At 46.6% G+C, this 72,089-nt stretch overlaps 1 protein-coding gene across 1 annotated transcript; it reads left to right on the top strand.

The window, feature by feature from the left end:
- Positions 1 to 23,743: 23,743 nt before the first annotated feature.
- OTUD4 (OTU deubiquitinase 4) lies at positions 23,744 to 69,341 on the top strand. The gene is made up of 20 exons (XM_073642490.1): positions 23,744 to 24,369; positions 33,155 to 33,238; positions 35,491 to 35,541; positions 35,899 to 35,945; positions 36,860 to 36,932; positions 37,539 to 37,620; positions 37,910 to 38,057; positions 46,778 to 46,835; positions 50,589 to 50,691; positions 54,401 to 54,465; positions 55,812 to 55,912; positions 59,027 to 59,148; positions 59,242 to 59,407; positions 60,940 to 61,096; positions 62,270 to 62,387; positions 63,949 to 63,998; positions 64,692 to 64,821; positions 65,287 to 65,541; positions 65,636 to 65,676; positions 66,007 to 69,341. The coding sequence occupies exons 1-20, from the start codon at positions 24,214 to 24,216 to the stop codon at positions 67,114 to 67,116; spliced, it is 3,117 nt and encodes a 1,038-aa protein (XP_073498591.1). The 5' UTR covers positions 23,744 to 24,213; the 3' UTR covers positions 67,117 to 69,341.
- The last annotated feature ends 2,748 nt before the right edge of the window (positions 69,342 to 72,089 follow it).

The raw sequence follows: 72,089 nt of genomic DNA, 5'->3' as shown, positions 1-72,089 counted from the left end.
CATCAGCCGCCACAGGTCGTACCAACCCTTTACCCAGAGACTGCCCCGGTCACTTGCCGTGACCATCTGCCCGTTCATCCAGAGACTGCCCCGGTCACTTGCCGTGACCATCTGCCCGTTCATTCAGAGACTGCCCCGGTCACTTGCCGTGACCATCTGCCCATTCATCCAGAGACTGCCCCGGTCACTTGCCGTGACCTCCAGCCCGTTCACTCAGAGACTGTCCCGGTCACCTGCTGTGACTTCCTGCCCGTCTTCCCTGGTCGCCACCCGCTCCCTTACAAGGACCGCCCCCTTGTATAGTAGCTCAGAGGTTCCGCCTCCCAGACCCGTTACAGTTTGCTCGGGCCATGGAACCCGGTGGCACCCAAGCTTCCTCGCTCTCGGACCTGTGTCATGAAATGTCCCGTCAAAGGTCCCAACAGGAGTCCATCCTGGGTCACCTGCGGAATGTCAATACTCGCCTGGACACTCTGACTGCTCCACCAGCAACCTCCGCCAGTGCCATGTCTCGCAATCCGGCAGCTCCGCTGCCCACTAATACCATGGTATCCTACCCCGGACCCCGGCTTTCTGCACCTCCTCGCTTCGGAGGCGACTCCGCCCAGACTCGGGGCTTCATAAATCAGTGCACCCTGCACTTTGAACTATTGTCCCACCAGTTTAACTCCGACCGAGCCAAAATTGCATTCATCATGTCCCATCTCACCGTGGAGGCCCTGGCCTGGCTAAATCCTCTATGGGAGAGAGGAGACCCCCTGGTGTCCAACTTGCCTGCTTTTCTCACGGCTTTCCGGAAAGTCTTCGACGAACCCGGACGGAAGACCTCATCTGCATCATCACTGCTACGCCTCCGTCAGGGAAGTCTCACCGTGGGCCAATATGCCATACGGTTCCGTACCCTTGCCTCGGAGCTGGCCTGGGATAACGACGCTCTGGTATCCGTCTTCTGGGAGGGTCTGTCCGGCCGTATTAAAGATGAACTTGCCGGTCGGGACATCCCTACCACTCTCGATGACCTAATAACTCTTGCCACCCGGATTGACCTACGGTTCCAGGAGCGTGCCAAAGAGGTCACCCGTGAGAGGAGGTTACCACGTCTAGCTCCTACTTTTCAGAAACCCGTCACTCCCTCCGTCTCTACCCAGGTACACTCTCCTGAGCCTATGCAGGTCGACCAGACCAAGATGGTCAAAACCCGTCAGGACTTACGCCGTGCCGAGGGGAGCTGCTTCTACTGTGGCAGTAAGGAGCACCGGATCCGTACCTGCCCGGAGAGGTCGGGAAACGCCTGTGTCTAGGTTCGCTCAGAGAGGTCGACCTAGACAAGAATAAATCCTCTCCATCTCTGCTGTTATCAGTCTCAATCGTCTGCGGGGAGAACCGTTATTTCGAACTAGCCCAACTTGACTCTGGAGCAGCCGGGAATCTTATTTCACAGTCCCTGGTAGAGAAATACCGCATCCCCACCAAACCTCTGGCTGTACCCTTGTCTGTTGCTGCCGTGGATGGGGGTCTCTTACCACGCCCCATCCAACTCATCACCAAATCCATTACTCTGCAGGTGGGAATGCTGCATTCTGAGAGTATCTCCTTTCATGTTCTGCCTGGACTCTCTCACGCCCTCTTACTAGGCCTACCTTGGCTCCAGAGACATGCACCCGTGCTTGACTGGCAGACCGGAGAAGTCCTTCGCTGGGGACAGGACTGCCATAAGACCTGTCTGGTTCCCGTCCATCCCGTCCGTCCTTCTCCTACCCCAGCTAATCTACCTGGACTTCCGATTCCTTATTGGTCTTATGCTGATGTCTTTAATAAAAAGGAAGCAGAGACACTACCCCCTCATAGACCATACGACTGCCCTATTGACCTGTTACCTGGTACTACTCCTCCCCGTGGGCGTATTTATCCATTATCCGCTGCTGAGACCCGGTCGATGTCCGAATATATTGAGGAGAATCTGGCCAGGGGATTCATCCGGAAATCTACTTCCCCGGCGGGAGCAGGCTTCTTTTTCGTCAAAAAGAAGGACGGCTCTCTCCGTCCCTGTATAGACTATAGAGGCCTTAACCAGATCACGGTGAAGAATAAGTACCCCCTTCCGCTCATTCCGCAGTTATTTGATCGTCTGAGGGGGGCTAGAATCTTCACCAAACTGGACCTCCGTGGGGCGTACAACCTGGTTCGTATCCGTCAGGGGGATGAATGGAAGACGACATTGAACACCCGGGACGGCCACTATGAATATCTGGTAATGCCCTTTGGTCTCTGTAACGCTCCTGCCGTCTTTCAAGAGTTGGTCAATGACATCTTCCGGGACCTTCTCTACTCCTGCGTAGTGGTGTACCTGGACGACATCTTGGTCTTCTCTCCGGATCTCCAGACTCACCGGAGGGACGTTCGTCAGGTCCTGCTCAGGCTCAGGCAGAATCACCTCTTCGCTAAATACGAGAAGTGCCTCTTTGAGCAGACCTCGCTTCCGTTTTTGGGCTACATTATTTCTCAGACCGGCCTACGAATGGATCCAGAGAAACTGTCTGCCATCGAGAAATGGCCTCGACCGGAGGGGTTGAAGGCCATTCAGCGATTCCTGGGCTTCGCTAACTGCTACCGCCTCTTCATACCACACTTCTCTTCCCGGACTGCCCCAATTTCCGCGCTCACCCGTAAGGGTACTAATCCCAAAGAGTGGCCGCCCGAAGCAGAGGAGGCCTTTCTTTCCCTAAAACAGGCCTTCTCTTCCGCCCCGGTGCTGCATCGCCCGGACGGCAACAAGCAGTTCTTCCTGGAAGTTGACGCCTCCTCCTCTGGAGCCGGAGCGGTACTTACTCAAAAATCATCTTCCGGGAGAATGGTAACTTGTGGCTTCTTCTCCAAACTCTTCTCCTCTTCTGAGCGCAACTATTCCATAGGAGACCGAGAGTTATTGGCCATCAAGCTGGCGTTGGAGGAGTGGCGTTACCTACTCGAGGGGGCTCTTCACCCGGTAATAATTTACACTGACCACAAGAACTTGGCTTACCTCCAGCATGCCCAGAGACTTAACCCGTGCCAAGCCCGGTGGTCCTTGTTTTTTGCTCGCTTTGATTTTGTTCTTCATTTTCGCCCGGCTGACAAAAACGTCAAAGCAGACGCCTTGTCCCGATCCTTTCTGGTGTCCGATCTCGAGGAAGAACCTAAACATATCATCGATCCCGCCAGAGTAATGCAGGTGGCTCCCGTGAGTCTAAATCGTCTCCCTCCCGGTAAGACGTTTGTTTCAGTACCTGATCGGAAGAAGATCCTTCACTGGGGCCATTCGTCTAAACTAGCTGGCCACGCCGGTCAGAAAAAGACCCTCCAGCTTATTGCCCGGCACTACTGGTGGCCTACCCTGCACAAGGACGTAATAGACTTTGTTTCTGCCTGTGTGTACTGCGCCCGCAACAAAGTCCCGAGACACCTGCCAGCCGGTCGCCTCCTTCCGCTTCCTGTGCCTGCTGCCCCCTGGCAGCATATTGCTATGGACTTCATAACTGATCTCCCCGTCTCCGCCGGTTGTACGGTCATTTGGGTGGTCGCTGATCGCTTTTCCAAGATGGCTCACTTTATTCCCCTGCCAGCCCTCCCGTCTGCACCCGAGCTGGCTAAAGACTTTATTCGTCACATCTTTCGTCTTCATGGCCTGCCCCTCCACATCGTGTCGGATCGTGGGGTACAGTTCACCTCACGTTTCTGGAGAGCCACTTGTAAACTGCTAGACGTCACCCTGGACTTCTCTTCCGCTTACCACCCACAGTCCAATGGTCAAGTGGAGCGGATCAATCAGAACCTGACCAGTTACCTCCGGCACTTCGTTAATGCTCATCATTCAGACTGGGTGGATCTCCTACCATGGGCCGAGTTCTCTTATAACAATCACGAGAGCGAATTCTCCTCCAAATCCCCGTTTTTTGTAGTCTTCGGTCAGCATCCTCGGATTCCTTTTCCTGTCTCCACCTCTGTGGACAACCCGGCTGCGGAATCTCTCGTTAGCAAATTTTCCTCCATTTGGGAGAGTACCCGATCCGCACTCCTTCAGTCGTCCGAACGGATGAAAAGACACGCTGACAAAAAACGCCTGGATCCTCCACAATTTCGTCCTGGAGATAAAGTCTGGCTCTCATCTAAATATGTCCGACTCAAGATACCTTCTTACAAGTTAGGGCCTCGGTTCATCGGTCCTCTGGAGGTCATCAGTCAGATCAACCCGGTGGCCTATAAATTGAAACTCCCGGCCAACTTACGGATCCCTAACTCCTTCCATGTATCTCTCCTCAAACCTGTGGTACTTAACTCTTTTTCCAAGTCTACAGGTACGCCTCCTGCTCCGGTTTCTGCTGAGGACGAGTTTGAGGTAGAGAACATTCTTGCCACCAAAAGGGTAAGAGGAAAGACCTTTTTTCTAGTAGATTGGAAGGGGTTTGGTCCTGAGGAGAGAACGTGGGAGCCCCGGGAGAACATCGATGCCCCTCTTATCCTAGCTAAATTTCTGTCTGGCCTAAAAAAAGGGGGGCCTAAAGGGGGGGGGGTACTGTAGCGCCGGTGTCCCTGCCCTCTGCTAGGCAGGGACGCTGTTCCCCTCACCTCTCTGCTCCGTGCCCGGCGTCCTCCTCCCGCTCTGCTGGCAGCGCGCGCTCCTTCCCGGCCACTGTGCTTAGGGCGCGCGCGCGCTCTCCCTCCCTCTTAAAGGGGCCGCACGCGCCGTCCTAAGGAGTCCCCGGCCAATGGCCGGAGGACTTCACCATATATAAGGCACCTCCTCCAAAATGGAGGTGCCCGAGCAATGTTGTTGCACTGTTCACTACTCTGCTTCAGCCCTCAGGTCCCGTTGCCAGTTACCTGCCAGATTCCTGTCTTATTCCTGCCTGATTATCTGCTACCTGCCTGCTAGTCTGAGGTCCGACGGTCTGCCTTACTACTCCTGTCAGTCTGTCTAAGGACCAGCCTGTCCGCTCACCTGGGAGCGCACTTCAGCCACCTGCCTGCTTGCCTGAGGTCCGACGGTCTGCCTTCCAACTCCTGTCAGTCTGTCTATGGACCAGCTTGCCTGCTCACCTGGGAGCGCACATCTGCTACCTGCCTGCTAGCCTACCTGGAGGCTCCGCCGTCACGTGCTGTGACCACCTGCCTGTCCAGTGACTCCTGCCCGCTCACCTGGGGGCGCTCATCTGCTGCCTGTCTGCTAGCCTACCTGGAGGCTCTGCCGTCACGTGCTGTGACCACCCGCCTGTCCAGAGACTTCTGCCCGCTCACCTGGGAGCGCTCATCTGCCGCCTGTCTGTTGGTCTTCCTGGAGGCTCCGCCGTCACATGCTGTGACCACCCGTTCATCCAGAGACTCTCGCCTACTCACCTGGGAGCTCACGTCTATCATCAGCCGCCACAGGTCGTACCAACCCTTTACCCAGAGACTGCCCCGGTCACTTGCCGTGACCATCTGCCCGTTCATCCAGAGACTGCCCCGGTCACTTGCCGTGACCATCTGCCCGTTCATTCAGAGACTGCCCCGGTCACTTGCCGTGACCATCTGCCCGTTCATTCAGAGACTGCCCCGGTCACTTGCCGTGACCATCTGCCCGTTCATCCAGAGACTGCCCCGGTCACTTGCCGTGACCTCCAGCCCGTTCACTCAGAGACTGTCCCGGTCACCTGCTGTGACTTCCTGCCCGTCTTCCCTGGTCGCCACCCGCTCCCTTACAAGGACCGCCCCCTTGTATAGTAGCTCAGAGGTTCCGCCTCCCAGACCCGTTACAACAGAGCAGGCAGATCTGTGGCTCTTATCGCTGAACATACAGCCAGTATGTCGTGTGTCACAATGGCTGGAACCTGGTGGCGGAGAAATGACAGCCGAAGTAGATACGGTTTCCCTCCATGCCAGTCCATTCATCCGACCTAAAGAATATGGCTGTGGTGAAATACAACTCTCACCGAGAAGCAGCCCTGGCTAAGAAGAGTCTGTGTGAAGGTTCCCAGACACTCTATGGCTGCTTTTTTACTGTGTATTGGACGTGCTATGCACGTTATTTCTCAAAACGCATTGCAGATCAGGCCATTGCCGAACTCTGTAGTCATGAAATTCAAGGCGTGAAGAAAGATCTTTGTGTGTCGAAGCACCACCGAGAAGTGTGAGCTGATGTTGGACGGGCTGCCATTTCTTATGCAACAAGCTGCAATAGAGGACTTCCTGGAAGAAATGACAGCCAGAGTAGATACTGTTTCCCTCTATGCCAGTCCTTTCATCCTACCTAAAGAATATGGCTGTGGTGGAATACAACTCTCACTGAGAAGCAGGCCTGGCTATGAAAAGTCTGTGTGAAGGTTCCCGGACAGTCTATGGCAGCTTTTTTTTTTACAGTGGACTGGCTCCAGCAATCTATAGGATTGCAATCTATAAGATCCCTTCGCTGGCTCCCAATTGCCCAGCGTATCCAGTACAAGATACTAACACTGACCTACAAAGCTATCCATAACCTTTCTCATCCGTACATCTCTGAACTAATCTCCCGATATATTACCTTACGTAATCTCCGGTCCTCCCAAGACCTCCTTCTCTCCTCCACACTTATTCATTCCTCACCCAATCGCCTCCAAGTCTTCTCCCGAATATCCCCCATCCTCTGAAATTCTGTGCCTCAACACGTCTGATTAGCCACCACATTTGGATCCTTCAGACGGAACCTTAAAACCCATCTCTTGAAGACAACCTACAGCCTGCCATTACTTCGCTGCCACCTCAACACCACCGGAGCTACTGCAACCCCCAACCTATTGTCTCCTTCCCCACCATCCTGTAGAATGTAAGCCCGCAAGGGTAGGGTCTGTAAGTCCAAGTGTGGGATGAGTTGTCTCCGGGCACTCGGAATGGTGGGAGGAAGGAGGATCAGGTACTAACCAAAATCCCACAATGTCTGTCCACTATTTCATCCTTCTTCTCTGCTAGATTTCTAAAACTTAACATGGATAAAACAGAATTCATCATCTTTCCACCATTTCATTCAACCTCCCCATCTGACCTATCTATCAACGTCAATGGCTGTCCACTCTCCCCTGTCCGCAAGCTGGCAGCCTTGGGGTAACCCTGGACTCTAATCTCTCCTTCAAACCACATAGCCAAGCCCTTTTCACTTCCTGCCGACTACAACTCAAAAATATCTCCCGGCTCCGCACATTCCTCATCCACGAATCTGCAAAAACACTAGTGCACTCCCTCATTATCTCCCGCACTCCATCATCTCCCGCCTCGACTACTGCAACCTCCTGCTCTGTAGCCTCCCCTCCATCACTCTCGCCCCCTCCAATCTGCCCGACTAATTGACCTATCTCCCCGCTAATCCCCGACCTCTCCACTCTGTCAATACCTTCACTGGCTCCCCATTGCTCAGAGACTCCAGTTTAAAACCCTAACCATGGCATACAAAGCCACCCACAACCTGTCTCCTCCATATATCTGTGACCTGGTCTCCCGGTACATACCTGCACGCAACCTCCGATCCTCACAAGATCTCCTTTTCTACTCCCCTCTCATCTCCTCTTCCCACAATCGCATACAAGATTTCTCCCATGCATCCCCCCTTCTCTGGAACTCTGTACCCCAACATATCAGACTCTCACCTACTGTTGAAACCTTCAAAAGGAAGCTGAAGACCCACCTTTTCCGACAAGCGTATAACCTGCAGTAACCCTAGCTCCACCATACCGCTGCACGACCAGCTCTACCCTGACCTACGGTATCCTCACCCATCCCTTATAGACTGTTTGTGCACCCTCAAGGGCAGGGTCCGCTCTCCTCTTGTACCAGTCGGTGACCTCTTTTCACATGTAAAGCGCCATGGAATAAATAGCGCTATAATAATATTTATACTACTAGTACTCTGGGTCAATTGATGGCACTTTCCTGGTGGCTGCCCCTAATTTGATGTGTTTGATGTGTGCTTTTGGGCCCGTTTGAAGGTGTTGTGTATGCCGGGGTTCGCCAACTCCAGTTGTCAAGGCCCCCCAACAAGCCATGTTTTCAGGATTTCCTTAGTATTGCACAGGTGATAATTCCATCACCTGCACAGGGAATAATTCCATCACCAGTGAAATACTAAGGAAATCCTGAAAACATGACCTGTTGGTGGGCCTTGAGGACTGGAGTTGGGGAACCCTGGTGTATGCGTTTGGTTTTGCCCCCCATTGAATACAATGGCGTTCGGCAATGTTTGGAGAATATTCGGCGAAAATTGCAAAACTGGCGCTTGTAATTCGAAACGAATATTGAAATATTCGCTTGTCTCTAATCACAAACACCCTTAGAAAAAATTATGTGGGCATGACATGAGGGTCAATCTGGTGATATGGTGGAGGATAGGGAGAAGGAGGAAGGCAACATAAAATAGAAGAGTTCCTGAAGAGTATACGTATACCCATGTCTGGGTGTGAAGGGTTGGATAGGAATAGATTCCCCCCCAAAAAACACTGGATTTGAGTTTATGCTCCGATTCTATCATCTGGTGGTGTTGAGAAGTCTGGCCCAATCCAGCTCTTGTTCATTTTGATAACCGTAAGCCTGTCAGCATTGTCAGTTGACAGGCAGATGCGCCTATCAGTTATAATGCCCCCGGCGGCACTAAAAACCATCTGACAAAATGCTAGCGGTCTTGACCCCCAAGGCGTGCAGAGACAGTTCATGCCACGTGTCCAGCTTGGATAACCAACAGTTGTAAGGCACAGAGAGGAATCTTGGAGGATGCTGGTATGATCACCAAGGTAGTCCTTCAGCATGTTCCAAAACTTTTCCCTCCTTGTCAGAGTACCCCGGGTATCAGGGCCTGGGCACTGGGAGGGTCTGAGAAAACAGTCCCAGACCTTTGACAGCATCCCCCTGCCTCTGCTGCATCTTGTTTGTGTCTCCCTCGCCTGTACTCCATGGTTGTCCAATGAACGGTCTGTGACCTCTGCCGTCAGCGTTGTCAGATGGGATTTTTTTCTTTTTTTTTTTTAGAATTCTTCGACAAGGGCCTGAACTGAATATCTCCAAAAATGAACTACTTCTGTTTCCTCCCTCGACTAACCTACCTATACCTGACTTTTACTAACCTACCTATTTCTGACTGTAACTAACCTACCTTTGCCTGACTTTTACTAACCTATCTATACCTGACTTTGCAATTTCCTTTAGGTGGTGCCACCATAACTCCCACTCGGGAAGCCTGCTGTCTTGGAGTCATATTTGACACACAACTTTCCTTTATTCCCCATAGAAAATCACTCACTCGCTCATGTCACCTGCACCTTAAAACATCTCCAAAATCCGACCTTTTCTCACCTTTGATACTGCAAAAACTCATACTGTCGCTCTTATTCACTACTGCAACGCTCTTCTAATCAGTCTCCCTCTAAACAGTTTCCTCTCCAATCCATTCTGAATGCAGCAGCCACAGTCATATTTCTATCAAGCCGCTTCACCAATGCCTCTACCCTGTGCCAGTCATTGCACTGTTTAGGTTACCCATTCACTACAGAATACAATACAAACTCATCTCTCTCACCCACCAAGCTCTCCACAGTTCTGCACCGCCCTATATCTCATTTCTGTCTATAACCCCTCCCGGGCCCTCCGTTCTGCAACTGACCTAAGACTAACATCCTCCTTAATCACAACCGCACACCTCTGTCTCCAAGACTTCTTTCGTGCCACGCCAGTTTTCTGTAATGCCCAAAATGCGTACAACGCAAGGGTCACGGTAAAGACAGCGGAACATAAAGTCAGCCATGTGTGCCAGACTGCCAAGGCTTCCCTGTCCTCACCAAGAGGACTGTCCATGTTCTCCTCCTCTTCCTCATTATCACCCATTCTGCGTTGAGATGAGGCTGGGCTGAGTAGCATCACCCTGTATAGATCCTTGCTACGCCAGCAATGCCTCCTCTTTAATTGTGAGCAGCAAGCGTTTCAGTAGACGGAGAAGGGGAATGGTGACACTAATTATGGCATCAACGCCGCTCACCATCTTGGTGGAGTCCTCAAAGTTTTGGAGGACAGCACAGAGGTCACAATCCATGCCCACTTATCAGCTCTTATGTGCGTAGGCTGACCGGAATGCTGATGGGCGTGTTGAAGCTGGTACTGAACAACTGCCCTCTGCTGCTCACAAATCATTCCAAACATCTGCAAAGTTGATTTTCAATGCATGTTCACATCGCACACCAGTCGGTGAGCTGGAAGCTGCAAACGCTGCTGAAGCATTTCCAGGGCGGCAGAAGCTGTAGCTGACTTTCTGAAATGGGCACACACATGGCATACTTTCACAAGCCGCTTTGGCAGATCTGGGTAGGTTTTGAGAAACCGCTGAACCACTAAGTTGAGCACATGGGCCAGGCATGGTACGTGTGTGAGCTTGCCTAGCTTGAGATCCACCACCAGGTTCCGGCCATTGTCACACACAACCATGCCTTGCTGTAGGTTCAGTGGTGAGAGCCACAGAGCTGCCTTCTCTGTTACAGCTTTGAACAACTCTGCAGCGGTGTGCGGTTTGTCACCGAAGCATACAGTCCTGCTCATTGTTATTGGCACCCATGAAGTTTAAGTACATAATCTGGAACATCTCCTGAAAAAAAATGAAGTGATGGAGACTGAAGAGGAGGAGGAGGTGCAGAACCTGTAGCATTTGGGGGCAACCCTGATTGACCTAGGGCCCGCAATCCTCTGCGTTGGGAGGACGTGTTCCATCCCAGGGTCCCGGCTTCCACAATATTAACCCAGCATGCCGTCAGTGAGATGTACCGTCCCTGGCCACAAGCAATTATTTAGGTGTTTGTGGTTAGGCGGTCCTTCCCAGTAACTGCATTAGTGAGGGCACGGGAAATGTTCTGGGACACGTGCTTGTGTAAGGTGGGGACACCACACCGGTAGAAATAGTGGCGGCTGGGGACCGAGGGACAGCGGCCGCCATGAGGTTGCAGAAAGCTTCCGCCTCCAAAAGCCTAAATTTCTAGTGCAATCAGTCGAGAAATGTGGCAGTTTAGTATTGTGGCCTGTGGGTGGGTGGCTGCATATTTGCGCTTGCGTTCCAAGGACTGGGGTAGGGACAACTGAACGCTGCGCTGGGACAAGGACATGGTTGCTGCCGGTGATGGTTGAAAGTGTGCAACAGGTGCCGGGCGGGAGGCATCCTCGCCTGCGCTATGGATAGGGGATTGGCGTGCACGCACAACTGCAAAACAGGCAGTGGTGTCACCCGCTGACACTGTTTCTCTACCCTGGCGTTCGGCCAAACTAGTCGGGTGCTTTGCTGTTATGTGCATGAGCATGCTGGTGGCGGTCAAGCTGGGAGTTTTGCTGTCCCTTCTGATGCTGGCATGGCAGATGTTGCAAATGACCTTTTTGAGGTTAACTGGAGTGTCTTAAAAAAAGAGACAGACTCTGGAAGACCTAACAATTGGACTGGCAACTTCCCTGGTATTGGTGTTTTGGGAAACAGTTGCCTGCCTTGTGTCTGTGGCCACCCCACTCCTTGTTCCTGCCGGTTGTGGTGCTACGCCTCCCTCCCCCTCAACGCTGCTGTACTCGCTATGCATTTCACATTGCCAGGTTAGGTTAGTGACTTCATCGTCTACCACCTTGTCTTACACTTCCGCACCCGGTCGTCCTCCTGACTTTCTGTCTATTGTGTCTCATCATCATCCACCTTTTGCGACAGTAATTGCACTTTCTCACCATCACCTCTGTGTGACCATGGCAGCTGAAATATTTGGGCATCGCTACATGCGATCTCCTGTTGCCCCGGTTGAAACAGACCGAGCGAGAGGCCAAATCTATAAATAGAACGATGAACAAAACAGCTCTTTCCGAGTGTCCAAGTGTGGGATCAGTTGTCTCAGGGAACTCGGAATGGAGGGAGGAAGGAGGATCAGGGTGAGGAATATGCCGACTCCAAGTAAAAAAAATCTCTCGGATCCGAACATTCCTCAAACAAGAATCTGCAAATATATTAGTGCATGCCCTCATCATCTCCTGCCTCGACTACTGCAACCTCCTGCTCTGTGGCCTCCCTTCTAACAGTCTTACACCCCTCCAATCTATCCTAAACTCTACTGCCCGACTAATCCACCTGTCCCCCCGCTATTCCCTGGCCTCTCCTCTCTGTCAATCCCTTCACTGGCTCCCCATTGCCCAGAGACTCCAGTTCAAAACCCTAACCATGGCATACAAAGCCATCCATAACCTGTCTCCTCCATACATCTGTGACCTGGTCTCCCGGTACATACCTACACGCAACCTCCGATCCTCACAAGATCTCCATCTCCTCTTCCCACAATCGCATACAAGATTTCTCCGGTGCATCCCCCCTACTCTGGAACTCTCTACCTCAACATATCAGACTCTTGCCTACCGTGGAAACCTTTAAAAGGAATCTGAAGACCTACCTCTTCCGACAAGCCTACAACCTGCAGTACAACCTACAACGCTCCACCACACCGCTGCACGACCAAGCTCTACCCTCACCTACTGTATCTTCACCCATCCATTGAAGATTGTGAGCCTTCGCGGGCAGGGTCCCCTCTCCTCCTGTACCAGTCAGCAACTTCTATTGTCTAAGATTATTGTACTTGTTTTTATTATGTATACCCCTTTTAACATGTAAAGTGTCATGGAATAAATGGTGCTATAATAAATAATAATACATCCTTTATTATTAGCAGTATACAGGTATACATCCCCCATCACTAACAGTATACAGGTATACATCCCCCATAACTAACAGTATACAGGGATATAGCCTTTGTTATTAGCAGTATACAGGGATATATCTTTTGTTATTAGCAGTATACAGGTATACATCCGTCATCACTAGCAGTATACAGGGATACAGCTGGGCTCAAAAGTTTACATACCCCAGCAGAATTTTTCCTTTCTTGGCCTTGTTTCAGAGAATATGAATGATAACAAACTGTATAACACAGGAAAGGGATACAAAAAAATATCCAAGGAATTGATAATGCCAGTCAGCAGCGTTCAAACTGTGATTAACAAATGGAAAATCAGGGGCTCTGTAAAAACCAAACCACGGTCAGGTAGACCAACAAAAATTTCAGCCACCACTGCCAGGAAAATTGATCGGGATGCAAAGAAAAACCCACAAATAACATCAGCTGAAATTCAGGACTCTCTGAAAACTAGCGAAGTGGCTGTTTCAAGATGAACAATAAGGAGGCACTCGAAGAAAAATGGGCTGCATGGTCGAGTTGCCAGAAGAAAGCCATTACTGCGCAAATGCCACAAAGTATCTCGCCTACAATACGCCAAGCAGCACAGAGACAAGCCTCAAAACTTCTGGAACAAGATAATTTGGAGTGATGAGACAACCATAAACGTTACATTTGGAGAGAGGTCAACAAGGGCTATGATGAAAGGAACACCATTCCTACAGTAAAGCACGGAGGTGGATCGCTAATATTTTGGGGATGTGTGAGCTACAAAGGCACAAGAAACTTGGTGAAAGTTGGAGGAAAGATGAATGCAGCACATTATCAGCAAATACTGGAGGCAAATTTGCACTCATCAGCCCAGAAGCTGCGCATGGGACATACTTGGACCTTCCAACATGCCAATGATCCAACACACAAGGCCAAGTCAACCTGTGATTGGCTAAAGAAGAACAAAGTGAAGGTTCTGGAGTGGCCATCTCAGTCTCCTGACCTCAATATCATTGAGCCACTCTGGGGAGATCTCAAGCGCGCAGTTCATGCTAGACAGCCCAGGAATTTACAGGAACTGGAGGCTTTTAGCCAAGAAGAATGGGCAGCTTTACCATCTGAGAAAATAAAGAACCTCATCCACAACTACCACAAAAGACTTGAAGCGGTCATTGATATTAGAGGGGGCAATACACGGTATTGAGAACCGGGGTATGTGAACTTTTGATCAGGGTCATTTGGTTGTTTTTGGTTATCATTAAGATTTAAAAAGAGAAAACACAGTAGTTTGCCAATAAATGGCTTCACCCAACCAATATCCATGAGTGGAGAAAAAGTTTTTTTGTTATCATTCATATTCTCTGAAACAAGGCCAAGAAAGGAAAAATTCTGCCGGGGTATGTAAACTTTTGAGCACAACTGTATACCATTTGTTATTAGCAGTACACAGATATACGTCCCCCAGCACTAGCAGTATACAGGTACACCCCTCCAGCACAGGGTACACCACCCTCCATGACACACAGTACACCCCCTCCCCCAGCACAGGGTACACCCCCCCCTCCAGCGTACACCCCCTACCCAGCACAGTGTACACCCCCCAGCAGCGTACACCCACTACCCAGCACAGTGTACACCCCTCCCCCAACAGTGTACACCCCTCCCCCAACAGTGTACACCTCCTTCCCCAGCACAGTGTACTCCCCCCCCGCAGTGTCCAACCCCCTTCAGCAGTGTACACCCCCTCCATCACACACAGAGTACACCCCCTCCCCCAGCAGTGTACACCCACTACCCAGCACAGTGTACACCCCTCCCCCAGCAGTGTACTCCCCCTCCCCCAGCAGAGTCCACCCCCCCTCCAGCGTACACCCCCTCCCCCAGCAGTGTACACCCCCTCCCCCAGCACAGTGTACACCCCCCCCACAGTGTACACCCCCCTCCAGCAGAGTGTACACCCCAGCATAGTGTAAACCTCCTCCCCCAGCAATGTACACCCCAGCACAGTGTACACCTCCTCCCCCAGCACAATGTACACCCCAGCAGTGTACACCTCCTCCCCCAGCACAGCGTACACCCCAGCACAGTGTACACCTCCTCCCTCAGCACAGTGTACACCTCCTCCCCAGCACAGTGTACAGCCCCCAGCACAGTGTACACCTCCTCCCCCAGCACAGTGTACACCCCAGCAGTGTAAACCTCAGCACAGTGTACACCTCCTCCCCCAGCACAGTGTACACCTCCTCCCCCAGCACAATGTACACCCCAGCACAGTGTACACCTCCTCCCCCAGCACAGTGTACACCCCCCCTCCAGCAGTTTACACTCCAGCATAGTGTAAACCTCCTCCCCCAGCACAATGTACACCCCAGCACAGTGTACACCTCCTCCCCCAGCACAATGTACACCCCAGCACAGTGTACACCTCCTCCCCCAGCACAATGTACACCCCAGCACAGTGTACACCCCAGCAGAGTGTACATCTCCTCCCCCAGCACAATGTACACCCCAGCACAGTGTACACCTACTCCCCCAGCACAGTGTACACCTCCTCCCCCAGCACAGTGTACACCCTCCTCCAGCAGTTTACACTCCAGCATAGTGTAAACCTCCTCCCCCAGCACAATGTACACCCCAGCACAGTGTACACCTCCTCCCCCAGCACAATGTACACCCCAGCACAGTGTACACCCCAGCACAGTGTACACCCCAGCAGAGTGTACACCTCCTCCCCCAGCACAGTGTACACCTCCTCCCCCAGCACAGTGTACACACCCACTCCAGCAGTTTACACTCCAGCATAGTGTAAACCTCCTCCCCCAGCACAATGTACACCCCAGCACAGTGTACACCTCCTCCCCCAGCACAATGTACACCCCAGCACAGTGTACACCTCCTCCCCCAGCACAATGTACACCCCAGCAGTGTACACCTCCTCCCCCAGCACAGTGTACACCCCCCTCCAGCATAGTGTAAACCTCCTCCCCCAACACAATGTACACCCCAGCACAGTGTACACCTCCTCCCCCAGCACAATGTACACCCCAGCACAGTGTAAATCTCCTCCCCCAGCACAATGTACACCCCAGCACAGTGTAAATCTCCTCCCCCAGCACAATGTACACCACAGCACAGTGTAAATCTCCTCCCCCAGCACAATGTACACCCCAGCACAGTGTAAACCTCCTCCCCCAGCACAATGTACACCCCAGCACAGTGTACACCTCCTCCCCCAGCACAATGTACACCCCAGCACAGTGTACACCTCCTCCCCCAGCACAGTGTACACCTCCTCCCCCAGCACAATGTACACCCCCTCCCCCAGCAGAGTGTACACCTCCTCCCCCAGCACAATGTACACCCCAGCACAGTGTACACCTCCTCCCCCAGCACAATGTACACCCCAGCACAGTGTACACCTCCTCCCCCAGCACAGTGTACACCCCCCTCCAGCACAGTGTACACCTCCTCCCCCAGCACAGTGTACACCCCCCTCCAGCACAGTGTACACCCCCCTCCAGCACAGTGTACACCTCCTCCCCCAGCACAATGTACACCTCCTCCCCCAGCACAGTGTACACCCCCTCCCCCAGCACAGTGTACACCTCCTCCCCCAGCACAGTGTACACCTCCTCCCCCAGCACAGTGTACACCTCCTCCCCAGCACAATGTACACCCCAGCAGTGTACACCTCCTCCCCCAGCACAGTGTACACCTCCTCCCCAGCACAATGTACACCCCAGCAGTGTACACCTCCTCCCCCAGCACAGTGTACACCTCCTCCCCCAGCACAGTGAACAACTCCTCCCCCAGCACAATGTACACCCCCTCCCCCAGCACAGTGTACACCTCCTCCCCCAGCACAGTGTACACCTCCTCCCCCAGCACAGTGTACACCCCCTCCCCCAGCACAGTGTACACCCCCTCCCCCAGCACAGTGAACAACTCCTCCCCCAGCACAGTGTACACCCCCTCCCCCAGCACAATGTACACCCCCTCCCCCAGCACAGTGTACAGCCCCCAGCACAGTGTACACCTCCTCCCCCAGCACAGTGAACACCTCCTCCCCCAGCACAGTGAACACCTCCTCCCCCAGCACAGTGAACACCTCCTCCCCCAGCACAGTGTACACCTCCTCCCCCAGCACAGTGAACACCTCCTCCCCCAGCACAGTGAACACCTCCTCCCCCAGCACAGTGAACACCTCCTCCCCCAGCACAGTGTACACCTCCTCCCCCAGCACAGTGTACACCTCCTCCCCCAGCACAATGTACACCCCCTCCCCCAGCACAGTGTACACCTCAGCACAGTGAACACCTCCTCCCCCAGCACAGTGAACACCTCCTCCCCCAGCACAGTGTACACCCCCTCCCCCAGCACAATGTACACCCCCTCCCCCAGCAGTGTACACCTCCTCCCCCAGCACAATGTACACCCCCTCCCCCAGCACAGTGTACACCTCCTCCCCCAGCACAGTGTACACCTCCTCCCCCAGCAGTGTACACCCCCTCCCCAGCACAGTGAACACCTCCTCCCCCAGCACAGTGTACACCTCCTCCCCCAGCACAGTGTACACCTCCTCCCCCAGCACAGTGAACACCTCCTCCCCCAGCAGTGTACACCTCCTCCCCCAGCACAGTGTACACCTCCTCCCCCAGCACAATGTACACCCCCTCCCCCAGCACAGTGTACACCTCAGCACAGTGTACACCTCCTCCCCCAGCACAATGTACACCCCAGCACAGTGTACACCTCCTCCCCCAGCACAATGTACACCCCAGCACAGTGTACACCTCCTCCCCCAGCACAATGTACACCCCAGCAGTGTACACCTCCTCCCCCAGCACAGTGTACACCCCCCTCCAGCATAGTGTAAACCTCCTCCCCCAACACAATGTACACCCCAGCACAGTGTACACCTCCTCCCCCAGCACAATGTACACCCCAGCACAGTGTAAATCTCCTCCCCCAGCACAATGTACACCCCAGCACAGTGTAAATCTCCTCCCCCAGCACAATGTACACCACAGCACAGTGTAAATCTCCTCCCCCAGCACAATGTACACCCCAGCACAGTGTAAACCTCCTCCCCCAGCACAATGTACACCCCAGCACAGTGTACACCTCCTCCCCCAGCACAATGTACACCCCAGCACAGTGTACACCTCCTCCCCCAGCACAGTGTACACCTCCTCCCCCAGCACAATGTACACCCCCTCCCCCAGCAGAGTGTACACCTCCTCCCCCAGCACAATGTACACCCCAGCACAGTGTACACCTCCTCCCCCAGCACAATGTACACCCCAGCACAGTGTACACCTCCTCCCCCAGCACAGTGTACACCTCCTCCCCCAGCACAGTGTACACCCCCCTCCAGCACAGTGTACACCCCCCTCCAGCACAGTGTACACCTCCTCCCCCAGCACAATGTACACCCCAGCACAGTGTACACCTCCTCCCCCAGCACAGTGTACACCTCCTCCCCCAGCACAGTGTACACCCCCTCCCCCAGCACAGTGTACACCTCCTCCCCCAGCACAGTGTACACCTCCTCCCCCAGCACAGTGTACACCTCCTCCCCAGCACAATGTACACCCCAGCAGTGTACACCTCCTCCCCCAGCACAGTGTACACCTCCTCCCCCAGCACAGTGAACAACTCCTCCCTCAGCACAATGTACACCCCCTCCCCCAGCACAGTGTACACCTCCTCCCCCAGCACAGTGTACACCTCCTCCCCCAGCACAGTGTACACCCCCTCCCCCAGCACAGTGTACACCCCCTCCCCCAGCACAGTGAACAACTCCTCCCCCAGCACAGTGTACACCCCCTCCCCCAGCACAGTGTACAGCCCCCAGCACAGTGTACACCTCCTCCCCCAGCACAGTGAACACCTCCTCCCCCAGCACAGTGAACACCTCCTCCCCCAGCACAGTGTACACCTCCTCCCCCAGCACAGTGTACACCTCCTCCCCCAGCACAGTGTACACCTCCTCCCCCAGCACAGTGAACACCTCCTCCCCCAGCACAGTGTACACCTCCTCCCCCAGCACAGTGTACAGCCCCCAGCACAGTGTACACCTCCTCCCCCAGCACAGTGAACACCTCCTCCCCCAGCACAGTGAACACCTCCTCCCCCAGCACAGTGTACACCTCCTCCCCCAGCACAGTGAACACCTCCTCCCCCAGCACAGTGAACACCTCCTCCCCCAGCACAGTGAACACCTCCTCCCCCAGCACAGTGTACACCTCCTCCCCCAGCACAGTGTACACCTCCTCCCCCAGCACAGTGTACACCTCAGCACAGTGAACACCTCCTCCCCCAGCACAGTGAACACCTCCTCCCCCAGCACAGTGTACACCCCCTCCCCAGCACAATGTACACCCCCTCCCCCAGCAGTGTACACCTCCTCCCCCAGCACAATGTACACCCCCTCCCCCAGCACAGTGTACACCTCCTCCCCCAGCACAGTGTACACCTCCTCCCCCAGCAGTGTACACCCCCTCCCCAGCACAGTGAACACCTCCTCCCCCAGCACAGTGTACACCTCCTCCCCCAGCACAGTGTACACCTCCTCCCCCAGCACAGTGAACACCTCCTCCCCCAGCACCGTGTACACCTCCTCCCCCAGCACAGTGTACACCTCCTCCCCCAGCACAATGTACACCCCCTCCCCCAGCACAGTGTACACCTCAGCACAGTGAACACCTCCTCCCCCAGCACAGTGAACACCTCCCCCAGCACAATGTACACCCCCTCCCCCAGCACAGTGTACACCCCTTCCCCCAGCAGTGTACAGACCCCCAGCACAGTGTACACCTCCTCCCCCAGCACAGTGTACACCTCCTCCCCCAGCACAGTGAACACCTCCTCCCCCAGCACAGTGTACACCTCCTCCCCCAGCACAGTGAACACCTCCTCCCCCAGCACAGTGTACACCTCCTCCCCCAGCACAGTGTACACCTCCTCCCCCAGCACAGTGAACACCTCCTCCCCCAGCACAGTGTACACCTCCTCCCCCAGCACAGTGTACACCTCCTCCCCAGCACAATGTACACCCCCTCCCCCAGCACAGTGTACACCTCAGCACAGTGAACACCTCCTCCCCCAGCACAGTGTACACCTCCTCCCCCAGCACAGTGTACACCTCCTCCCCAGCACAATGTACACCCCCTCCCCCAGCAGAGTGTACACCTCCTCCCCCAGCACAATGTACACCCCAGCACAGTGTACACCTCCTCCCCCAGCACAATGTACACCCCAGCACAGTGTACACCTCCTCCCCCAGCACAGTGTACACCCCCCTCCAGCACAGTGTACACCTCCTCCCCCAGCACAGTGTACACCCCCCTCCAGCACAGTGTACACCTCCTCCCCCAGCACAATGTACACCCCAGCACAGTGTACACCTCCTCCCCCAGCACAGTGTACACCTCCTCCCCCAGCACAGTGTACACCTCCTCCCCCAGCACAGTGTACACCTCCTCCCCCAGCACAGTGAACACCTCCTCCCCCAGCACAGTGTACACCTCCTCCCCAGCACAGTGTACACCTCCTCCCCCAGCACAGTGAACACCTCCTCCCCCAGCACAGTGTACACCTCCTCCCCCAGCACAGTGAACACCTCCTCCCCCAGCACAGTGTACACCTCCTCCCCCAGCACAGTGAACACCTCCTCCCCCAGCACAGTGTACACCTCCTCCCCCAGCACAGTGAACACCTCCTCCCCCAGCACAGTGTACACCTCCTCCCCCAGCACAGTGAACACCTCCTCCCCCAGCACAGTGAACACCTCCTCCCCCAGCACAGTGTACAGCCCCCAGCACAGTGAACACCTCCTCCCCCAGCACAGTGAACACCTCCTCCCCCAGCACAGTGTACAGCCCCCAGCACAGTGAACACCTCCTCCCCCAGCACAGTGTACACCTCCTCCCCCAGCACAGTGAACACCTCCTCCCCCAGCAGTGTACAGCCCCCAGCACAGTGAACACCTCCTCCCCCAGCACAGTGAACACCTCCTCCCCCAGCACAGTGTACAGCCCCCAGCACAGTGTACACCTCCTCCCCCAGCACAGTGAACACCTCCTCCCCCAACACAGTGTACACCTCCTCCCCCAACACAGTGTACACCTCCTCCCCCAGCACAGTGAACACCTCCTCCCCCAGCACAGTGAACACCTCCTCCCCCAGCACAGTGTACACCTCCTCCCCCAGCACAGTGTACACCTCCTCCCCCAGCACAGTGAACACCTCCTCCCCCAGCAGTGAACACCTCCTCCCCCAGCAGTGAACACCTCCTCCCCCAGCACAGTGTACACCTCCTCCCCCAGCACAGTGAACACCTCCTCCCCCAGCACAGTGTACACCCCCTCCCCCAGCACAGTGTACACCTCCTCCCCCAGCACAGTGTACACCCCCTCCCCCAGCACAGTGTACACCCCCTCCCCCAGCACAGTGTACAGACCCCCAGCACAGTGTACAGCCCCCAGCACAGTGTACACCTCCTCCCCCAGCACAGTGTACACCTCCTCCCCCAGCACAGTGTACACCCCCTCCCCCAGCACAGTGAACACCTCCTCCCCCAGCACAGTGTACAGACCCCCAGCACAGTGTACAGCCCCCAGCACAGTGTACACCTCCTCCCCCAGCACAGTGTACACCTCCTCCCCCAGCACAGTGTACACCTCCTCCCCCAGCACAGTGAACACCTCCTCCCCCAGCACAGTGTACACCTCCTCCCCCAGCACAGTGTACACCTCCTCCCCCAGCACAGTGAACACCTCCTCCCCCAGCACAGTGAACACCTCCTCCCCCAGCACAGTGAACACCTCCTACCCCAGCACAGTGAACACCTCCTCCCCCAGCACAGTGAACACCTCCTCCCCCAGCACAGTGTACAGCCCCCAGCACAGTGTACACCTCCTCCCCCAGCACAGTGTACACCTCCTCCCCCAGCACAGTGTACACCTCCTCCCCCAGCACAGTGAACACCTCCTCCCCCAGCACAGTGTACACCTCCTCCCCCAGCACAGTGTACACCTCCTCCCCCAGCACAGTGAACACCTCCTCCCCCAGCACAGTGAACACCTCCTCCCCCAGCACAGTGTACACCTCCTCCCCCAGCACAGTGTACACCTCCTCCCCCAGCACAGTGAACACCTCCTCCCCCAGCACAGTGTACAGCCCCCAGCACAGTGAACACCTCCTCCCCCAGCACAGTGTACACCTCCTCCCCCAGCACAGTGTACAGCCCCCAGCACAGTGTACAGCCCCCAGCACAGTGTACACCTCCTCCCCCAGCACAGTGTACAGCCCCCAGCACAGTGTACACCTCCTCCCCCAGCACAGTGTACAGCCCCCAGCACAGTGTACACCTCCTCCCCCAGCACAGTGAACACCTCCTCCCCCAGCACAGTGTACACCTCCTCCCCCAGCACAGTGTACAGCCCCCAGCACAGTGTACACCTCCTCCCCCAGCACAGTGTACAGCCCCCAGCACAGTGTACACCTCCTCCCCCAGCACAGTGAACACCTCCTCCCCCAGCACAGTGTACACCTCCTCCCCCAGCACAGTGTACACCTCCTCCCCCAGCACAGTGAACACCTCCTCCCCCAGCACAGTGTACAGCCCCCAGCACAGTGAACACCTCCTCCCCCAGCACAGTGAACACCTCCTCCCCCAGCACAGTGTACAGCCCCCAGCACAGTGTACACCTCCTCCCCCAGCACAGTGAACACCTCCTCCCCCAACACAGTGTACACCTCCTCCCCCAACACAGTGTACACCTCCTCCCCCAGCACAGTGAACACCTCCTCCCCCAGCACAGTGAACACCTCCTCCCCCAGCACAGTGTACACCTCCTCCCCCAGCACAGTGTACACCTCCTCCCCCAGCACAGTGAACACCTCCTCCCCCAGCAGTGAACACCTCCTCCCCCAGCAGTGAACACCTCCTCCCCCAGCACAGTGTACACCTCCTCCCCCAGCACAGTGTACACCTCCTCCCCCAGCACAGTGTACACCCCCTCCCCCAGCACAGTGTACACCTCCTCCCCCAGCACAGTGTACACCCCCTCCCCCAGCACAGTGTACACCCCCTCCCCCAGCACAGTGTACAGACCCCCAGCACAGTGTACAGCCCCCAGCACAGTGTACACCTCCTCCCCCAGCACAGTGTACACCTCCTCCCCCAGCACAGTGTACACCCCCTCCCCCAGCACAGTGAACACCTCCTCCCCCAGCACAGTGTACAGACCCCCAGCACAGTGTACAGCCCCCAGCACAGTGTACACCTCCTCCCCCAGCACAGTGTACACCTCCTCCCCCAGCACAGTGAACACCTCCTCCCCCAGCACAGTGTACACCTCCTCCCCCAGCACAGTGTACACCTCCTCCCCCAGCACAGTGTACACCTCCTCCCCCAGCACAGTGAACACCTCCTCCCCCAGCACAGTGAACACCTCCTCCCCCAGCACAGTGAACACCTCCTACCCCAGCACAGTGAACACCTCCTCCCCCAGCACAGTGAACACCTCCTCCCCCAGCACAGTGTACACCTCCTCCCCCAGCACAGTGTACACCTCCTCCCCCAGCACAGTGTACACCTCCTCCCCCAGCACAGTGAACACCTCCTCCCCCAGCACAGTGTACACCTCCTCCCCCAGCACAGTGTACACCTCCTCCCCCAGCACAGTGAACACCTCCTCCCCCAGCACAGTGAACACCTCCTCCCCCAGCACAGTGTACACCTCCTCCCCCAGCACAGTGTACACCTCCTCCCCCAGCACAGTGAACACCTCCTCCCCCAGCACAGTGTACACCTCCTCCCCCAGCACAGTGTACAGCCCCCAGCACAGTGTACAGCCCCCAGCACAGTGTACACCTCCTCCCCCAGCACAGTGTACAGCCCCCAGCACAGTGTACACCTCCTCCCCCAGCACAGTGTACAGCCTCCAGCACAGTGTACACCTCCTCCCCCAGCACAGTGAACACCTCCTCCCCCAGCACAGTGTACACCTCCTCCCCCAGCACAGTGTACAGCCCCCAGCACACGCCGCTGTGCTCCCTGAGCTCGCTGGCAGTGAGGCCTCTGTGCGCCTGTCCGCGCTGCTCCCGGCACTTCCTGCTCCTCCTCCCGCGCCGCCGCCTTCCTGCTCCCATTACTCCTCCAAACTGAAAACAAAACTTTTCCCATCCGGAGTCAGTTTCGTTTCTGGCCGTGTCCCCGGCGGCTCCTCCATTGAGGGTCGTTCCGCCCACCTGCCCTGGTCACAGTCATGGGCCCGGGCTCCATGCTGCCCGCCGCTGTGTAGCAGGGGGCCCTGTCTGTCACCTCCAGCTGGCGCTACACGTGGAGACCCTGTGCCCCTCTCATGCCCCCCACACACAGGCTCCATGCCACACGGCCCCTCTCCTCCCCGTGCCCGGCTACCTCTCGCCCATGTGGGCTAGATAAGGACGCGTCCCTGGCCTTTCCTGACTTTCGTTTCGGCGTTTGCTTTGTGGCAGTTGGGCAGCCATGGCCGGCCACAGTGAGCAAGGCGCAGCCCCTGCCCCCGGCAGTGATGGAACCACGGAGGAGGCTGCAATGGACGCTTATCTGAGGGCACATGGGCTGTACAGGAAGAAGATTGCCAAGGACGGCTCCTGTCTGTTCAGGGCAGTGGCTGAGCAGGTACAGTCCCTGAGATTGTGTAGTGTGGGGGCTGCGTAGATGGGCCTGGGGGGGGGGGGGGTGTCTCTGTGGACGGGGCCTGAGGACTAGGGGAGAAGGGGGTGTCTCTGTGGACGGGGCCTGAGGACTAGGGGAGAGGGGGGGTGTCTCTGTGGACATGGCCTCAGGACCAGGGGAGAGGGGGGTGTCTCTGTGGACGGGGCCTCAGGACCAGGGGAGAGGGGGGTGTCTCTGTGGACGGGGCCTCAGGACCAGGGGAGAGGGGGGTGTCTCTGTGGACGGGGCCTGAGGACTAGGGGAGAGGGGGGGTGTCTCTGTGGACGGGGCCTGAGGACTTGGGGAGAGGGGGGTGTCTCTGTGGACGGGGCCTGAGGACTTGGGGAGAGGGGGGTGTCTCTGTGGACATGGCCTCAGGACCAGGGGAGAGGGGGGTGTCTCTGTGGACGGGGCCTCAGGACCAGGGGAGAGGGGGGTGTCTCTGTGGACATGGCCTCAGGACTAGGGGAGAGGGGGGGGGTGTCTCTGTGGACATGGCCTCAGGACTAGGGGAGAGGGGGGGGTGTCTCTGTGGACGGGGCCTGAGGACCAGGGGAGAGGGGGGTGTCTCTGTGGACGGGGCCTGAGGACTAGGGGAGAGGGGGGGTGTCTCTGTGGACGGGGCCTGAGGACTTGGGGAGAGGGGGGGTGTCTCTGTGGACGGGGCCTGAGGACTTGGGGAGAGGGGGGTGTCTCTGTGGACGGGGCCTCAGGACCAGGGGAGAGGGGGGTGTCTCTGTGGACATGGCCTCAGGACCAGGGGAGAGGGGGGTGTCTCTGTGGACGGGGCCTCAGGACCAGGGGAGAGGGGGGTGTCTCTGTGGACATGGCCTCAGGACTAGGGGAGAGGGGGGGGGTGTCTCTGTGGACGGGGCCTGAGGACCAGGGGAGAGGGGGGTGTCTCTGTGGACGGGGCCTCAGGACTAGGGGAGAGGGGGGTGTCTCTGTGGACATGGCCTCAGGACTAGGGGAGAGGGGGGGGTGTCTCTGTGGACGGGGCCTGAGGACCAGGGGAGAGGGGGGTGTCTCTGTGGAGGGGGGTGTCTCTGTGGACGGGGCCTGAGGACCAGGGGAGAGGGGGGTGTCTCTGTGGACGGGGCCTGAGGTCTAGGGGAGAAGGGGGTGTCTCTGTGGACGGGGCCTGAGGACTAGGGGAGAGGGGGGGTGTCTCTGTGGACGGGGCCTGAGGACTAGGGGAGAGGGGGGGTGTCTCTGTGGACGGGGCCTGAGGACTAGGGGAGAGGGGGGGTGTCTCTGTGGACGGGGCCTGAGGACCAGGGGAGAGGGGGGTGTCTCTGTGGACATGGCCTCAGGACCAGGGGAGAGGGGGGTGTCTCTGTGGACGGGGCCTCAGGACCAGGGGAGAGGGGGGTGTCTCTGTGGACATGGCCTCAGGACTAGGGGAGAGGGGGGGGGTGTCTCTGAGGACCAGGGGAGAGGGGGGTGTCTCTGTGGACGGGGCCTCAGGACTAGGGGAGAGGGGGGTGTCTCTGTGGACATGGCCTCAGGACTAGGGGAGAGGGGGGGGTGTCTCTGTGGACGGGGCCTGAGGACCAGGGGAGAGGGGGGTGTCTCTGTGGACGGGGCCTGAGGTCTAGGGGAGAAGGGGGTGTCTCTGTGGACGGGGCCTGAGGACTAGGGGAGAGGGGGGGTGTCTCTGTGGACGGGGCCTGAGGACTAGGGGAGAGGGGGGGTGTCTCTGTGGACGGGGCCTGAGGACTAGGGGAGAGGGGGGGGTGTCTCTGTGGACGGGGCCTGAGGACTAGGGGAGAGGGGGGGTGTCTCTGTGGACGGGGCCTGAGGACTAGGGGAGAGGGGGGGGTGTCTCTGTGGACGGGGCCTGAGGACTAGGGGAGAGGGGGGGTGTCTCTGTGGACGGGGCCTGAGGACCAGGGGAGAAGGGGGTGTCTCTGTGGAGGGGGGTGTCTCAGTGGACGGGGCCTGAGGACTAGGGGAGAGGGGGGGGGTGTCTCTGTGGACGGGGCCTGAGGACTAGGGGAGAGGGGGGGTGTCTCTGTGGACGGGGCCTGAGGACCAGGGGAGAGGGGGGTGTCTCTGTGGAGGGGGGTGTCTCTGTGGACGGGGCCTCAGGACTAGGGGAGAGGGGGGTGTCTCTGTGGACGGGGCCTGAGGACTAGGGGAGAGGGAGGGTGTCTCTGTGGACGGGGCCTGAGGACCAGGGGAGAGGGGGGTGTCTCTGTGGACGGGGCCTCAGGACCAGGGGAGAGGGGGGTGTCTCTGTGGACGGGGCCTCAGGACTAGGGGAGAGGGGGGTGTCTCTGTGGACGGGGCCTCAGGACTAGGGGAGAGGGGGGTGTCTCTGTGGACGGGGCCTCAGGACTAGGGGAGAGGGGGGTGTTTATGGTTGAGCCTGAGTACTAGGGGGGGCTTTGTAGATGGGCCTGCTTTCTGAAGGGGGGTGGGATCTGTGGATGAGCCAGAGTTCTAGCACCTTACCTGAAGGGGGCAGTGCAGGTGTGCATGCAGCTTACTGTAGATGAGTGGGTATGAATAGTACACTACTTTGTGACATATAACAGGCAGTAGTGACCACAAGAACTGTGAGAGTTAGGCTATGTGCCCACGTAACGTTCTTGTAGCGTTTTTACGGCCGCGAAAATGCTTGTAAAACGGTCTGCCATGCAAAGCAATGTGAATTCTTATGTGCTGTGCATATGATGCGCTAATTAGCGTGCCATGACCATTTCTACCGCGATTACGCTGCAAATTCGCAGCCATTGAGGAACATTGAAACGCAGCAAACCCGCAGGTATATGTGGATTTGCTGCGTTTCAATTAAATTCAATGGCCATGAATTTGCAGCGTAATCGCGGTGTGTGTGGTACCCAGGATGAAGAGGAGACTACAACTCCTCTTCATCCCGGCTACCACGCGGTGAAAAAAAGAAATAAAGTTAAAAATAATAAAAACCTGTATACTCACCTCTCCGGTCTCCTCCCGGCGGCAATCCTCTCTCCTCGGCATCCCGTGGTGTACTTGCAGGACCTGCGGTGACGTCATTTAATCAGCTGATGGTCACGCGACCGCTGACGTCAGCGGTCAGGTGATGGTCGCGTGACCATCAGCTGACTAAATGACGTCACCGCAGGTCCTGCCAGTACACCGCGGGACGCCGAGGAGAGAGGATTGCCGCCGGGAGGAGACCGGAGAGGTGAGTATACAGGTTTTTTTTTATTTTTAACTTTTTAATTCTTTTTTTGTTTTTTTTACTATAGATGCCGCATTTAAAGCATCTAAGTTGGTCACACAATATAAATCCATGCCAGTTGCATGGATTTATATTGTGTGACCAACTTGTCAAGCACTTTTCCAAGTGATGCTCAAAATCGCTTGGAAAAGTGCTTGAAAAAACGCATGCGAAAATGCATGATAAAAACTCTTCTCACTGGCAGATAAAACGCATGTAAATCTGCATGCGTTTTTTTCTGCCATAGAGAGGCAAAACGCTCTGCATCAAATCTGCTACGTGGGCACATAGCCTTAGTGGGGCTAAATATGTGCTAGTTTGTCTCACACTTGGGAGCTCAGTCGATAAGAACTGTTTGTAATGACTAATCCCACCCTGGATGGTACTAGAGCTGTATACTAGACATTACAGTATAGTATGGAGGTGGTAAAGCGGCCTTGCTGTCTTGTGCTCCCAGTAGACTCGATGCTGCTTGTCCTTTCCTCCCATTAGTGTGCTGCTGCATGGTCGCACGCTCTCCATGTGTTAGGAGTGCCTGTAGATTCAGGATTGATTGTTTTCAGTGAGAAACAAATAATAATCTTGTAGTTATGATACTTTTTAGTGGCTAACGAGACTACTTAGGCCTGATGGAGAGACCCAAGTATTCTCGAAAGCTTGCTTTGTAACATCACTTATTTTATTTTTGTTAGCCATTAAAAGGTTTCATAACTACAAGATTATTATTCTGTTTCTCTCACTGAGAACAATCAATCTTGTAGATTCAGGAAGCTCAGCACTGTTATTTATGGAAAACCATCTTGGGCTCTTATCAGGGGTCCAGGGCTCTTATCGGGGTCATGGGCTCTGCTACGTTTCTGTAAGGACCTGTTCACATATTCCTGAGCTGATAAACTTTTTGGCACAGTTCCATACAGAAATTCTCAAATCCACCTACAGTTAGTCTTCAATGCAAGTAAATGTGATTTTTGTAACCCTGCTTAGATACTTAAGGAAAAATAATCCACATTTTTATCCATGCAGCTGAAAAAAATCTTCCAGAAGGTGAATGAGAATGTTCGTTCTTCTCATTGAAGGGGTATTCCCAACGGTAACACTTATGCTGTCTCCACAGGATATGCTGGAATTGTAGAGTATTTGTGGATCCCACCTATGGCACCATGATGTGTGCTGCGGTTAGTGGACAGGTGGCTGGAATTCTCATTGATTTGTATGGACATTTCTACCACGTCTTCCCCATCTGGCCCCACTTTCCTTATAGATGCCATTGCTGGGACCCATGTTTACTAGTCATTTGTGGCATACCCTGTGGATAGCTACAAGGTTTGAATATCCCTTTATTTCCGCATGGAAAAGTTAAATTGAGTGAAACTAATCCTCTGCCAGCGCATCCATTGCATATCTGTCACAGATACCCTAGTGTTGGCCTTGGATTTTTGTTTTTTCCCTTCCTTATAGAAGGTATGTTGACACTGCCACATGTACACATCTATAAATGGCTGCATGTTTTTACTTCTCATTCTGCTCCGCTTCTCCGTCTCTATACCATGCCATTCACAGACAGGACTGCCTGTATAATGTGACAGGTTCCCTTTAGGCTGGCCATTTACATTAGGTGATTGTCTGGTTGTCGCCATCTCTCCCGGCTGATGATTCCAGGCACGGAAGGATCAAACTGTTGGAATTTCAACACCTGATCCTTTTGTTTTCAGAGGAGGTATGCTGCTATCAGCGTTGTCTGGCATCGGCTTTTTCCCCTCTCCCCTTTGAACATCGGCTGACATAATCGTTTTTGTGTGTGAGGGATTCGGGTACGATGGGTTTCTGCCGAACGCAGACAGGTATCTGTAGTCATTAATCTGATCATAGCAGAAAATACATTTCTATAGATGTTTGTATACTGGCCCAAGTAGCCTAAAACTGTGGTTCTTGCAATGTTGGGTATGTTACCAAAGGGCCTATGTGTCGTGGAATTTCCACAGCTCACTATGGATTAGATTTTTCGTAACTTTCATCCTAATCCACAGCATAAATTGACATGGTGCAGATTTTGAGAGTATGTGAACATGGAGTTTTTGCAGATTTTCTTTACCAAAATAATCTTCATATGACCGCAGCAGAGTTTCACAAAAACGTCTTTTTTTTTTTTTTTACTGCAGTTTATGCTGCGGTAAAAACAAAACAAACAAAAAAAAAGGCCAAGAATACTCTTAACTTATTCTAAAGCACTGGAAAGAAAATGGATTGAACTGCACTGCCGTCAAAGGATAAGACAGGAATAAATTTCTGCAGTTTATTGGCCAACGCGTTTCAAACTTCATCAGGACAAAACCACGGAAACTTATTATAGGATGTATAGTCAAAAAGTCTGGCTGTCCTCCGCCAAACTTAGACATCACCAGAGAAAAAAAAAAGACGTATGCCACGATCTATATAGGAGACAAGGTGCAGCAATGTATTTTATTGGCCATACAACATGTTCCCATGTATTGGCCCATGCTGACACTAACAAATGGCTCCTGTGCGGGCTGATAACGTGGTGACATGCTGTGGAACGAATAAAAGATATTTTTGCACTTGTTCCTATTTTGTATGCTGGCAAACTTCTCAATTTATGCTGCAGATTTCAGTGTAATGGGTGAAACGTGCAGCAAATCTGCCGAATTTCAGCAACAATTCTCGCAGCGGTTATTGCCACTGCAGAAGTCTGAGGACAAGCCACAAATATGGTCGGTTTCTGCTGCAGATTTTCTCCTTAGTGTGTGGATGAGATTTTGTGAAATCTTATCCACAATACACCAGTCCCAGTATGCATTTTCTGTCCACAGTTTTTTTCCCTACAGAATTTCCATGTGCTGTGTACACCACGTGTATATACATCCTATAGGGTAACTAAACATTTAGAAAAGGTTGGGATATGTTGTGGCCTCTGTTTAGCATTATCGATCAGTGGTGGTTCTAGGCCTATCCCCGAGGGCGAGCGTTGTGGTGTAATGAGCCGGTACACCGCTCTTATCCTTTAGATACTTGCAGCCAGAGGCATCGTGAAGCACCTGTCTGTATGTTGTTATGCGGTGCTTGTATATACTTGTTATCTACTTCTGTGAACTCAAGAATTTGATGAAGATTCCAGATACTTCAAGATAAAGCGTTTCACTGGCATCGTAATGAGGATCAGTAATTCACTGCACACATTCACATGGATGATCATCCGCTTAGGGGGATGTATGGCTTCAGTTGTGTTCTAGCTAATAAACAAGCTGGTTTCTCTTGGAGGTATAATGTACAGCAGCATCGAAACATAGGACAAAGCAAACTAGCAGGGGTGAAACCAATTAAAGTTAAACCCCGTTTATTCATGACTCCATTGTTTAGGATCTTTGTTTTCTCACCGTAGTATAGTACTACCAGTTCACACGGATACATTCTTAATTTGCCAAAAGTTGTAATGTTACCTCTTTATTTCCAATATCTAGTTCACAAGCTTAAAAATACTTGGTTAAGACTACGGTAGGTTTAATGCATTCGACATTCACGATTTGAGTACGGACCGCCAACTATGGACAGGCTGCTGGTCTCCTGTGCCGAATGGAACAGCCTCTAGGGCGTCGAGTTTGGGTCAGTATGATGCAAAGCTTGCCGTCTGTACTCGGACTATGAATGTTGGCTGTGGGGAACCTGCCAAAGGAAATACATTTTCACAGAGGCATCCAGTAAAAAGCCTCATGGTATTTTTTATTTTTTTGATGGCCAACAGATGCCATTGTAGGGCTTCACAGTGGCATTCATGAAGCGTAGATCTGGAAAACCTCTCTGTTTAGATCTATGGTGGACACTGCAAAACACAATTTGAAAAAAGACCCTGAATCCATAAGGGTATGTTCAAACGATGCCGTCATGCTGAGAATTTTCCAAATTACAGTAAAAAGAATAGTCTTTGCCATGATTTAATAAGAACATGGCAGAAACACACTGATATTACCACAGATATGGAAAATCCACACAGCTCAGTCTCCTCTTGTGGACATACCCTAAAGAAGTATTCACACTGCAAGTTAATTCTGAACAATTTTTAAAGACATTAATTTTACGATTATGTTGCAGAGTAAACAGGCTGCCTATCACCTGAAGAACGAGTAAAGTTCTCGTTCATCGGGTGAGATGATCTTTTTTTGTTACCTAACAGATTATCGTTCCCAGCGGTGCATCGTTCTCGTGCTGCAGAGAACTACGGCAGCCTATGCACACTGAAGGATCGAATATAGATCGCTTGGTGCTCATCTACTTTGGTCTGCCTGTTTAAACAGGTATTCAACCACTGCCGATCGGTAAACTTTTACCAATTGCTGGGGGTATCGTGCTGCCGGTTATTCTGTGTAAACGAACCCTAAGTTTGGCACTTGTCATAGCCTAAGGTTTCTTTGTGCATTGTTTTAGTGAGCAATCTATAACATGGCACGTGAGAACATTTCTTATCAACATTTGTGGACCTGTATACATTGTAACGTGTCAGATTTTATGTATCTTTAAGGGGGATTTCCAGGGAATAGAAAATATTTTGAAAGGGAACCTGTCACTTGATTCATGCTGCCCAAGCTGCGAGCAGCATGAATCTGTACATGGCTGCACGACTGCTGCCAGGTATGTTTCTCTCTGAATATAGTTTTGACTTGTCAGCCAGAGACTATAGACCAATTTGAGATTAGTCCAGTGATTAAGCCCCCGGCTGGCTTCTCCCCGCGCCTTTCCTGTGTACACACCTGTGAGAGACCTGTCATCTAGAGCGGTGCGTGGAGAAGCCAGCACGGGAGCGCACCAGACTTGTCTTGCCTCTCACTATAGTCCCTGGCTGGCTTCTCCAAAACACCAGAGCATTTTGGGGAAAAAAAAACAATATCTGGCTGCAGTTGTGCAGCCACACTGATTCATGCTGCCTGTTTTTTTTTATTTTTTTATTATATCTCTCACCCTCCCCATTCCTCTTCTGCTTACTTGGTAGCTGTTTGGGTATGTGCACACGTTGAGTATTTGATTGCAGAAATTTTTGCAACGTTTCTGTATTTCTTGGCAGGAAAACACAGCCTCAAAAATGTTGCTTTTTTGCCTGCTTTTTTTTCAGTGCATTCCATGAATGAATAACGCACAGAGAATAGACACACTGCAGATTATTTTCTGCACCAAATCTGCAAGTCAAAACTACTCAACGTGTGCCTGACACTTCAGGTTTCTCATTCACTTTGCTGGCTTCTTTTTTTGTCACAGATCCATTCAGAAAAAAATGCTTCAAAAACGCACCAAATCTGCAACGTGTGCACACAGCCTTATTAGTCTGTTTCCTGGTCCCTTTTTGACATACAGACAATGCCCACTCAGCCACGCTGACACTCCCAGGGTGCCTAGAAGGAACACATCTGCTCCTTGCATCAGAGTTTAGCTAGTGTTACTGTAATAAGTGTAAAAACTCTCATCCTACACGTTGGCAGCGATAAATAGAAGGATGGCATAATCTGATTATGTAATATGTTTATGTTCCTGTTTTAGGTTTTGCACTCTCAGGCAAGACATTTGGAAATTAGGCAATCCTGTATACAGTATCTGGGTGAAAATCGAGACCATTTTGAATCGGTAAGTAAAACGTGTTTCCATTTCCCGATGTCTAGTTTTATAGCTTCCTCATACAGTTGGTTATAAGTGTTCCCCCAACGCCAGTCATCAAGGCCCACCAACAGATCATGTTGTCAGGATTTCCTTACTATTACACAAGTGATGGAATTATTGCCTGTGCAGGTGATGGAATTATCACCTGAGTAATACTAAGGAAATCCTGAAAACATGGCCTGTTGGTGGCCTTGAGGACTGGAGTTGGGGAACACTGGGTTATAACATCTCCAGCAAATGGAGGCTTTGCATTTAATGGGACCTCCCCTACTAGATAAAACTGAGCACAGCTTCTGGCCCATAGGGGCCATGGTGATCTTAATAAATTGGTGTCCCTTCGTGTCAATGGGCATTCCTCTCTTGTCTTGTTACATGTGTATTGCCTATGAAGGAAGCATATCCTTTATTTTTGAAAGAAAATGCTAAAACTATAATTTCCATCACTTCTAATTAGCTGCCGCTGCTTGATCGCCCCACTGTGTTGCAGGCGTCAGTGCTTGATTTTTTTTTGCAGTTCTTGACAGAACAGGCATAGTTACCTGCATTAATATGAAAGGCTGGAGGCACGTAAATCTATATACCCCTACAGCACTTACGCTGTGTCTCGTTTCCAAAGTTTTAGGCAATGCTGCCACGATGAGTTTTTGATGTTGCAGATTTTCTGCACCTATTAGGTTACTTGTGTTTTTTGCTGCTGCAATTTGCGGATTACGTGCATTTTAATCATGTTTGTGAAACGTCAATACACATGCATTCTCTGCATCTGATTCAATTCTGTGGTGAAAATCCGCACACAAAACGTAGTTTTATGTACTTACAAGAGAAATTGACATGTTACCAATTTAAAAAGAAAGCACAGTGGGCATAAGATTGGAATCCCATCCACTGTGCTGAAAGGTCAATGTCAAAAATAAACCAAAAGCTCATTGTGGGAACTTAAGGGGTTATGATTAACAACCGCCAATATGCATTAAAACAGCGGCTGTTAAGGGGTCTTACTCCTGACCGCGGTTTTAAAATGGCAGTGAGGAATAAGTGAATAGCAACCCCCAGTGGGTGCAAATCCCGCGGGTGACACCCTGCTGTATCAACCCTGGCCGGTTTTGGAACCGATCGAGGCCGATTAACCCCTTGAAATACCACTGTCAGTTACGGCTGCTGTATCTTAAAGGGAATCTGTCACCTCCTGGGAGTTATCAGACCTGTACTATGGGCATACAAGTTATAGAAAATTAAATCTATACATACCTGTATGGCCCCCAGACGCCCAGAAATCCCTGCCTAACTGTTTATTATTTCCCGAAACCCCCACCTATATGCTAAGTTACCATATTCCCCCCCCCCCCTCCTTACCCTGCACGTCAGTGGGCCCTGTGACGTGCACTGTGCTCCCTGACTTCCCGGGCATGCTCACATAGATCGCTCTTTGCTTCATCCTGGCCCCATCTGTCTGTGCACTGCGCCGCAGGAATCTTGCGCAGGCGCCGGGAAGTGACAGTGACTCCCCGGCGCCTGCGCAATAGAAACCTGTGGCGCAGTGCACGGAGAGATTGGGCTGGGATAAAGCAAAGCGCGATCTATGTGAGCGGAGCATTGGGCATGCCCGAGAAGGAACACAGCGCACGTCACAGAACCCTGTGACGTGCAGAGGAAGGGGGGGAATATGGTAAAGAAACATATAGGCGGGGATTTCAGGGAATAATAAACAGGCGAAGATTTCTTGGAGTCTCCTGGACGCCAAGCCTGTGGATCACAGAGGTGATAAAAACACTTTTCTCTGCAATCAAACTTCTATGGGCCATACAGGTATATACAGATTTATTTTTCTATAACCTGTATGCCCATAGTAGAGGTCTGTTATCTCCCAGGGGGTGACAGATTTCCTTTAAGTCGTTTAAAAGGGGGCTAAAAGATATGCAAAACATTTGGCCCAGCAAATGTTGAAAACTAACACATAAAGGGATAAAATGATGCAAACACAATTTTCTTCCTTATAGCTGACAACTCTTTGCTTCCGGTTTACTAAAATCACCAGGAAAATGACATCACAACAACCAGACAGGAATAATCACACTTTATATTAAAAAAAAAAAACTTTGGGTGCTACTGTAAATGCTAAACACTGAGAAGAACATACAGCAACAGATCATGCAATTTCTAATTTGCTGATGATGGGAATGTCCTTTTTGCCTTAACGATCAATTGTTGTTCTTTTTTAGTTTATTGAGGGCTCTTTTGAAGAGTATTTGAAACGTCTGGAAAATCCACAGGTACGCTCGATGTTATTGTAGACTGATATATTATTGATTCAGGTTACCTTGTGAGTCTTGGGTGGTACACCAAAGGCAATTTCTTTCCTTTACGATGAAAAAGCTTCTACAAGAAAATAAATGTGGGACTTTGTAGAGGATAAAATAGAGAAGAACTGCGTTTCTAGTGGTTGAATTAGTCATCAGTTAAAGATTCTAAAAATCATGGAATATCTCTAAGAGGTTGTCCTAACTGGTTTTAAAGGCTGGCTTGGGTTTTATTCATGTTTTTCCAGTGACTGTATACAGTGATTTGCATTATTATTTCTCTGATTATGTTGGGAACTTTTTTATTGCAATTTCTATTATTTCCTGTAGGAATGGGTTGGTCAAGTTGAAATAAGTGCCCTTTCTTTAATGTTCAGGTAGGTAATGTCTGTCTTTTTTTCTTATATGTACAGTAAAGATTTAAGAAACATACTACACTCTGGGCAACTTCTCAGGGATCCCACTAGTTTAAGGGCCCCAAGCATTTCTATTCCAAGGTTTAAGGTTACTTGGTGACATCATGGTCATGTGACGATGATGTCACCAAGGGTACTTTAACTGCGGGAGTCTAGAAGAACTGAAGAGGAGACAGGCTGGTATGCAGGGCTTGTGTTGGGTGGAATGGGGGCAAACAAATCAATTTCTCAAGGCCCCCACTATCTCTGGGGCCTCTAGCGCTTCTTTTCCGAGGTCAAGGCCGCTTAAGGACTTTTGTTGACATCACGGTCATGTCATCATGATGTCACCAAAGGGCCTTTAACTGTGGAAGTCTAGAGAAATTAAAAAGACAGGCTGTGTACATAAGAAAAAAAACCTGTATGTCATGGAGATCGGGATGGGGAGAAGCTGGCCGGGATCTGCCGTAGACTAGACTGTCAACCTTCATAGTCGGCGAACGGCTTTTCAGAGTAGTGTTTTTTTTTTTTTTTTTTTTTCTGAGGCAGCGTTTCATAGTAAAACATCCATGGCTGCAATCCTGCACCAGTGTCTGATTCTTTACGCCTTTGGTTCGAACAACTAGCATGTGATGGCTGGTTCCCTTTACGCTTAATTACTACTTATTGGAGCCCCAGAGGATCCTGGAGATATAATGGTTTTGATGTATATGGAAAAATTCTACATTTCCTTTGATGTTAAATGTGTTTATACAATGGCGTTCCATTTCCCAATGCCGTACATATCTTGGAAATGTCATATACTGGACATCTTACCGCAATTATTTATGGTTCAGTAATGGGTAAAATATCTTGTGTTGGCTGTTAACTTAGTGTCTCTGCTTTCTGTTCTTTAGCAAAGATTTTATCATTTATCAAGAAGCTAATGCCCCTCCCGCTCGTGTCACTGATAATGGCTTTTCTGATCAGGTTGGTTGGATTTTTGTACTATTGTAATATACGCTTCATTATGCAATTGATTTATTAGCTAATGTTATACAGTTGTTGGACAAACCCACATTTCCATTCTTTTGCGACTATATAGAAGAAAAGAGCGAATATAAAAATAATCCTAGATGAAATTTCACCATAGTTATCTAATATTTATATCTCCAGTTTATACAGCGGCAAGCAGATGATTATAATGTTTTTCTGACTGATATGCAACGTTAGGCCAATTCCTATAGCCTGCATTGCTGCTGTGCTAATATCAAGACCTGTCTACCTGTGGCCAATTATCCTTACTGGCGGCTTACATCGGCCGACTGGTAGCGCTGCCGCCAATCAGCTACTTGTTACCAGTCATTTAATAGTTTAGACAGGCAGACTGCGCTGAAGATGCACCTGCAATAGATCATTCTGTGTGAATTGGCTGCCATTGATCTTGGCACCGTCGGTCCTGTTTACAAAGGACCATGTGCTGCCGAGATGTTTAGGGCAAACCAAAAGGTCAGTTCACCCGACTTTTTTTTTTTGGGAGCAATTCGTAATTCTACATTGAAATAATGTTGCACATATTGTTTTGTTCTCTTTTAGATACAGCTTTGTTTTTCTAATGGAAACCATTACGACATCATATACCCTGCACGTTGTGCTGAGAGTGCCTCTCTGTGCCAATGTAAGTAAATAAATCTAAAACAGTTGTATGAGATTTAGGGGGGATTTCCCACGGTGGCTCGAGATCCTCATTCCAATGATCAGTGGGCCCCGGCGTTTCGACGTTGATCACCTATGCTGTAACTTCATTATAAATATAAAAAAAAAAAAAAAAGTCCTTCTGTATTATTGGATGGTGTGCATTACTTATTCAGTTCTTTATACTTTTACGGCGAATGCAGATGAATTTACTTTTGGGCGACTAATCTGTTGTTTTGCATCCTCTTTTTTTTTTTTTTTTTTTTTTTTAGCCATCATTTATGAGTTGCTCTACGAAAAGGTATTTGGGCTTTCTGTTACAAAAGAAGTGTTAAAAGCTGATACTTTTGATTCCAAGCCTGAAGAGGAGGATTTCATCAGTGGAGCTTCAGGATCTGATGAGGAAAATAAAGTTGCTGGGTAATTATAAGCAATGTGTATATAATATATTGCCTGCAAAATTGAACTGGGAATATTTTAAATGGTTATTACCAAGATAGTAAGCGAGTGCCAGAGAAAGTTGGTTAGAGCTCTCAGATATTTCCCATCAGTCCTATAGACAATGAAAGGAGTAGAAGTTGATCATGCACGCTGCTGCTCCATTCAAGACTGGGCTCTGCAGAACCACGTTCTCAGAATCACTGGGGGTCCCAGCTGTCAAACCCCCAGCAGTCAGTAAGTTATCCTCTAGCTACGGGAAAGAGGATAATTTACTGATCACTGGTAATACTCCTTTAAAGAAGTTCTACAATTGGTTTAACCAATTGCAGAGTCAAATGGTTGTCTCTAAACTGTGGCACAACCTGACCGTGGAGGTTGGCACCCTAGAGATGAGCACAAATGGGGCCCCCACTAACCGTCGGCTGACCCTAGAACATCCCATAATGTTTGGTACCCATAATGAAGGATGAATACAAAATCTCTGTACTGAGGTAGAAAAATATTACAATTTGAGAGTCCTTAGTGGTTGATGCTTTTTAATGGCTAACTTTCTTTTTCCTGTATACTGAGGATAATAAGAGTCAGACAAATATATATGACAATATGTAAACCAAAGAGATAGCAATATGCTATTCGATAATCAAAAAGTCTAAAGATGTATTTTGCAATACTTAAAGCCTAACTATGGTTTTAATTCTTCATAAATAAATAGTACACATGAAAATAGGCAACTTTGTAATGTATGTATGTTATCAGAGAAATCTGCCTCTCTGATAGAATTGATCAGTCATTATCAAAATTCTCAATTCTGTGGTCTAAGGCGTAAGTTTTCTCCTTATGGAGAGTGACATGTCAGGTCTGGCTTGCCAGTCAATTTGTGGACTCGGTGTTTCGGAGCATATCAATCTCCATAAAGAGAAAACTTACCCCTTAGATCCCAGTCTTAGCCTCTCACCCAGCCAAATCAGATCTCATACTTTGCATTACGAGGGGCAGTACCCGGAAACACCGTGTCTGCAAATTGAGCTTCTGACTTGGCTTTTATCCTAGGTCATGTGACAAGGTTTGTTAAAGGGTCGATATTGACTTGTAGGATTGCTACTTCCAATAGGTGGCGCTATAGAGTTCAATTCTGAGGTAAAATCTGTGTTCAGTGAAGAGACTCTCACCAATATAGAGATGGGAGATGACGGCTGCTACTGCTAAGATGCTATGTAGATGGGAGGAGGACGGCGGAGCTCTGCCTCTAGCTCCTCCCTCCTCACATCTACATCAAACTGTATCCGTAGCCTCTGCCATCTCCTACCTCAGTAATGGGAAAGTTTGTCTTAACTGAATACAAATTTTACCTCCGAATTGAGAATTTTGATCATGACTGACCAATTTTGTCAGAGAAAGAAGCAAATTTTTCTGATAAGATATATTACAAAAGAGCTTACTTTCATGTGTACTATTCATTTGTGAAACACCAATTAAAATGATGGTTGCTCTTTAACCCCTTAATAATATCTGACGTACTAATACGCGTCTGTGCCCTGGGACTTAAGAGCCAGACCCATATTAGTACGTCATCGCGCGCGCACACAGGCTGTGCGGGCGCGATCGCCGCCGGGTGTCAGCTGATTGTCACAGCTGACACCCGATACTATGTGCAGGGAGCGGTCCTGCACCACTCCCAGCACATTAACCCCTGCGATGCTGCGATCGAAGTCGATCGCAGCATTGCGGGGGCAAGGGGAGGTGATCGCAGATACTCGCCTCCTCTTCCGGCTTCCAGCGCTGTCTGCAAAGGCTTCCCGGGTGTTGCCATGATGACCCGATGTCGTCATGACAACATCCGGGTCACCAGACAGCAGGAAGATTGTTTGGACATGCACAGTGCATCTCCAAACAATCTTCTCACTGTGCAGCGCTGATAGCCTGTATGATACAGGGATGGTGCTGCATTCCTGTGCCATGCAGGCGATCAGAAAAAAAAAAGTGAAAGTCCCATAGTGGGACAAAGTAATAAAGTATAAAAACTGTCAGTGAGTGAAAAAAATAAATAAATAAATAAATTGCAAAAATATAAAAAAAAAATAAATAAAATAATCCACCAAAAATAAAAATATAATGTACCCATCAATAAATATTATTATAAAAAAACACAAAAAAAACAATAAAAGTACACATTTGGTATCGCCGCGTCCGGAACAACCTGACCTATAAAACTGTCCCACTAGTTAACCCCTTCAGTGAACACGGTAAAAAAAAAAAAAACGAAGCAAAAAGCCATGCTTTATCACCATACCGCCAAATAAAAAATGGAATAACACACGATCAAAAAGACTAATATAAATAAAAATGGTACCGCTGAAAATGTCATCTCGTCCCGCAAAAAACAAGCTGACATACAGCTCCATCAGCCGAAAGATAAAAAAGTTATAGCTCTCAGAATAAAGCTATGCTAAAAAATATTTTTTTCTATAAAATTGCTTTTATTATGTAAAAGTGCAAAACATAGAAAACCGATATAAATGTGGTACCGCTGTAAACTTACTGACCCGAAGAATAAAGCTGCCTTATCACTTTTACCACACGCGGAACAGAATAAAAAAAAAAAAAAAAAAAAACAATTCCTGAATTGTTGGTTTTTGCTTATTCTGCCTCCCAAAAATCGGAATAGAAAGCGATCAAAAAATGTCACGTGCCTGAAAATGGCACCAATAACCACGTCAACTCATCCCGCAAAAAACGAGCCGTCACATGACTGTCTGCCAAAATCTGGAAAAATTGTAGCTCTCAAAATATGGCGATGCAAAAACTAGATTTTACAAAAAATGCATCTTTTTGTGTGTGACAGCTGTCAGTCATAAAAACCCCATATGATTCTGGTATCACTGTAATCGCACCGACCCGAAGAATAAAGTCATCTAATCACTTATACCGCACGAGGAAAGGCGCAAAAAATAAACTCTTGGGTTAGGGTTGTGCTAGGGTTAGGGTTGTGCTAGGGTTAGGGTTGTGCTAGGGTTAGGGTTGGGGTTGGGATTTTTTTCAAAAGTAAGAAAAAAGATGACGATATGGCGACTAGTGTTGAGCGCAAGTGCTCGCTACTTGAGTTTGCATCGGGTGCTCTGGTATGCATTGAGTATCGTGGGTATTTGAGTGACATGCTCGAGTCTCTGCCCCATATGCTTCGCGGCCAAAAAAACTTTACGGAGATTGCCTGCCATGCACGAGCGATCCCCGCATGTTTTTTTTTGGGTGTCTAATAACCGTGAAACATGCGGAGCAGGGACTCGAGCATGTCACTCGAGCACACGCTGTACCTGATGCAAACTCAAGTAGCGAGCACTTGCGCTCAAGACTAAAGACAACTTATTCAATATGATGACCTAATGTAAACAAATTCTGTGTCGTACCTCTGGGTTCAAAATGTTCACTATACACCTTAATAAAATCCTTGAGGGGTATAGTTTCCAAAATGGGGTCACTTGTGGGGGAGCTCCACTGTTTAGGCACATCACGGGCTCTCCAAACGCGACATGGTGTCCGCTAACAAATTGAATGGAAAATCGGCTCAAATTGTTAGCGGACGCCATGTTGCGTTTGGATAGCTACTGCGTGCTCAAACATTGAAGCTCCCCCACAAGTGACCCCATTTTGGAAACTAGACCCCCCAAGGCACCTATCTAGATGCATAGTGAGCACTTGGAACCCCCAGGTGCTTCACAAATTGATTCGTAAAAATGAAAAAGTGAAAAAAAAACACTTTCATATTTATCAATCAATTTGTGAAGCACCTGGGGGTTCCAAGTGCTCACTATGCATCTAGATAGGTGCCTTGGGGGGTCTAGTTTCCAAAATGGGGTCACTTGTGGGGGAGCTCCAATGTTTGGGCACACAGGGGCTCTCCAAACACAACATGGCGTCCGCTAATTATTCAAGCAAATTTTACAATCAAAAAGTCAAATGGCGCTCCTTCCCTTCCGAGCCCTGCCGTGCGCCCAAACAGTGTTTTTTCCCCACATATTGGGTATCTGCGTGCCCAGGGGAAATTGCACAACAAATTTTGGGGTCCATTTTTTCTTGTTACCTCTGTGAAAATAAAAAAAATTTGGTCTAAAGTAACATTTTTGTGAAAAAAGTTAAATGTTCATTTTTTTCTTCCACATTCAAAAAATTCCTGTGAAGCACCTGAAGGGTTAATAAAGTTCTTGAATGTGGTTTTGAGCACCTTGAGGGGTGCAGTTTTTAGAATGGTGTCACTTTTGGGTATTTTCTGTCATAAAGACCTCTCAAAGTGACTTCAAATGTGATGTGGTCCTTAAAAAAAATGGTTTTGTAAATTTTGTTGGAAAAATGAGAAATCGCTGGTCAACTTTTAACCCTTATAGCTCCCTAACAAAAAAAAATTTTGATTCCAAAATTGTGCTGATGTAAAGTAGACATGTGGGAAATGTTATTTATTAACTCTTGTGTGACATATCTCTGATTTAAGGGCATAAAAATTCAAATTTTGAAAATTGCAAAATTTTCAACATTTTCGCCAAATTTCCGTTTTTTTCACAAATAAACGCAAGTGATATCGAAGAAATTTTACCACAATCATGAAGTACAATATGTCACGAAAAAATCTTCTCAGAATCAGGGGGATCCGTTGAAGCGTTCCAGAGTAATTACCTCATAAAGTGACAGTGGTCAGAATTGTAAAAATTGGCCTGGTCATTAACGTGCAAACCACCCTCGGGGCTTAAGGGGTTAACCCCTTTCTGACATTTGTGGTAATAGTACATCCTTGTGCCCTGGGCCTATTGCGCCAGGGACGTACTATTGCGCAGAATGCGATCGCGCCCACACACAAGCTGTGCGGGGCGATCGGCGCCGGGTGTCAGCTGATAATACCAGGTGTCAGCTGTGACAATGTGCTGGGAGCGGTCCCACATCACTCCCGGCACATTAACCCCTGAAATCCTGCGATCGAAGTTGATTGGCGCTTACCTTTGGAATGCTGCAATACTTGCCTCCTCTCCGGCGTCCCGCGCTGTCTGTGTGGGGTCCCGGTGGTTGTCATAGTGATCCGATGTCTGCATGACGACATCCGAATCACCAGACAGCAGGAAGTTATGTAGACCGTGCTCAGTTCGCGGTCTAACTAACTTGTGTGCTCAGGGCTGCAGCCTGCAGAGCATAGAGATGCTGCAGCATTTCTATGCTATGCAAGCGATCTGGGTGAAAAAAAGTCCCATGGTGGGACAAAGTGTAAAAGTTTAAAAAAAAAAAAAAAAAAATTGTAAAAATCTAAAAAAAAAAAACCCTGAAAAAAAAAAAAAAAATATTGTACCCATGAATAAATATTCTGGAAAAAAACAAAACAATAAAAGTACACATATTTGGTATTGGCGCGTCCGGAACGACCTGACCTATAAAACTGTCCCACTAGTTAACCCCTTTAGTGAACACGGTAAAAAAACTAAATAAAAAACAAAGCAAAAAACTATGCTTTATCATCATACTGCCAACCAAAAAATGAAATAAAACGCGATCAAAAAGACTAATATAAATAAATAAAAACGTCATCTTGTTCAGCCGTAAAATAAGTTATAACTCTCAAAATAAAGCGATGCAAAAAAAATATTTTTTCTATAAAATAGCTTTTATTGTGTAAAAGCGCCAAAACATAAAAAAAAGATATAAATGTGATACTGCTGTAAACTTACTGACCCGAAGAATAAAGCTGTCTTCTCAATGTTTACACACGCAGAACGGCATAATAATAATAAAAAAAAACAAAAACATCATGAATTGTTGGCTTTTGTTTATTCTGCCTCCCAAAAATCGGAATAGAAAGCAATCAAAAAATGTCACATGCCTGAAAATGGCACCAATAACAACATCAACTCGTCCCGCAAAAGACACGCCCTCACATGACTGTCGACTGAAATATGGAAAAATTATAGCGCTCAAAATATAGCGATGCGAAAACTAGTCTTTGCAAAAAAAAAAGTCTTTTAGTGTGGGACAGCTGTCAATCATAAAAACCCGATATGAATCTAATCGCACCAACCCGAAGAATAAAATCGTCTAATCACTTATACTGCACGAGGCTAGGGTTAGGGTTAGTGCTAGGGTTAGGGTTGGGATTTTTTCAAAAGTAAAGAAAAAAAAAATGATAACGATATGGCGGCTTGTATTGAGCGCAAGTGCGCTCTACTTGAGTTTGCATCGGGTGCTCAGGTATACACTGAGTATCGCGGGTGCTTGAGTGACATGCTCGAGTCTCCGCCCCATATGCTTTGTGACCAAAAAAACCTTGCGGGGATTGCCTGCCATGCACGAGCGATCCCCGCATGTGTTTTTTGGGTGTCTTAACAACTGTGAAACATGCGGGCGGGGACTCGAGCATGTCATTTGAGCACCCGCGATACATGGTGCATACCTGAGTACCCGATGCAAACTCAAGTAGCGAGCACTTGCGCTCAAGACTGACAACATTAGGTCATGGTATTGAATAAGGTATCAAATTCTGTGTCGTACCTCTGGGTTCAAAATGTTCACTATACCCCTTGATAAAATCCTTGAGGGGGTCTAGTTTCCAAAATGGTGTCACTTGTGGGGGGTTTCCACTGTTTAGGCACATCAGGGGCACATCCGCTAATTATTCAAGCAAATTTTACAATCAAGTCAAATGCCGCTCCTTCCCTTCTGAACCCTACCGTGTGCCCAAACAGTGTATTTTCTCCACATATGGGGTATTTGCATACTCAGGAGAAATTGTACAGTAAATGGTGTGGCGCAATTTCTCCTGTTACCCTTATGAAAATGCAAAATTGGGGGCTGAAAAACTTTTTTGTGGGAAAATGTAAAGATTTTATTTTTACGGCTCAATGTTATTAACTTCTGTGGAGCACCTGGGGGTTCAATGTGCTCACCACACATCTAGATAAGTTCCCTGAAGGGTCTAGTTTCCAAAATGGTGTCACTTGTGGGGGGTTTCCACTGTTTAGGCACATCAGGGGCTCTCCAAACGCAACATGGCGTCCGCTAATTATTCAAGCAAATTTTACATTCAAAAACTTAAATGACGCTCCTTCTCTTCCGAACCCTGCCGTGCGCCCAAACAGTGGTTTTCTCCCACATATGGGGTGTCGGCTTACTAAGGAGAAATTGCACAACAAATTTTTGGGTCCATTTTTTCCTGTTACCCTTGCAAAAAAAAAAAAAAAGGATCTAAAGTAACATTTTTGTGAAAAAAGTTAAATGTTAATTTTTTTCTTCCACATTCCAAAAATTCCTGTGAAGCACCTGAAGGGTTAATAAAGTTCTTGAATGTGGTTCTGAGCACCTTGAGGGGTGCAGTTTTTAGCATGGTGTCACTTTTGGATATTTTCTGTTATAAAGACTCCTCAAAGTGACTTCAAATGTAATGTGGTCCCTAAAATAATGGTTTTGTAAATTTTGTTGAAAAAAATAGAAATCGCAGGTTAACTTTTAACCCTTATAACTTCCTAAAAAAAAAAAAATTAAAATTTGGTTCCAAAATTGTGCTGATGTAAAGTAAACATGTGGGAAATGTTATTTATTAACTATTTTGTGTGACATCTCTCTGATTTAAGGGCATGAAAATTCAAAGTTTGAAAATGGTGAAATTTTCGCCAAATTTGTGATGCGTTTATTTGTGAAAAAAAAATAAAGTGATATCGAAGAAATTTTACCACTGTCATGAAGTACAATATGTCACAAAAAAACAATCTCCGAATCACTGGGATCCATTGAAGCGTTTCAGAGTTCTTACCTCGTAAAATGATAGTGGTCAGAATTGTAAAAATTGGCCTGGTCATTAACGTGCAAACCACCTTCGAGGGTAAATGGGTTAAATGTTTATATCGCACATCATCAGGTTACATACCCCACAGTATCAAAATAACTCCTTCATAAAAACATGTATATTAATCCAGTACGTGTCTACCATACTCCTCCATCCACATACTGAGCCTCAAGACATTTCCCCTCCAGCATCCATCATCTTGGTGAATAACCCTTCTCTCCATGGGCCTCTTGATCCATCCAGAGGGGAAACGCATTAAGGCGCAGTATGTGGATGGACAGGTATGGTAGTCTTTGACTCTTATTATGCTCTTTATTGAAACTTACTATTTATCCTTTATTATGGGTGTTATAGGGCGCCATTTGCTCTTCTCTCTAGGGTACCAACCTCCTCTGGTAGGTAGTGCTGGAATTGTATATTCGCAGATTTAATCCCATTATTTGCCAAGTTAATATGTTTGTTTGGGGTCTTTTTACTTGTGAACTAATGTATTCATTTTTGGGGGATTTTTTTGTTAGCTGTCTATATAATTGATCCTCTTTGGTTTATCCACTTTTATTAGCCATTGTGGGGACAACTTCTTTATTAGTAGAGTAACAGACTGAAAATTCAATTTCATCAATGACTGCCCATTTTATACATTTGTCAGTGTGTTGGGCCTCATTGTGATGTCAGTTAGATAACCCCTCACCTGCTTTTTAGAGGCATATTCCAAAAATTCTGGATGCTGATAAAAAGACTCCATTGCCGTCTTGTGATAAGGAGTAAGTGAGGATTTTTTTAATGAAATGAAGCACATCCGATTTGAGGCTGAATCTACCATTTACTTGGTTTTATAGTTCCAAGTATACACTGTGGTGTTTATTAGAATTTTTTCTAATTGTTGCAGGAATAATAATCTGAATTTTGTGAATATGAATGGGTTTAAATCTCACAAGGATGGCAAGGTAAGCTATGGGTTATGTTACTATTGGCTCTTTATGTTCAATTCCCTCCAATCTAGTGTGCAAATTGCCTCTTCAGAGATGAAGGGGACTTGACCTCTATAGCGCCACCTATTGGAAGCAGCAATCCTACAAGTCACAATCGACCCTTTAACGAGTTTTGCAATATGACTTTGGATAAAAGCCAAATCTGAATCACAATTTGCAGACTCGTGTTTCGGGCTATTGCCCCTCATCAGTGCAAAGTATGAGATCTGATTTGGCTAGGTGAGAGGCTCTGGACTGAGGTCTAAGGGGTAACGTTTGTTCAATCTAGTGACCATTGTAGGACTTAAAAATGATGAATGGGGACTACAGAAACAGTTGAGTGCTTACTCATGCCCACCCTGGGACATTGAAGGAGCTTTAAAAATTCAGGGTCTCACCCACAAAATGTCTCTCCGTACAACATCCACCTTACCCCTCTGCCGCTTAAAATAAAAAGTATATTATACACCACTGTTGCTGTCATGCCAGGACTGAGTATTGCCTACATACTAAAAGCCACTATACAAAGGGCAATATTACCGAAATTACCACGATACAAGGCCAAAAAAACACCGCTACACGATAACCATTAATATGACCACTGCATGGTGAATAAATAATACCATACCTCTACAAAGACCAATATTACCTCTATTCACCTACCACTATATAGTGATTGAATGTCAAAAAACTGTTGCTAAATAAAAAAAAAACTATTATACAGCCTATTACCCTGGTATAAACCAGACCTGCTAACAATGCAAGTGCTTACAGTACAGGTATATACAGTATAGTGACTCTTAGCTGACGTTCTTTCTGATTGTGGTTTTTGACTTTCCTCGTCTTTTCCATCTGGTCCAGACCAACATGACAACTTTTTCCAGCCACGACTCCGCAGAGTTTAATGGGACGACACATTTGACTTCACATTTCTAGCACTGTCCTCCTCTGTTCTCAGCCTACATAACCTCCCCATACTGCCTGCACTTGCGGCATGGAACAGTGACCCAATAATTTATGTCACTGCTACAATTGCACCCCTCCCCCCCCAAAAAAAATACTACAGGCTGAGTGCCAGAAAGTGCCTATAAAATGTGTCCAATAGAAAGTAATAAGGCCCACTTTTTGCTCCTGGACAACATTAAGGCACCATTATCTCCTTTTGAAGGTTATAATACCCCAAGTACCCACTTCTAGTAATTATGATCTCTGAGTGTCCCCTTAAATTAACAATACCCGTGAAAAATATTAATAATGCCTGAGTACCTCCCTAATAAACTAGTACTAAGTGCCCCACCTTCCCCATAGCAAAAATCTTTATTGGGCAACCCCTCTCCCCCCACACACACACACACACACACACACACACACACACACACACACACACACACACACACACACACACACACACACACACACACACACACACACACACACACAAAAAAAATCAGTCTGGTCACGGTGCATAACTATTAAAGACACAGAGAGACAGGTATTGCGGCACTTAACACAGTAATTTTGCTCCTATCTACTGATACTCCTTTTATGGTCCCATAGAGTATGATGCCCCACACACAGTACGATGCCTCGTTGCACCCCCCCCCCCCCCCCCCATACACACAGTATGATGACCCTACTGTGCCCCCGGTGAAGTATGATGTCCCCATAAACAGTATAATGACACCACAGTGACCCCACAACATTGATGCTGCCACAGTGCCCCCTACACAGTATGAGGTTCCAACAGTGCCTCCACTACAGTTCAATGCTCCCACAGCCTCACTGCACAGTATGCCACGAGAGTGACCCCCCCTCCTCACAGTATGATGTCAGTCACTTACCACATTGTCATGCCCCCACACTCCATCACTCACCGTATGATTGCCCCACACACTGTATAATGCCTCCAAAGCCCAGTGCACACAATATGATGGTCCCAACACATTGTATGAGGCCTCCCAGTCTCCCCCACTTAAACACACAGTTTGATTGCTCCACAGACTTCATGATTGCGCCCACAGCCCCCCCCCCCACACACACACAGTATGATGCCCCCTACATCTCCATAATATAAAAAAAAGTTTTTGGTCACATAAACCTGACTTCCCGTCCATGGCAGCCTCCGACTCCTCTTCTGACTTGTACAGGGGACTGGTGCAGGTGGCACAATGCAATGACGATTTGGGCTGCTTTTACAGGGACGATGATGTCTTGTAAGCTGCAAACCTCCAGCACCTTTGCGGTCTTCAAGACCAGGAGTGACAGGGCAGGGAGCTTGTGGCTACTGTCCTTATCACAGAATTGAACTGCATCAGCTTGATGCTGACACTATGCTGTGTGGCAATTGCTAGAGAGCACCAGGCAAGAGCCCTGAATCTTTGATGTCACTGGGCCGACAATTTCTTGACCATATCTCTGGATCAGAACAGGGACTTGGGACCCTTCATTTCTGGTTGCAAGAAGTCTTTCTGGGTCCCAGAAGTTATATCCCTAACGATCAAGCTTTTTTATGTTATATGTCAAGTGAAATGGACAAGCTGATAGTGGTTTTCTCACTAAATTTAACAGCACCAAAGTGATGCGGAACGCGTTGCATATGGAAACAATTTTCATGAGGCTGTGTTTTCACATGATCTCATTGACATGTGCATTCTCACCAATATGCGCGCTATGGAGAATACTAAAACGTCACTGCTCATGCTTGATCAGGAATATTGATTGCCATGGGTAGACATTACTGCTGGCACCCAGATTTTAAGAAAAAATATAAGACACATGGGGGACAAGAAAGTTGTCCAAGACGCCGATCTCTGATGACTCTTCTCCGCCCCATTCTCTATGACTGTCAAGTCTCTTCCTATGCACACACTTATGAAGAGACTTGTCAGTCATGAGAAACAAGGCAGGGAGAAGCCACCAGGAACATGCCTCTTGGACTAGTCATTAGACATTCACAGTCTCCAACCATCTTTTATTAGTTTGTTTTCTCGCACTCCCATCAAAGTTTTTATCCTCTTAATATATTGCAGTCATCATATTATATAGCACTGTGTACTTACAATTGCTGATTTTGCCTTTCTACCCAGCTAATTCTTCTCTTTTCTCTGCTCTACATAGGAACAGGAAGTCACTTTTCCCTGCATTTATCATTCCCCTCTTCAGCTCCTGACCCAGCTGCTCCACTCCTCACCCTGCCAGGGACTTTTGCTGTGACTGACTGAGTCATGCAGGGAAAATTGACCTCCTGTTTCTACATAGAGCTTAGAAGGATTCAGCTAGTCAGTTTTTAACCATGTGATGTCATATACCTAATGAAAAACTGAATAATTAACTGGGTAGAAACTAGGCAAAATGAGCAATTGTAAGTACATAGTGCTGTATAATATGATTGCTATATATTAAGAGGATAAAAAATTTGATGGGAAGAGGAGTGCTTCTTTAACATAATGAGCAAACCACTTTGAGTGCCACTGTCCCATATACAGATGCTGTATTTGCAATTATTGTATTTTGTCATGGAAAGATTTTCCATTTGAACTTTTCAAATCCAAACATTTTTTCGCAATGGGTTATTGCTTGTATAAAAGTTAGAAAAACATTAAGTGTTTATTTCATGTATTGTAAAGTCAGTATGATTAACATTAGAGCAAGTCTCATTGGTTTAACTTCTTGATTAGTCTTGGAAGTTTTTTTTTTTCTCTCTCTCACTTTTCTATGTGGTTTCTGCAGCTTCCCCAAAGAAAGTCTTCTATCCCCACATCTGTTCAACGATCGCTTAACCCAGGAGTGTTCAGAAATGTGGAGTATGAGGTCTGGATGAAATCACAAAGAGGTAAAACTATATAAGTGCAGCTAGACTTCCATCACTAAAAGTGCAAAATGGGGAAAAGAGTTTATGTAAGGTGGACTTATTTGTGCTGTTATCACCTTACTGGGTGGAGTAGAGCGGTTAGGACATGATCTTTGTGTTTCCAGCAGTTCCCATACAGCATTAGGCAGATAACAATATGTGTTCCATGATGGGTTTTTTTTTGCCCTACAATATAACAAACCATTAAAGGGGTTGTCCACTACTTAGACAACCCATTCTAAAAAAAAACTGATCCTCATGTAAAACAAAAACAGTACAGTCGTGGCTAAAAGTTTAGAGACGGATACGAAAATTTGGTCCCACAAAGTTTGCTGCTACAGAGTTTTTTAGATCTTATAGACGTATGTTTGTGGTTACTGAAGTAAAATTTTAAGCATTTCATAAGTTTCAAGTTTATAAAAAGACTCAATATTTACAGCATTGACCCTTATTTTTTAAGACTTCTACAACTCACCTTGGCATCTGGATATCAGCTTGTGGGTCACATTTTGACTGATGACAATCCAATCTTGTCTTATCAGCGCTTGGAGTTTATCACAATTTCTGTGTTTTTGTTTCTCCACCCACTTTTGGAGGATTGACCACAGGTTCTCAATATAATTGACATTTGGGAAGTTTCCTTGCTATTGACCCAAAATTTCAATGTTTTGTTCACTGAGCCACTTAATTATTACGTTTTATGACCTTGTCCTCCACCATGCTGGGAAAAAAACATTGTTCATCACCAGATTACTCCTGTATCGTTGGGAGAAGTTGCTCTTCGAGGATGTTAGAGCCCATTCTTTATTCCTGGCAGTGTTCTTTAGGCAAAATTGTGTGTGAGCCCACTCCATAGATGAAAAGCAACCCCACACATGAAGGATCTCAAGATGCTTTACTGTTGGCATGACACAGGGCTCATGGTAGACCTCACATATACTCCCTTCCCAGACTGGAGCTTTGTCTGCAGGCATGAAAAGTAAATGCTTCAGTTGAACAATCATTGGCCGCTGTTAAGTTGCAGTCAACTTACCAGCTTCCGTGGTCCAAAACAATTTCTTCCAAGAGGAGTGTGAGCAATACATCCAATCAGTAACCACTGATTGGCCGCAGTGTTCACATGATATGTCGATCCGGGAGATTTTTAGTTTTCATGGGGCACAATTTCATTTAAGAGGGAGTTGTCCAAGTAGTGGACAACTTTAACAAATTAGTATAATGATGTAGTATAGTATAATACTACCTGATTATAGGTTCAGTCAGCGTTATTTGAATGCCCCATATTATATTAATGGCTGGACCATGCATGACAAGCCTTTTTTACCTTTTGTCTTCCCCCTACGTCCTCGTAAATTGTAATCAGGCCATCACTTCTCTTGATATTTGTACAATTATGTGTTACTCTGTAATGTCTGATATTGTCTGTGCATGTCCCTTTCTGAATTGTAAAGTGCTGCGGAATATGCTGGTGTCCTAGAAATATAAATTGTTTATTAATAATGTTAAATACTAAATAACACAGGAAACAATAATATAACAGAAATAAAGTAAAGAGGAAAAAGCGCACTTTCCCGAACTCCATGCACCATTATTAGATATTCCACCGGAGGCGCACACTTTTTGCTCAAGTGTCAAGTGCTCAGATTTTTCTGATCACCCATAATATCCTAATTCAATACCCTCCGCGTCCTATTTCTGACTGTTCTACCTGTCTATTTTGTTCTTGCACTTCATTATCTTTACGATCAAGTTAGCATCTATGATCTGATGATGTGACTAATAAGTGCAAGTGCTCGTTACTCAAGTTTGCCTAGGGTGCTCTGGTATGCACCAAGTATCGCGGGGGCTCGAGTGACATGTTCTAGCATGTTTCACAGCTATTAGACAGCCACAAAACATGCAGTGATTGCCTGACAACCAAGTGTAATCCCCTGTTAGGATTGGCATGCTACAGGGCTTCATTTTATAATTAAAGGGCTCGTCCAGGTTTCAGATGATAGTCTGCAGTCGCACTGTGACTGCAGGCTTATGAATTCTCACTTCTGGCCTCATTCTGACTAGACTTGTCTGGCCTCGCTCAATTCATTTTCATTGAGCGAGGCCACCCATGTCTAGTCTGCATGTGACCGCATGTATGCAAATCACCAGCACCAGAGATTCCTGACAGCGTGCAGTGCGCACTGTGAGAATTCAGAAGTCTACAGTCACATAGAATGACTGACTGTACACGCATCACAAACTTGGACAACCCCTTTAATGCTCCTAACATAAATAAAAATATGAGAATTGGTCAGTATCACAAAAAACATTTACATCCAGGTACCTGATAGATGACTGTCTCTGGAGTCGCTCTTTCTTTTCTTCATCTTGTCCAGACTCCATGATGAGTTTTCTCATCCACAGCTTGTCTCTGCAGACTTCCATCTTCTCCAGTCTTCTGCAGAACATCCCCACACAATGACCTTAAAGATAGCAGCGTCATTATAATGCTCTTGAATAAAAATATCTGCCCTACGCTGAGCCCCTGAATAAATAATTGCCCCTCACTATATTCCCTGCACAAAATATGACCTCCACACTGCCCCTCTTATGGTATATGCTCTCCAAAATGCCCTCTCCTTTCCTTACTGGGCCTCCTTTTCACACTATCCTCTCGCACTGTTTCCCTCTATAGTTCCCAGTCTATATACTGTGCCCCCTCACCACACTCCCCCCACCCCTCCCCTCCTTGACTTACTATCCCTTTCTGGCTATGCCCTTACACTGTCCCCCCCCCATGCTATCCCCCTACACACACACACTACTCAGTCTCTATTCTGTGCCCACTCATACTCCCCCCATACGGTCTCCTCATACTATTCCCTTCAGTAATCTCAAAATTTTCTCCCTCGCTCTCCATAATGCCTCTGCACACATCCCCCTGTCTCCCCATAGAGTGTCTGCACACGTCCTATCACTCTCGCTCCCCATATTGTGTCCGCAGTCATTTTCCCCTTGCTCCTCATACTGTGTGCCATCCCTTGCTCTCCATATTGTCTTCAAATTTCTCCCTCTCCCCATATTGTGTCTGCATCGGTGCCTTCCTTCCCAGACTTTTGTCCTCAAATCTATATACACACACACACACACACACACACACACACACACACTAATGTGGAGCACTTACCACCAATGTTCATGCCGGCAAGTGACATCAGCGGCATGATCACAAGACCTGATCGCTGCTAACGTCACTCTGACCTGATGGTCAGAGCTTCAATTGTACAGGGGAGCGGCAGAATGCAGCCTCCGGGGGAGATGCTTCGGACCGCCACATTAAGCGTCTCGACTGCGCCCCACCCTGCTGGCTGTCCCCTCCCCTAGATAGTAACATAGTTTGTAAGCCTCTGGGACTTGAACATGTCACTTGAGCACCCGCGATACTTGGTGCAAACTCGAGTAACGAGCACTTGCGCTCATCACTAGATGTGACGAAATCCTAGGGAGGGACATACCTGTGTAACTACCATAGGATCTGAGTTCATCTCTCTATAATGAGGTCATATGAGTCAGTGTGCACATTGTATTATTCATCTGTTAGTGCTTGGACCAGTCACTTACTGGATCATGATCTGTAGCCAGGGGCTTATACGCTGTATCTCCATTGTATAGTAGTATGCCTATACTTAATGTTATAGTGCTTGTGTTGTAGATCAGCAGAAGCTGGACTTCTCCATCGCTGCTGGCATGCAGTATTCTGTTGGAGACAAATGTCAGGTAAGTTACTAAGTGATTTATTTCAAAGTGCTGTATTAATTCTGGAAAAAATATCCCTTTTTGAAATAAATGACGTGAGCTATTTTTATGGTGTTTTGGGGGTGTTTTTTATATGAAAAACATGGTTCATCAGCCCCAGCTAAAAAAAATTCTATTTTATTAAGAATATAGTAGTTTTCTGTGTGATCCAGTAGTTGCTGGCATTTAATTTTAAGGAAAATAAGGATTATTCTTTGTTTAATAAAAAGTGGTGACATTTTCTTAAAAGGGTTGTCCGGCCTTCAGGTACAAGTCTGTAGTCTCTCCATGTATCTGCAGACTTGTGAATCCTCACGTCGTGCACACTGCGCTGTGAGGATTCTGCGGTGCTGGGAGCTGCAGGCACGTGACCGTATGTATGTGATTTGCATCCGAATGGAAGATCTGTCCAGGCCATGAGATGGGCTCACAGGCTCAGCTCATTGTTAGACTCCGATGGGAATTATACAGTATGACTGTGCCAGGCCCTGCAACTGCATAAATAGGACACCTTCTCATCACCTGGAAATATACAGTGAGGGTTACTATTCACTGACTGTAAGCAGAGGATCCCGATAATGAAGTATTGATACTCAAATTTGTACTTTTTATCATACAATAAATAAGCTCTTAATATCTTGACTATATCATGATATAGTCTATCTAGATATAGTACTATAGACTTTTATGAGTTGATGCGGCATACTATGAGTAACTTTTCTCCTTGCAGAGAGTGACATGGCAAGCCTGACATGCCAAAGTGAGGAGACTTTTAAGCTGCTATGCTTCTCTGGGAAATCTGCAGATTGTCTCCAGAGATGTAGAGGACTAGAATTCTAGCGCCTCCTATAGGAAGTAGCAATCCTAGAAGTCAATATCGAACCTCTAACGAGCCTTGTCACATGATTTAGGATTAAAGCCAAAACCAAAATCTCAATTTGCAGACACTGTGTTTTGAGGTATGGCCCCTCGTCAGTGCAAAGTGTGAGATCTGGTTTGGCTGGGTGAGAGGCTTCCAAGGGGTAACTTTTCTCCTTGCAGAGAGTGACATGTCAAGCCTGCTATTCCAAGGTGAGGAGACTTTTAAGCAGATATGCTTCTCTAGGAAATCTGCAAATTGTCTTTTAGGATTGCTACTTCCTATAAGTGGCACTAGAGTTCTAGTCCTCTTTCTCTCTGAAGAGACAGTTTGCGGGATACTGACACCGTAGTGTACATTTTGTGCGTGTTTGACTCGAATTATGATGATTTTAGGGAACTCTTTTCTGCTGCATGCTCTATATGGTAACTGTTCTACTTTAATCCATTCTGGTAATTACTGATTGCAGGTTCGCTTGGAGTCGGGAGGAATGTTTTATAACGCGCACATCCAGGAGGTTGGAGCAGATAATGCACCGGCTGTCGTCTTTGTGGAGGAACTGGGGCAAAAGTATGTTTTTCCTTTTTACATCTTTGTATTTAACTCCTTACCGACATATAGTGTATTGGTACATCATATGCTAGCTCCTTGACTTGGATGCAGGCTCAGGAACTCGGCCATCATGTGTCTCTAAGGGCTAGTTCACCCTACCGTATTTTCGGTTTGAGTGATGTCTGCGAAAAAAGGACACCACTCGGTCCAATGTTATTCAATGGGACAGTGCAGATGAGCGATATGTTTTTTTTTTTTTTATTGACTAAATCTGCATGTGAAAAAAATCGCAGCATGCAATACTTTCTTCCGCAAAAGTCTATTCAAATCTATAGGTGCTCAAAAAAAATCTGATGTCATATGGAGCCACAATATAGCATCTGTTTTTTTACAGACACATTGCAATTTTATAACCTAAACTGTGAATGGTCTTCTAAATTATTAATATCTGCGGCTGTAAAACAATATTGCATACGGGACTGCACACAGATGACAAGTGAGAAAATAAATCACCAGTTTTCTGGATGAAACTCTGAACGTTTTTTTTATACACTCGTGTGAAGCTTCGCCCGCATCTGTTAACATGTTAATTATTTCTCTCAATCTGTTCTAACCACCCATAGGCAACCCCAACTCTCAAATCACACAAATCTCGGGGCGCCGATGGGTTGCCTTGATAGTCAGGGGTCTGCTGAAGACCCCTGTGCCTGTCATGACGGTACTTCTGTGAAAGTTGCAGGTTCAAGTCCCCATAAGAGACTAACAGATACAATAAAAAGTGAAAAAATTTTTTTTAATAAATATTTCTCACCCCTTTTAAAAATGCACATGTGGCATTGCTACTGTATGTTGGTAAAAGTCCAATCAATCAAAATATAAAATGAAATAAGAGGCAATAAAAACATTGAATCTACCACAAAATGGCATCAATAAAAATGTTGGCTCAGCGCTCAAGAATACAAGCCCTAACACCGCTCCATTGTCCAAAAATTGAAACCGTTATGGCTCTTAGAAAATGGCGACACAAGCAAATTTTGTTTTCAAATTTCAAATTTTTTTTCCCACCACTTAAATGAATAAAAACTTTGCATGTTTGGTCTCGCTGCAATTGTACTGACCTGAATGTCATTATTACTGTATAATGAGTGCTGTAAAGAAGAAAAATTGCGGAATTGCGCTTTTTTTTCGCTATTTTGTTGCACTTGGAATTTTTTTCCAGCGCTCATGATAAAATGGATAGTGTTAAATTTCCCTGTCTGGAAGGGGTTAAATACACCTTTAGAGGAAATTTATTCACAGAAGACACATTTTAACCTGTGCATTGAAAATGAAATATAAGTCCAGGAGGAGAAATAAGTAGAGTTCTCTGATAAGATTACATTGTTTCTTATTGATATAAGGGAAAAATATTTAAACAAGTTATTCTGTGAACGCATGTTTTGTCGGCTAAAAATGTTTTTTTTTTCATTACATTTTTTTTGCACCTAATGCATTATATAGGTTCTGTGTTTAAAAAAATAACCACTGGAGAGGCGTGCCAGCACTATCTGAAATCCAGCCCTACTGCTTGACCTGCTTCTTTGGAACAATATAGGAAGCCATATGATAGGGTCTCCGGGTGCGTGCCAGAAGTTCCAGACAGTGAGCATATGAATAGTAGAGGAAATGAGGCCCCACTCACCGTCCCTTTATTCAAATAATATTAAATGAGCAGCTTGCAGAAATTAATGTAATACATGCTGTCGACAACATGCGTTTCGCGCCTAATAGCTCTTCAGTGGGTCTTTGCTTTATGCAAGGACCTGTTGAAGCGCTATTACATGCGAAACTGCCATCGAAAAAAGAAAAGAATTTTAAAGGGACGATGAGTGCAGCCTCATTTCCTGTACTATTCATATAGGTTCTGTGTTACACTATCTACTGACGGATTGAGTTAACTCATTCAGCTATCAAACTCCTGGCAGAGAGTTAGTACTTTTATCGGAAAGGTTTTTTTGAGCTTCTGATTTATGACTATAAAGGGTAAACTCTCCTTTGATATGATTTATGCTCATATATCATCTGAGAAGAGATTAGTAAAAGACGGATAAGGCCACATTCACAAGTTTAGTATTTGTAAGCTAAAATTAACAGTGTAACGATAAGAGGAAAAGTATGATAGAAACACGTCACCACTTCTGTATTTCTCACTCACTCCTGGTTTTGGCTTACAAATACTGATGTAAAATACTGAACGTGTGAGCGCAGTCTAAGAGTTGTAAACGCCCTATCAGAATGAGCTCACTGATGGAGTCTTAGCTAACCTCATTCTGCAGCCAGCAATATGCAGGAAACTGCCTTTAAAAGCCAAAAGTTGAAACATTTCTAATCAAACCCAATTACTAAAAAAATGTTTAGACCTAAATACATAAATTTAAGGGGAACCCTGTGAGCTCCAAAAACTTATTTACTTGTAGATATAGTGGTAATCTAGTGGTTTAATCAGTGTATTTCTCCCTGTAGCTGCTCACTTCCAGGCATTGTGGCAGTGCCAGGAGCTGTAACAATCAGCACTCACTACACAGTTAGTGCGCTGGAATCACTCCCCCTGCACACTGACTGACAGCTGCTGTGTGCGCAGCAGGTAAGTGCAGAGCTGACTGTCAACGGGCACGTGAGTGATTACAGCGCACTCACTGTGTGGTGACAGGTGACGAACAGCTACGGCACCGCCCCAATGACTGGAAGCGAGCGGCTGCAAGGAGGATATAACTTCATTTTCTCCCTGTAGCTGCTGCTTCAGTAAGACAATCAGGGATGGTTTAAATGCTATTTGCCTTCAGCTTACCACTATAACTGCAAGTAAATAGTGTTTTTTAGGTGACCAGTTCCCTTTAACAAAAAACTAATTTGCCCCTAAGGTATCCTCCATATTCTTTAAATGTAATGCTATTGGTTAAAGGAAAATATACAGGTAAAACTGAGTTGTTTTTTTTTACAAGATTTCACAGAGTACAACTAAATGTCCCTAAAGTTAGAAAAGGGGCTGCAGTTGATACCGTTTCCATCTTTGTATAGGTAGGTGTGATACAATTCTATGTTTTATTGTATAATCTTGTTTTTCCTTCTTTTCTATCTTTTTGTTTTCTGTAGACATTTTGTTCAGTTAAAGAATCTTAAGCCGATCCCCCTAAACAGCAGTGCAGATGGCTGGAACACTGTTGCAGGGAAAAAGATAAAGAAGACCCCTGCAAGTGGCCCAAGTGGTCCTACAGGTAACCATATCTGCTTCAGTTCTGGTTTTCTGTGTGAAGATACTTGAGGTCTTGTGATTGCTTTAACAATGTTTATTTTTTCCAAATCTTTAGAGAAGGATTACAGAGGGCAAAAAAATTACGGTAAAGCTGTAAGAACTCAGCCTCCATCTTCTCGCATCCAGTCTTCCACAAACAAGTCACATGGGATGTCTTCTGATCAAGCTACCCTAATCGAAAACAAGGGACGGAGCGGGACTCCTCCGAAAGTGCCTGGAAGGTGAGCTGCGGAATACAAATATTGCAGTTAGGAATATGTAATAAGAAGCTATGTACATTGGGACGTTTATGGCATCCCAGCAGGATATGTTAGATATATCTGATAGCGTTCTGAGCACTTGTGTCCTCCATTGTTAAAGACAACTACATACCATGAGAGCTTCCTTAGAGCTTCCTTTTTGGTCTAAATGTTTGGCCCCGATAAAATAAAGCCTATATCCACTTCCCATGCCGGCGCCATTCCAGCGGTATCTGCACTCGCGTTCCCGGTGCTGCCTTGCGATTGCTGTGACACGTGAGCCCGGCGCCCAATCAGCACTGGAGCCACTGTCCCCGCCTCCTGTCGAATTGAACATGAAGAAGAAGTCCGGGCTGCGCCTGATCTGACTTCCTTTTCATGCTCAATTCGTACGAAGGCGGGGACAGTGACGCCAGCGCTGATTGGGTGCGGGGTCACTTGTCACAGCAATCGCACGGCAGCACCGGGACCATGAGTGCCGACACCGTGGGAACGAAGCCGGCACGGGAGGCGAGTATGAGCTTTTTTTTATCAGGGTCAAGTGTGGGGTCTGACAATGCGTTGTCCAAGTAGTGGACAACTTCTTTAGCCATTCCTGAGATTCTCCAGGTTAGAGGTGTTCTCATCCTCCATCTTCAGGGCACCATTCCTCTGCCTCACAGCCTTCTCAAGATTGACTGTTCAGACCTATGTCATGGTTTGCTTCCGCAGCATAGGAGAATCGCAGGGGTACTGAAACTGTCTGGATCCAGCAGTGTGGTTTTGACTAGACCAGCCACTCTTAGGAGACCGGTGACCTAGGCAACAAGCAGTACACTATAGAATTACAGGGGTTGTCCTCCTTTTGGAACATTTTTTAAACTTGAATGAATGTATTTGGGGTGAAAAAAAAAATAAACAATTTTGCAATTGGGTTTCATGAAAAATTGTGCACAATTTGCCTTTTTATAGCCTCTGTGCTACATTGTGCATTGCTGGTTGCAGAATGAGTTGACTGAGAATCCGTCAGTGAGCTCCTTCTGACAGGAGAGTTTTTAACTGTTCCATCTAGTGTTTATCTGAGCTCCCCTCAGCTGAGTTATGACCACATTAAAGTTGAGTTTGCAGGGAAACAAACAGCCTGTAAAAGCTAAAAGGAACAAATATGTAATGCCACTCACGGCTACTGGGAGGAAAGGAACTTGTATCTTCCCGGAGCTGCTTGTTTTCAGCCATAGGGGCGTGCAAGGAGTGGTTTGTCACCGCTTACTCTACTGTGAGTAGCGGCCATAATCGCTCCCCGGCACATTGATTGACAGCTTTCCCTGCATCAATTCAGAGTGAGCTGTCAATCATACTGAAATATTTCAAAAGGGTTAGAAAATTATTTTGAAACTGAAAATTGTTTTATATAGGACATATCACAAGACCCTTCATGGTTATTAGAATGTGGGACCTGTAACCAAAGATGACGTCCTAATATGTGGCTTGAGAAGAGACTTGGACTTCATGACTTCTTTGCCTTCTTTTTACAGGAAGCTTGAGCAAAGTGAGGAATCCAGTTATTTCAAACGCGAGAATGTCCACTTTGGCCTGACCCCAGAGGAGCGCAGGGAGAGACAAGTGATCGAGGAATCCAAGTCTCTGTATGAAATGCAAAACCGAGACACCGATGCGTTTCCAGCACTCTCTGTACGTTATACCTACTTCTTATTGCATCTTAATTATCTTGTTATAAGAAGCTCTGTAGTTTATTGGTCAGATATTTACCAACGGTTTAAGGCTAAGTTCCCATGGTGCGGATTTGTTGCATTTTTTTTTTTCATATTGCAGATTTTCAGCAGCATTTCTACTCCAATTAGCTAATTTGGGTATTTTTTTTTTTTTTATTATTATTATTTAATGTGTTTTTTCATGGTTTTTCTGCTGTAGTTTTTGTTTTACAAACTTTGGTTACTGAGCAAACAATCAGTGATAACTTTGATAGTCCTATGCATTTCTACTGGTGAAAACAAAATAAAATGCACATTAACCACAGGAGAAATATACATGCTGTGGGCTTCACAATCACTGCCGATCAATTTCTGCAGCGTTAAAAGCCATAAAGCTGATCCACTTTTTGAACTCGTGCAGACCAAAACCGCAGCATATATGCACTATGAGAACTTACCCAAAGGGTCCCTTTTCACCGATCAGTAAATTTCCCCTCAACAAGCTTCAGTCAATTATATAGGAGGTTGATCTGCCCTCCTTAATTTTATATACATGTAAAAATGATCTGTGGGGGTTCATATACTTTGTACATTATTGTGGGAAGCCTATCCTTCATTTACTTGAGGGTCTATGTTGCTGTCAGATGATAATTCTATGCTCACATAATAGATGTGGTTAGACGATAAAACAGGCATCATGTCATTTGATCATTGCGTAATGACCACGAACTAAAGCTCAAAGGTTATTAAAGGGTTATTCGGTGAGAACTTGTTAATGGGTATTGGTCCAGTCACTTGGATCCACACCGATCAGCAGAACGGGGAATGGTTATCCTTGTTAAAATGGAGCTGTAGTGAGCATGTTCAACCTGCTCTCCATTCATTCCCTATGGGGCTGCCGAGCGCTGCGCTCAACACTTCCAGCAATCTGATCTGCCGATCAGTGTTGGTCCCAGCGGTTGGATTCCCACCAATCAGAAATTTGTCACCTATCCTGGAAATCGGTGATAACTTGTTTTTACTGTTCAATCTTAGGATGAGCAGAAGTCCTAGGAGTTGACCACACAACCTACACTTGCGATTACAAACTCCTACTGATAGTTTTTTGCCTCTGCCTATAGTGGTAAATGTTTTATGCATCTTTTTGTTTAAGGCCTCAACTGCTGATTCTGTACAGGGGTCGGAAGTTTTACCCTTAAAAAAGATCCCAGCACCAACTACTGAAAAAAGCACCAGGAGGAAATCTGAAGCAGATGATCAGAAAGACAAAGGTTAGTTAGTATACTTTTATATTCGACATATTTCCTACAGACTTATATGGTGGATGTCCAGCAGCCCGACATACAACAAAAGACCTTATTTAGTAACAAATTGCAGCCATTTCACCTTAACTCTCAATATTTAATCTTCTTAGAGGGTTTCATCATGGATGGGTACTAGTATGTTATATTCGACAATCCCTTTTTTTTTTTTGAGATGGGAGAAATGTGTATGTTTCACATTTGAGTTGAGATTATGGATCTGCTACAGGTCTTGAGATTCGGGCCAATATAGGTTTCTAAATATTTTGTTAGTGTTAACATCATTTTTTTTTTTTCTTAATGTTTTGTGTTTGGAATATAAAAAACTATTTAAGGGCCATATGTCATATTTTTTTTGTCATTAAAAAAAATTGCACGTTTTGAGGTATGCAATTTTTGTAGAAAAATGTATACATTTTTGCCATTTTACACTTCTAATGCCACATTTAAAAAATGATTAGAAGAGCAGCAGGGTTTAGAAGAAGAGGGGCTGTAATTCATGACAAATTAATCTACGATTGCTGTATTTCTGGCACATTGTCAGATATGTGAGATTTATTAAAGGGTATGGACTTCTTGTTAATTGTGGCACATTTTACTTTGAAGCTATTAATATTAAGCATTTTTGTTCATAATCTTCCATTTTGACCCCAATTATCTGTTGTATTTAAAAGGAAACAATCATTGGTTTTCCACCAGTCATTAGTTAACTACTGCAATCCCTTAATCCACCACAATAACATGTTTAGAAAGATGTCCAAGTATGTTGTAAGTAATGAAGTATATCTTCTAAAAAGAACAAGTCTTTTAGGTGTACCTGCTATGTGGAAGACTCCAGCGACCAGAACCCCAAATACCCCTTTACAGGCTTGATTGACTTAACCCCTTATGTGCTATGTCATTTTAAGCCAGCTGTGGTCACAGAAGGGAGGGAGGGGAATGTCAATCAGACCTGGAAAGGTGTGTTTAGGTATCTGACAGGCTGACTCACATAGCAGGAATTCTGTACATGTAGTGTGCTACTTCTTTAAAATTCTTTTGTATAGGTTATAGGTCACTCACACGTGTGCGGCCATATTTCTAAGTATATTACAAGCATGGATTACTGCATGGTGGTGTGTAATAGAGTCAAAAAAAAGGTTACAGGATACAAGTGCAGTGGTCACCAGGGTCCAGTAAGATGAATATTTACCCATCAGCGGCCATTTAATTGGCAGACAGCGCTAAGCGATGCACACAGTGATTTGTAATAGACTGCTCAGTGCACAGAAGCAGTGCTATCGAGAGAGAGCTGATTTTTAAATAGTCTTTAAAATACTCGTTCCATCAAATGAAATTATTTTTATCATTCATCGGATGATCGACAGCCTGTTTACACTGCAAGATTATCATAAACAAATATTTTTAAGAGCCCACATTCACAATTATCACAATTGTAAATGCCCTTTTAGGTTGCGTTTTAAAACTGTTAATAACCTGGTATGTTTACTTGTCATTTTTTTTTAATATATGTAAATTTCTTTTGCTAAAGCCTCCAAACTGGCACAGCCCCAAAAAGTGATTGAGAAGACATTAAGTGAGGTAGGTACTAAAATAATTTAACTTTTTTTTTTTACTACCGGTCAATAACCACTTTTCTTTTCACGTTTGCTGTATACAGTGTTGCTTACTAAATTCCTATCAGAGATAATATAGTCATTGTGTGAATACCAGTGTACCCTCAATGAGTGCAGGCCTCCGTACACATTAAATGAATGTCGGCAGAACCTGTCTATTCCAGGCCGCAGCGTTCTCCTCTCCATGATTGAAAACACATGAACGCTCAGCGGTATATGGGGAGTCGGGAGACAACTATCTTGTGTGTATGGCCAGCTTAACAGCTTCTCCTCCATCAAGAGGAAAAATAAAATGACAAAGTTGCTGGTTTTTGGTCACTATTCCACATAAAAATTTGAAAAATAAGTAACAAAAAACCACTGATCTGGCTATGTTGACACAAAAAAAAGTTATGGCTTCTGGAAGAAAAGTAGAAAAAAACAAAAGTGCAAAACGAAAAAATTGCACGGTCATAGGGGAATACAAATATTTACTATGACTTGTTTGGGCTGCAGACATTTCCTCTTTAATGCATGTATTCGCTGCTGCACTGAAGCCTGTTTTTAGAAAAAAAAGTAAGCGGGGAGGCCAAGTGTCAGGATGTGGTTGTATTTGGCAGTATTGTAAAGTGCAAATTAGAATACTCCTGTTTACTTATGGTTGATCTTTAATTGATAGGAAATCATAAAGCCATTTGCTACCTCTGAATCTGATGTTTTACATGATGACACCGTTCTTCCAACCCCTGCTGAGCAGCAGACTCCCACCGCAGTGCCTTCTGAACCCACCGTGGTCCCACCTTGGTCAGGTTAGTCTGTTTTATTTCTTGCACTTATATTAGTGTAACTAAAAGAATGGCACGTAGTGAAGTAGTGAGACTGATTATGTATCACGGAAACATGCAGGACCTATAATGAGATCCGTTACAAGGGTCCATAAGAGTATGGTGATCACTGCAAACTGTGGGGTAAGTGGTCCTGGAATTAGGTGTCTTACGGACTCCACTGATGTTAACAAACAGAAGAAATAAGACTTGTGGGTTACATAAAATACGGATACAGATATAATAGACCTGGTGCGCCACTGTGTATGTGACAAACCAGTCAAGTAGAGCAGTTGCTAAAATCACGTAGAAAGTAAGGTGGCTTTCCTCATGGCTTCCTATTGATTTGATGTGATGCGTATAAATATTTTTTAAACTTTTTCACATTACATGATCATAAAAACCCCAAATTCAATAGTAGCTGATGTTTCTGCCATATTTTTTGTTCAGGGCTTTCAATGGAGATGCCTACTTCACCCCCAGCTGGATCAGACTCTATATTACAACCTCAGGTGACTTCAGACCAGTTCTCGCCACTTCCAGTTTCAATTCCAGCAGTTTCCCAGCCTTTACTGCCCATGCCACAGACACTGAGTGCTTACCAAGACCCTCTGTATCCTGGATTTCCAGTAAATGAGAAGGGCGAGAGAGCCACTGCTCCTCCTCCCTACTCTCTGTGTAAGAACGGAGATGACCTTCCTACTGGTAAGTCCCACTAAGGTGGGCTGTCTGTCAGATGAAACAAAATGGAAATGTTATGAAGTGTTAAACATCTTTTAACTTTTTTTTTTTTTTTCAGATAAAAGCATCCTGCATTTCTTTTACAACCTCGGCATAAAGGTTAGTGTTCAGACATGTGAAAGATGTTCGATCGTTATGTTCCTAGTACATGTATATGTGGATTTTGTTATTCTGTGCTTCTCCTTTCCACATCGAGAGGTGAGAGCCTGTACTGATGTCATGCAACAACTACTTACCAAATATTAGCAGACCTGTCAGCTGAACACATTCCTTCCCAGTGTGGAAATGAAAGACGTTGCATAACCACTTTGACACAAATTTTATATTACTTTTAGTGAATTTATTATTTTTTTTATAGTTTTAATGTTGTGTGATTTGTTTCTGATTGAACTTTAATAACTAGACTCTTCTTCTTTTTTTTTTCCCTAGGCTTATACATGTCCAATGTGGCCCCCACACTTATACCTGCATCCCCTTCATCAAGCCTATTTAAATATTTGCAGGATGTATCCAAATGTTCATGTTTACCCACAAAGCCATTGGGTACAGGAAGCTGCTGTAAACCAAAGTGAAGTAGATCCTTCAGGCTTTGCTCATCAGAGTATGGTGGGGAATGAGAGTGAACTGCCTACAAGTTTATGTCCCCCGGTGGTTCAGCTCCCGCCTGTCCAATTCCCAATAATTGGTGAGGAAATGTCTCCACAACTTGGTTCATCAGAAGAAAAGTGCCAGTTCCAGGCACACTGGAGTGAATTTGAAGACCAGCTGTCAAACAAGGCAATGGTTCCTCAAGCTCCTTTCGGACAGGGCTCATATATGGGACCTCTTCCAATTGCGCCTCAGTTTTTCCCACATGTTTGGTATGGATATCCATATCAAGGGTTCATTGAAAACCCAATGGTACGACATAATGTCTATATTAACTCTCAGGATTCAAGTTTGTCTGAAAACATTTCAGCAGGGACTGTCTTAGAAAATAACACAGTTCAAACAGCAATAAATCAGTCCCAGCATTTTGTGAGCGAACCATTTAGGCCTTTGTTGCCTGCTGCTGATGCCACAGAGTTTGTGTCGAATACCACTGTAGTCCAAGAGGAACCAACTTCAGATATGGCCAGAAAGGAGAAGCAGAAGCCTCCAGCTAAAGTGACTGAGGTTCACGTGGTTTTACCTGAAATACCAGATGGCAAAGCATCTATCGAGAAGGAAGTAGCTTCAGTAACACCAGTAATGGCCGAGATAACTCCACCTGCGGAGAGGTCACTTAGAGCTAGGGAAGAGAGCTCGGAGGATGAGCGAGAGGTATCTAACATGCTGAGTAGTGGAAGATCCAAAAACTTTTACAATCAGTCATATGGGACAAGGAGGCCTCGAAATGACAAGTATTATCAAACCAACAGAGGGGGCTACCAGTATGCCAGAAATGATGAGGGCTGGAGGGGACAAAGAGGCAGAGAAGATGGCTATTACAGAAATTTCCGAGGCCGGCCAAATCGAAGGCGGCAATACGTGGATTCTTATAAACCGCAACATGAATAGAAGTTGATAACTGATCACAGTTAAGAGCGTTTGTTTTTCTTCATATTTATTTGGACAATATATAGTCAAGATTAGAAAATGAGAATCCTATATTCTTAAAGTACAGGTTTGGAAACGGGGGAAAGGGCAATGTAGCCAATAAGTTTATATTTTTTTTAACTTCTGAGCTTAATTTATACCACTTGGGTTTCTTACTATTCTTGTTCTAATGATGAAATAGATTGATAGTGGGAATAGCTTAAGATAAAGTGACGATGTGGTGGTAATTTCTTACCACCAGAACAGTTACATGTAGTGAGAAGAGGACTGATTGGACAACCTGATCTCCAGTTTCTTAGCACTTAGTAGACTTGCAGTGATATTAGATTGTCATGCTACGTTTGGACTTGGCTGTTTGTATAAATGCCTTATTGTTCTTTAAAACTACCAATCAGTTGTTTTTTTTTTTCTTTTTTTAAGGTTGTTGCTTCTGATTGTGCTTCCATTCCAAAGGCCTTTCAACTTAAACTCCAACACAGCGGAGAAACTTGAATGTAGTTACTTATGGTGATGTGCTGTAAATAGCAGACTGTAGAACCACTTCACTGTTTGAGGGGGGCAATGTCTATGCGGCAACTAAAAAATGTAATCAGTATTTGTTTTGTAACTTCCAAGTCATCAAGTTTTTTGACTTTTTTTCTCACAGACCTTCCGTCCTTTGGTAACTTCTAACAACTATTATTCAGCAGTTCTTTGTTTAAAACTTGGTTAGTTTGTAGGATTACATGCCATTTGTGATGCAGAGTTGTGCACTAGAGACAATATTTAAGTAGAGGATATATAGCTGCTAGCAATAAACTAAAGGCAGCCATACACATTAGATATAGGTCAGCTGAACCCATAGATCCTTAGGTTATAGGGGTTTCTCCTTATGACAGATGTCAACGGGAAAGAAGGATTGGAAATGTTTGATTTTAGGATGCCCTTCTCGCTGTAATAAGCCCCCCACAGGGGGAGTCTGGCAATTGCTTACTCCACATTAAGACCACAGGCGGAGCATGCATTTCAGTCCTCTGGAATCTTAAGGGGTAACGTCTCTCCTTGTGCAGACTGACATGTCAATGTAAGGAGACTTATAGGCCATGCAATGCTCCTCTGGGAAATTGAAGGAGTTCATCTGACAGCTATTTTTGATGTATGGCTACGTACAACTTTTTTTTTTTCTATTTTCGGCAAAATACATTGTTAGAAAATGAATTGTGTTTAAAAAATGTTAAACTATTTGCCGTCTACAGCCTAAATGTATTCCCATACATTGCAGGCTGCTCAGTCAATCTCTCATCTCTGTCCTCTCTCGCGTTTCTGACTCTCTCCTTTTTTTTTTTTCCTCTCTCTCTCTCCCGTCTGTCTGTCTTCTCTTTCTGTCTTTCTCTGTTCTCCCTAAGACAAATATAGGCTGACATGTATAAAACCAAATAAAATAAACTTAATTCTAAAAGGGAGGACAACTCGAAAAGCAGTCAGGAGAGCAGAAAGAGCAGTTTTAGTACACGCCATCAGCGAGCCCATATGAAAAAAAATAACACTGAATGGGACTGAGTAATCTGCAATGTATACAGGAGACCAACTGTTGGGTTTTATTAAGAGAAAAAATTAAATTATGAAAATTAGTTTTAGCCAAAAATACCTGAATTACTGTTAAAAAAAAATATATATAAACCTATATATTATATTTTAAAAAAGTGCCCTCAAAGAAGTACATAGCCTTTAAGGCTTCAAGTTAAAGAATTAGGGGCTTGAGTTCAGACAGAAAACTTGTGAAAGCAAACATTTATGCTCTATTTTGCACTGACATATCGAAAAGACGTGTAAGCACATTGAATAGTTTATCTTTAAATCTGTCTATGAAACTACAATGTTCTTTTCGCTTAATGTTCTAGATTATTTTTAAATATTCATTGAATTTAACAGACATTTTTGTTATGCAGAAATATTTAATGTTCTCATTTATTTCTCTTTTAGAGTTTGTTTTTTGTCTTTTTTAAAGCTTGTGGTGGACTTGAATGTTTTCTTTCAAATGATTTGTAATTGATGCCTGTTGTTTCCGGGGACGGTTTCTCAGAAGCATATGCTATTGTATTTCTTTCTGTGTGGTGTGTGCTATAGAAACAGCTTTTGCTGTCCTCATGTTTACATGTTAAGTTGTTTGGTTTTTATTTACTACATGAATCCAGAATTAAAGGATTAAGTGCTACTGACTCCTTGGTATGAATAAGTTTTTCTGTTGATAATGAAAAAAAATCCTTTCTATGTGTCTATACATTGTCTTACTATATTTATTAAAGATATTTACTAACAAATTAAATATGAATGATTAAAATACAACCTACTCTGCATATGCATGAAAAATGTAATATTGTCATGCTTAATCACAAGCTAAAAAATAACTTTATTGATAACGACTGTATTTACCTTCATAATTGATGACTTTTAAGTGATAGAAATTGAGGGATTAAAGAGGTTGTGTGACTGGGTCACGCCTTGGTGATACAAAGGAGTCCGGAAGTTGACTTGACATCAGCGCATGTCATCTGCAGCCTGCGATAGCGCCGTTCACAGGTACATATGGCAACATAGGGTATTTACAAAAATACTTATTTAAAAGGTTTAAATAAGGGCGCATTATACATTGTTGTGAATCACCTCTTTAAGTTTCAGGTTAATTTTTAAAAAATATGAACGCCAAAACTATTTTAAATAGTGTGGTCATCTTCTGTCTTTAGGAGATGAGTGCACTCCTTTTAAATGCGCTCCTGAAGATTGTTTTGTTTTCAATGTTTTATTTATTGAAGATAATAGACATAACAGATAACATACATATATTTTTCAGTCTGAATCAAGTCGTATAAAGAAAAGTGTACGACAAATTTTTAAATATTTGAAAAGTAGGTACACGGATTTGTCATGAAGATTGCAGCAAAACATAGTAATACAGATGATGCAATTTGAATATATGATCAGTGTATAACAAAAGAGAGACGAATTTGTATCCATATAGAAGTAATGACAATATAAGAAAACAAGAATAAGAATGCATAAAAAAGAAACGAGAATCAAATAATCAACTGGGTTATGAGGAAAAGGAAAACTTGGATAAAAAAGGGGGAACAGGCAAGGTAGGAGGAAAAGGGGGGGGGGGGGAGAGGTCCCGTCACTGTATGAAGAGGTTAAAAGTAAAAATAGCATATATTAAAATGTTGAGACAGTTTATGTGATAGAGAATAGGTAGGAGGCGGAGTTTCTAAATTTCTGCCATGGAGTCCAAACACGATGAAAGGAGGTGAGATTTTGCATTGACAAGGTTGCCAGTTGTTCAGTTTGGAATAATTGGTCGATTTTGAGAAGCAATTGCTTCTTGCTTGGTAAATCAGGAGAGCGCCAAAGAGGTGGTATGAGACGCTTACCCGCTGATAGAACAAAAGTGACTAACTTAGATGGAAACTTTTTTTGTCAGATTTAATTGGGAGGTTTAAGATTGTATTCAGGGGTTAAGGTCAAGTATGTATAGTAATTCAAATATCGTTTGAGATCACTTTCCAGAATCTTTGAATAACCGGGCAATTCCACCATATGTGTAAGTATGATCCTTTATCTTTATCACACCTCCAACAAATGGGTAGTAGGAAACCATTTATGAGTCTGGATGGGTGTTGTGTACCATTTGAGAGATTATTTTATAGGAATTCTCTTGAACCCTGACACATTGTGAAGGACCATGTGAGAAATTACATATTTGTTTTGATTTGGGATTCAGTGAAAGAGCTACCCAATTATTTTTCCCATTTTAACAAGCATGCTCTCTTCTGAGAAATATCCTTTAAGAGTAAGATGTTCTAGAGAGAAGAGAGGATTTTCTTTGGCGGACTTGTTTGTACGCATAGAGATTCATAAGCAGTGAGTGGTCTAGAGGGATCTCCCTTTATCAAGGCTTGATGAATTGCGTTTTTTAAGGATTCATAATGGAGAAAATTAAAGTTGGACATTGTGGGCAAGGCTTTTATTTCTTGGAAGGTGATGAAGGAGCCATCCTTCAGTAATTGATCTATTAAGGGGGAGGTTTCTATATGTCTTTGTGCATTAAGTGATTTGGGTTTTCGTAAGCATGGGGTGAGGAAGTCCAATGCTCGAGATAATGGAGATAGGAGGGGACCTAAAGAATCTGCGACTGTTAACCAACGTTTGACCGTCGTGTGGGTTAGTTGGTTGTGAAATGTAATTTTGTGTGTTAAAGTAAGGTTAGGCAGTATTATTGAGCGTAGTGGTATAGGTGACATATGTTCTTCTATGGAGAGCCATAGCTTCTCCCTCGGTTTCCTGATCCAATTAGTTGTTCTGGAGAGTATGGCGGCTTGATAGTATTTATGGATATTGGGTACTTCCATACCGCCCGATCTCTTAGGAAGCAATAAAGTTAGGGAGTTCAATCTTGGTCGGTGTTTGTTCCAAATGTAATTAAAAGAGTGAGTTAATTTTGGATAAATATGTTTTGGCCAGAGAAATGGGAAGCATTTGAAAAAGGTAAATGAATTTGGGTAAAAGAACGCTTTTAATTAGTTTTTTTTCTGCCAAACCAAGAGAGATGGGGAGCCCTCCATTTCTTGATGTGGTCTGGGACTGTAACAAAAAGAGGTTTATAGTTAAGTTTAAATAAGTCTTTATATGATGTACTAATCTTGATGCCCAAATAAGTGATGTAACTTTCTGGCCATCTGAACAGGAATTGGGTTTTATAGCGGTTTATGGTGGGAATTGGTATGTTTTTTCCCAATGCTTCAGATTTGGAAATATTTATTTTAAAGTTGGACAAGGAACCATATTTGTCTAGAATCTGCATAAGGGCCGGGATCCCTTTGTGAGGTTGTCATTGAGATGAGAAGGTCATCAGCGAAGGCCATGGTTTTATGGTGGATACCATCGATATTGACCCCCACTAT

This window comes from Phyllobates terribilis, unplaced genomic scaffold, assembly GCF_046119375.1.
Source record: "Phyllobates terribilis strain yellow unplaced genomic scaffold, ASM4611937v1 Scaffold_1__5_contigs__length_1240528914, whole genome shotgun sequence".
NCBI lineage: Eukaryota > Metazoa > Chordata > Amphibia > Anura > Dendrobatidae > Phyllobates > Phyllobates terribilis.
Note: the sequence above shows the minus strand (reverse complement) of the source record. Positions and strands in the feature narration are given on the sequence as shown.

Coding starts and splice junctions, on each gene's coding strand:
- OTUD4 (XM_073642490.1), top strand. CDS start 24,214: ATGGCCGGCCACAGTGAGCAAGGCGCAGCCCCTGCCCCCGGCAGTGAT. Junction 24,370..33,154: donor TCAGGGCAGTGGCTGAGCAG/GTACAGTCCCTG, acceptor TTCCTGTTTTAG/GTTTTGCACTCTCAGGCAAG. Junction 46,836..50,588: donor AATCTCACAAGGATGGCAAG/GTAAGCTATGGG, acceptor TGGTTTCTGCAG/CTTCCCCAAAGAAAGTCTTC.